This window comes from Miscanthus floridulus, chromosome 8 (genome assembly GCF_019320115.1).
Source record: "Miscanthus floridulus cultivar M001 chromosome 8, ASM1932011v1, whole genome shotgun sequence".
Lineage (NCBI taxonomy): Eukaryota > Viridiplantae > Streptophyta > Magnoliopsida > Poales > Poaceae > Miscanthus > Miscanthus floridulus.
Window position 1 is genome coordinate 110,078,505 of NC_089587.1, and position 62,526 is coordinate 110,141,030.

Below are 62,526 nucleotides of genomic sequence, written 5' to 3' on the forward strand. Positions count from 1 at the left end.
CTGACGTTGGAGTGGGCGGAGCTATCGGCCGCACCCGTTGTGTCGACCATGATGGACGTGGCGCAGCCAGACAAGGTCCCACAGATGAAGGCTGACGTGATGGTGGCTATGACGAATAGGTCATAGCCAGAAGCTATGGTGGCGGCACCTGAGGTAGCGGCGCATGCCGGGCCACCGACGGCCCTAGAGACGACGCTCGCCGTGGGTGTGACGGAGGAGGTCATAGCCAAGGGACCCTCGGACACCATGGTGGTTGCCGAGGAGATTGGTAGGGAGTTGTCCCTGGTCCTGACATCAGAGGGCCACCACCCACCAGCGTGGGATGAGCCCCCGCTCCGGTGGGTGAGTCCATGGGACCTGTCGTCGGAACTCTTCACCCTCGATGATGCTGCCGAGGGCAAGGAGCGGAGAAGCTCAATGAGAGGTTCACGGTTGTGTTGGAAGCTCTGAACCAGGCCAGGGGCGCCCTTCAAGATGTAATCATTCCTACCAGCCGGGTATTCACTTGGTCTTGCCTCTCGATCTCTTTTTTCTTCATCTATTTTTGTTTTCTGACCATTGTCTTTTTTCAGTCTCTTATTGCTCATAGCCAGAAGAAATCCTAGTTCCTTCATGAACATAAGGAGGATTGGGACCTCCTCATCAATGAGGCATGGCTGTATAGGGATGTGACTGCCCAGCTCTGCCAGAGGGTGGCCGAGTTGACTCCCCTTGTCGCGGAGGCGGACAATCTTCGATGGTGGGAGGCCGAGGCCCACTGGGATGCGGAGGATGCCAAGAAGTCTTTTGATGAACTATCAGAGAGAGCACGGTGGGATTAGGAGGAGGCCGCCAGAGTGCGGAAGGAGCGGGCCGAGCTGCTCTAGCAGGATGCCGAGACCTGCCAGCGGATCATCGACCTCCTACCCGAGGCCGAGAAGGAGCGGGATCTTAGGCTGGAAGCCGAGGAGAGGTCCACGACCCTAGAGCAAAGGGTGAAACTGGATGTCGAGGTGGTCGCCCAACTTCACACGGAGCGAGACAAGCTATGCCATACTGCATAGAGGCTCCGCTCGGAGCACGGTGCAGCCTACGTGGAGCGCGACCAGGCCGTCTGAGAGCATGGTGAGGCGTAACAGAGGATCAGCACCCTCTAGGCCGAGCTAGAGACTATGAAAGCCCAGATGCTGGAGGCCGAGGGTGCCATTGTCGGACTAGCCACGGATCTCGCCGAGGCGAGGAGTCTTCTTTAGGCAGAGAGTGACGAGCTCGATGTCCTGAAGGTCACCCTTGGCATAATCTACGATGACCTGCAGGTGGTGCAGGCGGAGGGGACCAACTCACTTGTGGCCCATGCTGAAGATATCACGGCGCGGGTGTGCCAACTAGAGAAGGAAGCTCTTCGCTCAGGGATCACCCAAGCCTTCGCCATCGCCCGCTCGCATTACGACAACAACATCGACTTGGAGGCGATGAGCCTCGGTTTCATGCCTGGCTATGAACCCTCTGAGCTGGATGAAATAGAGTGGCGGTAACTCCTCTTGCTGAAACCCTAGCGAGCAAAGTTGAAGATATGGTTCTCCCCCGGAGGGGTAGTTAGTCGAATGAGTCTGATGGACATTTATCTGTAATCTATGGACAAGTGTTGGCACTTTTGTATTTTGAAAATAGATTTGCAACTTCGTTTCATTAAACAAATTCGCAATTTCGTTTCGTTTGATTGAACTTGCTTTCTTCCCTTTTTGCATTCGAGAAAAAAAGTTTATGCAATCCGAACCCTTCCATTTGTTAAGACCGTAGGGCCCGAGATGTATAAGAGGAAAACTTCGATTATGCTGGTGAGCAAAGTTACCGTAGCCGTCGGAGCATGGGTTTTTTGCAGTCTGACCAGACATGCTCGGTTATTTGTTCCCACAAACCTTGCCACTAGCCTTAACATGAGGAAGAGGCCCGACGAAGTGACTGTTTTGAAAAAAAATAGGATATTTATACCTTTATCAGTCCTCGAGTGATATCTGACCCCTTGCGGGTGCTGGGGTCAAATGTCACTGGAGACCAAAGAGAGGATAGTGAAACTACTCTTGTATTTGCACATACCCCATCCTTAGAATTTTAGCTATTGTTCTGCGACCATGCGTTTGGTCTCATTGCAAGTCCAACCTTCCCCGAGCCCCCGCGCTTAGCGGGGATTCGATCAAGGGTCGGCTCGTTTTTGTGACTGTCGCCCCATTCATGGTTTTCGCAACTAGAGGGGTTGAGGCGACATCACTTGTCTCGATGGCTCAAGTGACGTGCTTGATGAGCTCGCTAATGGGGATGTTCGAACGGAATCCAGTCCCGTCGCTTGTGACAGGGTCGACAAAAGCCCTCGGGTTTCATTCCGTTGCTCCTTAACCCAACTTCCAGCAGATTCCCCCTCAATGGGGATTCTATGGGCTCGGCTAGAGGTTGGATCGAACGAGAAGGTTGAGATGACCCCATCCACCTCTATGCAGGTCGAGTGAAGGCCGCTAAGGCTCATCTACGTTTCTCCCATGGCTCTTGTTCGACATGAGGTGGCCTCGGGCCCTTCACGGGCTGGCCTTCAAACCTCGGTCTCCTGATCTAGGATTGGGCGGCTCGAGCCCCCGAGCCCCTCAAGGTCTGATAGGGGTCGGCTGTGTTTCATGCGTCACCCTATCCTCGGTTTCCATAATCGGAGGGGTTGAGCTAATGACACTTGCCTCGATGGCTCGAGTGTCGCGCTCAATGAACTCACTAACGGGCATGTTCGTGTGGAATTTGGGTCTATCATTCGCTGACGGGGTCGGTAAAGCCCTCATGTGGTATTCCACTACTTCTTAACCCACCTCCCGGTAGATGCCCGAGACGTTCGATAGGCTCAAGTGGCCCATTGGCCTCTTCTCGATGAAGATTCTTTAGGTTTGGCTCAAAGTTAGAATTGAATGAGAAAGGTTGAGATGTCCCTGTCTGCTTCTGAGCAGGGTCGGGCAAGGCCATTGGGGCTCATCTCGATTTTCTCCCCTGGCTCTGTTTGACGTGAGGCCACCTTGAGCCCTTCGTGGGTCGGCCTTTGAACCTCGGTTAGTTGCTGCTCATATCGAATGAGGCAACTACCGCTTCGTGACGCAACACGAAGCAGTGAGATGCAGCGATTGCATATGCAACGCTTGGATATATGGGATGAATGCATGATATAATGGAAACAAGAGCAAGGGTCAGTGATGCTACCTTGGTGGCATGAGTGACTGGAAGCTCTTACCGGATATGTCTGTGCGGGATTCGGGTCCGATGTTTGTGATGGGGCCGGCATAACCTGCATGAGCATCATAATTTTTCGTTTCTATCTCTCGGGAGCGATCCGAGCCGTTCGATCATCTAGGCGACCTGACAGCTTCTCCCTGATGGAGAATCCGTAGGTAGACCCCTTCGAACCCCTTTCAAGAAGGTAGATGCTAAAGCTTGGGGTGCGGGGACAAAGAATTCGATTATGCTGGTGAACAAACAACGCCGTAGCCGCTGGGGCGTAGGGTCTAGCGGTTCGACCAGTTTTACTCAAAGTTTACATCCACACACCATGCTTCCGGTTTTCAAACGTAAGGAGGGGTCGGGCAAAGAGAATGTCTAAACGAGTAGACACTCTCGGCAACCCCCGAGCGATGTCCGCGCCCCTGCCGTTGCTGGGGTCGAAGGCTCGATAGTAAAATTGACACGTAAAGTAAGTAAATAAGGGTACTTATCTTTCAGCGGCCATTCGTTCGGTGTTCGCCTGGGTCGTCCGATCGACCCAGGAGGCCCGTTGGTCTCCCCTTAATGGAGGTCTCGTCGTTTGGTCCTTCCAGGTCCTACTTGGAGAAGCGAAGAGCCGCCTACATGCGGGTGCGCCTTGTTTCTTGCGCCCGGCGTGCGGTAGTGGTGGGCCATGCCTAGGCCATGTCCTGTTTGACCAGGTGTTGTCTCATTGAGCAGGGCGCGTCCCATCGGTCAAGACGTGTCCTCTTGAATTCCTATCAGCATTGAATTCCCATCTACATTGAATAGGGGAAGGGAGAGGGTCTTTCGCCCCAACCCTTCGCCTTTCTCCAACTGTTGCGTCTCCTCCTTAAATAGGGGAAGGGAGAGGGTTCTCGTCCCAATCCTCTGCCTATTCTTGAGCTGCTGCCTCTCCTCTTTTTTCCTTTTCGCCGATCGCGTTCGCATGTTGCGGCGGTTTCTAAGTAAGAGAGGGTAATGCAAGGGGGAGAACTCACAAATCCATTCATGAATCCAGAGTGCGATGTCGAGCTGGAGGTCATCCAACGTAGATGAGATGGTGCTAGCCACCTTCACTGAGAAGGGGCCGCTTCTACCGAAGGAGGAGGCGCACTAGAGGGTGCTGCGCGTCGTCGGCTTTGTCGTCGTCTGCGAGGCCTTCGTTGGGATGGAGGCGTACATAGGCTTCTTCCGACAAATCTTCTCCGGGCGAGCCTTGTCGGTGGGGAAGCCACCCAGGACTATGCCGATGGGGGGTTTCGCCCTTGCACCCGCTCAGATCGGCCAGTTCATGAAGTTTGATGAGATGTCAGAGACATCCATCAACCATGGTGGCCATACTTCAGCGGGCAGTGCCCCCTGTCCAGGTGCCATTATCAGGGTTGCGACTGATCATGATGGCGTAGTCCTTGGACGTCCTGGTGAAGACACCACGGTCACCAACATGGTGCTCGATGTTGTAGACGATGGCGCCCTCGAGGATCCTTGGAGCAGTAGGACGTTGCCAATGGAGAGCATGGCATGGCGGTCGTAGTAGTATTTAGAGTAGAGCTGGTCAGCAAATGTAATCATTTAAGTTGTGAGGGAGCCCCTGTGTGAATAGTTTTTTGTATTCATGAATACATTAGTTCCTTTTCGTGATGAAATCACTTTGTAAGCGATGAATTTGTGCAAAAAACGAACAAGTTCTCAAATTTTGCTACGGCAAATAGCTTTTCAGCTCTTCTCCCTCTTTTTGTAAAAGAGGTTCAGTGCCTTCTGATCCTTTCTGTAGTTAAGGTCACAAAAAGTTCAGAGTGCGGGCGAGCCAATTCTGATCACGCTGGTGAGCTAGAAGACCGTAGCCACTGGGGCGTGGGTTTGCCGTAGTCCTACCAGTTATACTCAGAGCTTGTTCCCGAAATCCTAGCCCTTAGGACTTACCATGAGAAAAGAGGGAAAACACAGACAATGTTTGTAAGATAAACGTACTCATACCAGCCCCCGAGTGAGGTCCGACCCCTCGCACTTGCAGGGGTCGGATGTCACGAGAGATTGAGAATTTTGATGACAAAACTGATAAGAGAAAGTATGCATTTATTTAGGGGTAAAAATGACATAGCTGCTCAATGTTCCAGGTGTTGGTGAAGACCTCACCGTCGATGGTTTTCAACTTGTAGGCGCCTGGCCAGAGTACTTCTACGATGACGTACAGTCCCTCCTAGGACGGGGAGAGCTTGTGGCGGTCCTTGTAGCTCTGCATGAGGCGGAGAACCAGGCCCCCGATGTTGAAGGCTCAGTCCCGCACCCATCGACTGTGGTACCATCGCAACGCCTACTGGTAATTGGCCGAGCAGAGGAGGGCGATGTCACGTGCTTTGTCCAGCTAGTCCATGGCGTCCTCGTGGGATGCCTCAGCTCCCTGATCCTCGGTGCTCCATAGTCGAGGTCGGTTGAGAGGACGGCCACAGAACCATAGATCATGAAGAAAGGCATGTAGCCAGTGGCTCGACTAAGGGTTGTCCTTAGGCTCCAGAGCACCGTGGGGAGCTTGGTGACCCAGCGTGCGCCAAATTTGTTCAACCGGTTGAAGATCCTAGGCTTGAGGCCCTGTAGGAGCATGCCATTTGCACGCTCGACCTACCTGTTCGTTCGGAGGTGCGCGACGGTGGCCCAATCAACCTAGATGTGGTGCTCATCGTAGAATCGAAGGAACTTCTTGCTGGTGAACTGTGTGTTGTTATCTGTAATGATGGAGTTCGGTACTCCAAAGCAATGAATGATGTCGAGGAAGAATAGCACGACTTGCTCGGACTTGATCATGGAGATGGGCTGAGCTTCTATCCATGTTGTAAACTTATCTATGGTGACAAGCAAGTGGGTGTAGCCCCCGGGCACCTTCTTTAGAGGTCCAACTAGATCGTTGAGGCACCTTGGGATGTGATTAAGCTCGAGACCATCGACTTTGTCCTCCAGCTGTCGGACTTCTCGGCAGTATGCCGCCATCTTGGCGTCGTGGTAGCTTGACTCCTTTATGACTTGGTCGATGACCAGCTGGGAGTCACCCCGGACATCGAGGCATCGGATGCCCAACTCGATGGTGATGCGTAGGCCGTTGATGAACGCTTCATACTCAGCCACATTATTGGATGAGGGGAAATGGAGATGGACCATGTACCTTATGCGTACCCCAAGGGGTGATACGAAGACCAGCCCTGCACCAGTGCCCTTCTTCATCAGTAATCCATCAAAGTACATCGTCCAGTACTCTTGGTCGATGATCGCCGGTGGCATTTGGACCTTGGTCCATTCCACGAAGAAGTCCGCCAACACCTAGGACTTGATCGCCATTTGGGAGGCATAAGTAATGCCCGGATCCATAAACTTGAGTGCCCACTTTGCGGTTCTTCCCATGGCATCCTGGCTTTGGATGACCTCACCGAGGGGGAACGATGTCACGACCGTCACTGGGTGTGACTCGAAGTAGTGGCGTAGTTTCCTCTTGGTGATGAGGATGGCATACAGGAGCTTCTAGATTTGGGAGTAGCAGGTCTTAGAGTCGGATAGTACCTCATTGATGAAGTACATAGGGCGCTGCACCTTGAAGGCGTGCCCCTCTTCTTCCCGCTCCACTACTAGGGCGACGCTGACCACTTGTGTGGTGGCTACGATGTAGAGCAGGAGGGATTCTCCATTGGTTGGAGGAACCAAGATCAGGACCTTTATTAGAAGCAGTTTGATCGTGTCAATTGCATCCTGGGCCTCGAATGTCCATTCGAAGCGGTCGGCTTTCTTCAAGAGTCGATAAAGGGGGAGACCTCGTTTGCCGAGGCACGAGATGAATCGGCTGAGTGCGGTAAGGCACCGTGTAACTCGCTGAACCCCCTTTATGTTCTGAATTGGGCCCATCCTTGTGATGGTCGAGATCTTCTCCGGGTTGGCTTCGATGCCATGCTTAGAGACGATGAAACCAAGCAGCATACCCCTCGGGACCCCGAAAATACACTTCTCGGGATTGAGTTTGATGCCATTCGCTTGAAGTTTTGCAAAGGTTTGCTCAAGATCGACAATGAGGTGGTCAGCCTATTTGGACGTAACCACGATGTCGTCGACGTAGGCCTCAATAGTCTGCCCAATGAGGTCCCCAAAACACTTGAGCATACAACGCCGGTACGTAGCCCCAACATTCTTCAGACCGAACGGCATTGAGACGTAGTAGAACGATACGAAGGGGTGATGAAATATGTCGCGAGCTGGTCGGACTCTTTCATCGCGATTTGATGGTACCCAGAGTATGCATCAAGGAAGCAGAGGGTTTCACACCCCGACGTAGAGTTGACTATTTGGTCTATGGCGGCAAAGGAAACAGATCCTTTGGGCATGCCTTGTTGAGACCCGTATAATCAACACACATCCTCTATTTCCCACTCTTCTTTCGTACAAGAACGGGATTGGCTAACCACTTTGGATGGTATACTTCTTTGATGAACCTGGCTGTTGAAAATTTTGCTATCTCTTTGCCGATGGTCCTACGTTTCTCCTCGTCGAAGCGACGCAGGCGTTGCTTCACCGGCTTGGAGTCTAGGCGGATCTTCAAGGTATGCTCGGCGACTTTCCTCAGAATGCCTGGCATATCCGAGGGTTTCCACGCAAAGATGTCTTTGTTTGCCACAGAGAAAGTTGACGAGCGTGCTTTCCTATTTGGAGGAAAGCGTGGTACCAATGCGCGCCGTTTTTCCCTCGGAGTTGTCGAGATCTATGAGGACTTCCTTAGAGCTTTTTTCTAGCTCGAAGGACCCGGTCGACTTATTGGCGTCGGGCGCTTCTTCGATGACCTCCCTCTTGATGGCGGCGAGCTCTCCAGAGGCGACGATTGCTGTGGCCACTTGACCTCGCACTCATAGGCGCACTGAAAGGAGGTGCCGACGGTGATGACCCCGTGGGGACCCGGTATTTTCAGCTTGAGGTATGTATAATTGGGGATGGCCATGAACTTCGCGTAGCATAGACGTCCCAGGATGGCGTGGAAGGTTCTGGGGAACCCAACCACATCGAAGGTGAGGGTTTCAGTCCTATAATTGAACTGATCCCCGAAGGTAATGGGCAGATCGATCTGCCCAAGTGGCATGGCTTGCTTCCCGGGCACGATGCTGTGGAAAGGTGCTCGGGACCAGCTGATTTCATGGCTAGCCATCCGTGGCCTGATGTTAACGTTGGAACACGCAAAGGTCCTCTACCTGACACGCCAATTGTCGGTGTTTCGAGTAAGCACCAACTAGTAAATTTATATTTATTGCGTGTTATGCCTAGATGGTATGCTAAAAGACACAAGATTTATACTGGTTCGGGCAGAATATCCCTACGTCTAGTTTGCTGCTGCTTGTATTATTAGCACTGAAAGGTTCGTAGTAGGAGGTACAAATAGTCGAGAGAGTGACAGGTCTCAAGTCTCTGATGGAAAGGTCGAACGGGTGCCAAGAGTTTGGATGCTGCTTAGCTGTGTGGTGTGATGTGTGTGCAATCGATCCGTCCCCTTGGTGGGGTGCCCTGCCCTCCCTTTTATAGATCAAGGGGGAGCAGGGATTACAGATGAGAGAAAGAGGAAAAACTAGAAGCAGAGAAGGTCCATCGAAGGTGTCGGGTCTTCCTTCTCCTTTTAGCCTGTCCTGCTGACATGGCAGACGGTGCCAGGGATGGCACATTCGCTGATCCTGATAGGACCGTGCTCTGGCTTCGCTCGGTAAGTGGTCACGTCCCATCCCACTTCGATGGGCGACGCGGCGCACTAGGGGGCCGAGCCGCGACCCTATGAGAAGCAGACGGTGTAGAGGCCCCACGTTCCTCACTGTAGATGATATGAGTTTTCTTCTTAGACCGTAGCGGTTGTCGTATGTTTCTGTCAGGATTCCTGCCATAGGGCAAATGTCGGCGCCCATAATACTGTAGGACAAATGTCGGCGCACACAACACTGTTTGGCCTCTAACATGCCTGGAAGGGCTTTAAAGCACCTGTCTGGTCATATCCTGGTGGTACTTCCCTGTAGGTGTGTAGGGTACGGTCCTCGATATTACGGTTGACTTGAGTGTCCTGCCTTATTTGCATGCGTACTTATGAAGGAGTAGTGCATAAACGTCGGGCGAGGCGGAGCCAGCTCTCGGATGTCGGGCGAGGCAGAGCCCAGCCCTCGGACGTCGGGCGAGGCGGAGCCAACCCTGGACGTTGGGCAAAGTGGAGCCCTGCCCTCGGACGTCGGGCGAGGTGGAGCTCTGCCCTCGGACGTCGGGCGAGGTGGAGTCTACCCGGGACGTCGGGCGAGGCGGAGCCAGCCCGGGACATCGGACGAGGCGGAGCCAATATTCAGTCGTTTGGGTAAGAAGTGTAGTTGTGTTCTTATCTGTTCGAAACCATTAACGTCTGACGGTTATTAACTCTTCCTCTTTTGGTATCTCAGTATTAGGTCCTGACACCTCGTGCTTCACGTGTGCAGTAAACCTCCAGGTCACATGTAATAGTGGTTTTGCATAGCAGTATAGGTGCCTGCAGAGGTAACGAGTGCCTCATCTGATAAAAGCTTCAAGCGTCGGCTCTGACATGTGTTGTAGCTCGTGGTCTGATGACCCTATCGGCCTATCGTGTTTTCGTAGAGCTGAGAGGAGAGCACCGAAAAAGGCTATGACAAAAAATAAGTTGCTTTTTTAGAGAAGAATAGGCTTGCGCTCTGAGAGAAGTAGCTTCGCCTCCTCTACGCTGACGTGAAGAGCAGTTTTCAGTTGCTAATGCTAGTAGCACACTGCGTTGGGACTGGCCTAGGTGCTAAAAGTAAGAGAGAATTCCTTATTTGACACTGGGAAAATGAGTCGTTCCTTTCTTGGTCCTGAAATTTTCTTCGTTCCTTATTTGACACTGACTTCAACTTTCGTTCCTAATTTGACACTGCCGTCAATTCCGTTAGCTAACGGTGTTAACTGACCGTTAAAAAGACGTTTTTGCCCCTAGAAAAAAAACGTCGAAGCAAATTTGAGAGGAAAAAAAACCTGCGCCCGCCTCTGATGCATGCGCCCAGCTACAAAAAAAAAGGCGCAGGTTTTTTTTTCTCTCAAATTTGCTTCGCCGCTTTTTTTCTAGGGGCAAAAATGTCTTTTTAACGGCCAGTTAACACCGTTAGCTAACGGATTTGACGGCAGTGTCAAATTAGGAACGAAAGTTGAAGTGAGTGTCAAATAGGGAACGAAGAAAATTTCAGGGCCAAGAAAGGAACGACTCATTTTCCCAGTGTCAAATAAGGAATTCTCTCTAAAAGTAACTTCAGCATATTCTCTTTCCCCTTTCTTCTAAAATCATGTGTAAAGTTGAGACTAATGAATTATACATTACAGAGGATATGATATAACACTCAATTCTTTTATACATGGGATCCACTAGTTGGTGAAACAAATAGCTCTTCCTCGCTTCTCTAGTTCTCTCTCCTCCTCTCACCGTTGAGTAGCTTATGTGGCGCGGGGTGGCGCATGGCCAGTGGCGACGCCTGTCCAAGGCTAGGTGGCATAGGACGCGATGCGGTGGTCCTTGTAGCGTGGCACCGACTCACCTGATCTTCGTGGAGGCGCAATAGCAGTATGGGTTCATAATGTGAGAGAGGGAAAATAAGAAAAGAGGATTGAGAAAAAAATATAGGTACCTCCTGATTTCAAGGAGTAAGGGATGATTCCGAGAGGTGAGAAATATTTTTAAGAAAAGGAGATTGATAAGGGATCTAATGAAACTTACTTTTTTGCATCTAAAAAATCTTTTTTGTTGCTAGTTATAAGGGGAAAAAAGAGGTTGGTTAGTGTGTGTGGGTGGGTGTGGGGGGGGCTCCATCTACCCTACTAATTCACCACTTTTTTCTTTGCTAAATCCACACCAAAAAAACGTCCCCTGCTGAGATGCCCCCAATCCATCCACCCACAAAATTATACCCAGAAAAACATCATCTTTAAAACGGACTGTCCAGATTACTTCTAATTTCTTCTCTCTCCTTCCTCACCCACATCCAATGGTCCAGATTGAGTGTGTCAACCTCCTCATCCCTCGCACCTCCCACGCCGGCGCCCAGGCCCGCGCCTCACAGCCACGGCCGGTTCAAATCCTCGGCTGTCTTCTTTTCCAAAAAAAAACTTAAACATCGTCCCCTCACCTCTCCCCTGTTAGTCCGGCTATTCGCGACTCTTCGTGTGCCGTGGCTAGGGTTCCCCGCCACCCGCCGGTGCCGCTCGCCGCCCTTCTCTAGGCCGCGCGGCGGCCCTCGCCAGGCTGCCCGGAGTCATGCTCGTCGCGGCTGCTGTTGGCCTGGCTAGGGGCGCGCCTCCCCAGGCGCGCACGTGGAGGTGGGCGGACGGCGGCTGCTCGATCCAGGTCCTCGCCCCGCTCGCGCTGGACGCCGGGAGCAGACTCGGTGCCCCGCCGCCCTGCCTGGCCGCCTCACCTCTGCTCGAGCACGCGGTTGCACTCGCCGCTAGGAGGCGGTCTTGTTGCCCCGCTCCCGCGCGTATCGCCGCCAAGCGGCGACCCCGGTGCTCCGTCCCCACGCATCACGGTGGAGGGGTGAGCGAGGAGAAGGTCGCAGATATCAGGCTGGGCGGCGACCCTGGTGCTCCGCCCCCTCGGCTCGCGACGCTCGCCGTCTGTTTTGATTTGCGTGGGGGAGACCATTGCCGCCAGGCCGCCGGCCTTGTCGCAACCCCTGGAACCTCGCCGAGCGCTCAAATCCATCCCAACTCGTCCAACGATGGCACCCCTTGACGCCGAGCGGAGATCCATCCCAACTCACCGGTAAGCTCTCCCCATCTCCCATCGATCGCTCGAGACCAAATCCAAGCCTACACCCAAACTTTTTTTTCCTTCTATGTACTTACAGTTTCCAATCCATCCGGATAGTACCAACTGGATTTGTTCGCTACTCTTGCATAGAACCAATCTGACACATCGGTTTTGATTCACGCATCTTCTTTTCGTCCCAGAGTAGTAGTAGACTCTTCTCGGATTTAACATTAAATCTTCCTTGTTGCTATTTAGGTGGTTTACAACGCAAATAAACTCGCTGATCTGGTTGAAAAGAAGAAGAAGATGCAAAACTCGCTTGATTATTACCGATAAAATATGACCGGATCCATTAGAGAGGCAAGAATAGGCAACAATAATTATATAGCTAAGCTATGCTGTTCTTTGATGTAGTTTTTGGTTTGCGCATCTGTAAACTGGAATACTGTATTAGTATATTTAGTATTAATTCCTTGTGCTTTAACTGAGCTTTGTTGCAGGCTGCCTTTCTTGGATGTTTTGGTTCCAAGGTGGATGCTATTGACTATTGCAAATCAGACATCGAGAAAATTCGGAAATATATCATAGCACGACATTATATGTTTCTGATAATCTATTCCTTGCATTCTCTCAATGAAATTATGAATGGCAGTTTGATTTCCGGAGTGTCTATTTTTGCTTATTTCTGCAGCATACCAAGGATCATTGGTGACTCCATCCCGATGAAGGAAATTTTTTTCGTAACATATGTAATGGTTGATGGTTGGACTGGGATAGCTGGTGATATTGAGGTGATATTCTTCCATCTGAAGAACTTTTTCCTGGTCAAAATTGAAAAGGGCAGAGAAGAGGCAATGGATACTGGCAGCATCTGCATTGACTTCCGCATATGTTGTCTTCCGCCACCAGGTACAGAACATCAGAGGCTGCAATCAGTGAAGCAAAGGTAACTAAGAAGTTCCATTGAAGTTGTATTATTATCTCCTTTATATTGTCTATTATTTACTTACAAATAATTGTTTCCGTACGAGTCTAGGATATCTTATGGATAAGCAGTTGCCAAACCAAATTAGAAAAGTTTTTTGTATGAACAGAAATGCAAATATTCTTCAAATACCTCGTGTCCTTGTGGGAACAACGATTATATTTGGGAGGAATTGTTTGAATGGTGTTTGTATTCTATACATTAATTTGAGATATGCATATGGTTTGTGATTAGTGGTGGCATTGAAAACTAGGATGTTCTGTATCAAATTGCTAAATTTAATTTGAGAACTTTTTTTCTGCATAGAAATGCAAATATCCTTGAGCTCTTTTGGGACATATATTGGATAACAAATTACTAAGTTGAATTTGAGAACTGTCTTTTATATTCTGTTGTTCATGGTATCTCCTATCCAAATATGTTAAGAATTTTCACAATTTTTGGTTAGTTCGGTTTGGGGCATTTTATATCTGTTGGACCATAAAAAAAATGAGGAATTGTGTGCTGATGTTTGAGATTGTTGAAGCCTGGTCTAAACCTGAGGGCAACAACAAAATAGATATCGCCGTAGCGTTAGCATGGGCAATGTACTAGAATTAAATAATAAATTTCTACAATCAGCAATATGAGAGCACATGTAGTTCTGGTAGTCACTTTGTTTCATTAGCTCCTTCCTGGTAGTGGAGAAGCGGTGATTTGGGATTCTCATGTGTGCTAGATAGTCCATGCCTCAATTGTGGGATGTTACTAGAGATTTCCATTTTGTCACACCTATAGGTGATGCCAAGTGGGTGGGACAATCATGCCCAAGGTTAAAAATCCACACGTTTTCAGGGACATATGAATCGGTGGAGGCAGCACTGAGAGGATCACATTCGAGGTTGTATAGCTTGCAGCAACATGCTTGGTTGTCGTCGTCGCCGTCTTTTTTTTTAATGGCGGCTCACTATTTTCAGCTGTTGAGGACATGGATCAGGAGCAACATGCCTGGTAATGAGGCAAATTTTTTTTCTCTGTGTATGGTTCAGCAATTCTATAACAGCTAGAAACTACTTTTTCACTTTCCATATACTATATAAGAGCTGACACGTATACACTGTAGAATTCAAGATATGGAAAGTGGCAGATTACTCATCCATTATGTGGACAAATACCTGGTGCATTGGATCTTAATCGTATCACTATTGAAATTTGTGCGCTGTTTTTGGAAATATTTTAGGAACTATGGCATGCTGCATTCTTTTAAGATGTCAACATGGTTTGCCGTAGCGTTTGCCAAATATAGGAATGCTCGCTATGGTCAGCACCACAGATGCATTGTTTTGTACTTTTACTGAAAGTGGAGGCTGTTCTGCTGCTGAGCAACTTGAGGTAGTCTTCACTGCAAGGTTGTCATCAAGTTTCATCAACAGCGGCAAGGTGTGCAGTAACATCCTCACTATTAGATTTAGAATCGGCGGAAGCATAGAGCTGTTCATTTGATTATAATGTGTGTATATATAAATTTTGGATTAATGTATATATAAATTTCAAGTTTCATCAACAGTGCCAAGCCTGACTTTTTTATTAATGTGTATATTTACAATCCAAGTTTTAATGTGTATCCTTAAAATGACGCCGTGACGTTAGTATGAGCACTATACTAAGTGTGAGACGAAAGCTGTTCCAAAATTTTGGCTTTCCCCAGCCTCTTCGTGACGACACAGCCCATCTAGAGTGCCTGTACGGGACGTCCAGCACCTTCCCGCACCGCCATGGCGTCGTGCGAGGCTCCGAGCACCGAACCCATCTGTCCCCTACCAAATTGCAAAATCCCCAAACCCCCGTGCCCGGACCCAAACTCCGCGCCGCTCCCGTCTTCGTTCTCTCACCCAGCCTAGACTCGTCTCCATGGCGGCCACCGCCTCCAACCCGTTCCCGTTCCCGTCCCGCCGCCCGCCGGACGACAGCCTCTTCTACGCCGTCTACCCGCTACCACTCCCCAGCGGCCTCCCCGCGCCCGCGCTCCACGCCTCGCTCCAGTCCCTCCACCTCTCCCTCCTCTCGCACCTCGCCCCCTTCCTCTCCTCCCACCTCTTCCACCGCGACCCCTTCACTCTCTCCCTCCCGGCGGACCCGGCCGCCCCCTGCGCGCTCTGCGCCTCGCCGCCCGTGCCCCACCTCCACGGCGCGCTCCGTTTCGGCGACTCCCTCCCCGACGAGTGGCTCGCCGTCTCCCTCCTCTTCGCGCTCACCAGCGCCTTCCCCGACGTCGCGGCCCGCGCCTGGGACTCCGACGGGGAGTTCCTCCTCATCGAGGCCGCCTTCGCACTCCCGCGGTGGCTCGACCCGGAATCCGCCCCCAATCGCGTCTTCATCTTCCGCGGAGAGCTCCACATCCTGCCGCCCTCCCTCTTCCCCGAGACGCCGTCGCTGGAAGCCGCGCTTGCCGCCGTCTACGACGACTCCATCGATACCCGCGCCGCCGACGCCATCCAGGCGGCCATACAGCGCCGCATCGCTGGGCTGCCCGAGAGGGCGGCGGAGAACCTACACACGGCACGCGTTATCGTCCCGGCGCCCGTGGCAAAGGTGCTCAAGGAGGAGCCATGCCTGATCGCGCGTGCCGTCGAGGGTTTCTACGACCGGGACATAGACACCATGAAGCATGCGGCGAGGATGGACAAATTCCTCAAAGGGCCTGGTGGGGAGGGGGTTGAGATGGTGAGAACCACGGTACGCATGACGCGGGCAATGTACGCACAGCTTGTGCAGCAGAACTTTCAGGCTCCCAGGGGGTACCCGATGCCTAGGAGGGAGGAGGGGCCTGAGAAATGGATGGAGGCAGAGCTGGGGATGAAGATTGCCTGCGGGTTCGAGATGATGTACCAGGAGAGAAGACGCCAGGGTGAGGAAGGTAAAGGGAGCACGTGGGAGGTTTACAGGAAGAGCTTGGAGGCAACTGGGTGCTTTGAGGGGCTGCTTCCTGGGTCAATGGAGTATAAGAGGGTCATGGAGGATGCAATGCAATATTACAAGAGCTCTAATTTGTATTCCCGAACAAGGTGCTTCAAGTCACTCTTTCTAGCCATGTGGATTTACCTATCTGTTTCGTTGCTATGCCAAAGAATGTTATTGTGCAACCATCCCATGCATAAACTGTTTAATTTCTAGTTCACTACCCTTTAAAAACTATACATGGTTTGATACATTATTTATTCTTTTTGAAGAACATTGTAGCCATTATCTCTATTCAATATAAGATTGTACAAAGTAGTGAGTGTCATTTCAATAATCATGGAGGCTACCTGGATTTCTTTACTATACAGATGATTTCTTTTGAACTTGATTAATGCAAATGCCTCAGTGTTTTAACACTTGCAATATGTCACAGGGAGATACTGAGTGAACCAGTGCGGCGAATTGATGAAATCCTATCAATGCCGTACTCGGCTGATGAATTTAAAGGCACTGATCTTCCTCCTAGTGATGATGACTCTTGGTTGCATGGTGGGGATGACGAGTTAAATGCGGAACTCCGTGAAAGGCAGAAGGAACTGGAAGAGTATGAAGCTGCGAAGAAGCAAAGAAGTAGTCAAAAGCAAAGTGTCTCTAGCAGTTCGAAATCCCAGACAGACGAGTTTAAGCTTGGAGAGATTACAGAGTCCATGCAAGAGTTCATTCGCAAAATGTCCAGCTTTGAGGGAGCCGAGATTCCTGCAGACAGGTTTTGCATCTAGACTTGTTTCTTATTTCTGTAGCACATTTTTTCCGTTTTGATTAATATCATCACTGATCGAACTTATATTCTTCATTAATTTAGTTTTGTTTCTCCGATTGTTGCTTAAGCCTGTAATCTGTCTTATTTTAATTAAGATAGTTTCATATCCAAACTAGCAACTGAAAGAGTTTCATATCCAAACTAGCAACTGAAAGGAGAACTGGTAAATGCGGTGTACCTGTGCCAGGCATCTGTAGCGTAGTGATTTTTTTTTGCAAATTTGAACCAAGATACACTAAAATGGAATCTCATTTCCTTTACAATTACTGAAATGTCTGTTATGTCTGGTAACACTTAAGCACATAGAAGATTAAAAGTAGAACAGCTCTAGAAAAACTTTTAATCTGACTGGAGAACAAATAACGCCAACAGACATTTTATTACAATTATTTGAGTTTTAAATTCTATATGTTTATCTGTCATGAATAAATTATCCATAGTTTTACTATGTATTCTTGATTTCTTCACCTAGTAGGTGCCTTCTTATATTCTTGTGTCTGTGTTGGAGACATTTCTTCTTGTACTCCATCTTTTCAGACCAACCTACAGTGACATTTAAGAGGACAGCGATAAGCATGGAGCGGCAGTCTTATCACTTGAGGATAACTTAGGATGTGCCTTGAACTCACAATTATCCACATAAAGTGGTATTGAATGCTCAGAGTAGTGTTAGTTATAGGATTATGCTTGTTGCCCTAGATCTGGATGCATTTAATCCCCAAGTCACAACGGTTGTAGCCTTACTACTAGTTACAAGTTGGGATCGAATAGGACAATCCCAAGTTTCGAATACTTGAGCATTCTGTGATATAGAAAAGGTGGCTAGTGTCAGTAGTTAGCCTAGTGTTCTTGTTTTTCATGTTACCTGCTATAAGATATTTACTATTCTCTGTAATGTGTTTCCTTGGCAACCAAGTTGATCATGGTGCCTTGGCAACCAAGTAGGAATCATAGCATCTGCTTTATGCAGTTAGAATATGCTAAGAAGTAGGTACACCACTTGCCTATATATGCAGTGGTTAGCATCTTTGTATCCCTAAGTCATTTTTGCAATACAATCCAAGCGGCCTGTTGGCCAAGCTGCCCTCTGGCAGCCAACAATTGGTATCTAGAGCCGGTTGAGAGATAGGGAAGAGCATGGCCACCTCCGCAGAGAGAGCAGCAGCAGCAGCCGCCGCCGCCGAGCACCGGGCGCAGCGTCTGGCCGCGGCAGAGGCCGCAGCCGCGCAGGCGCAGCAGGCCGCGGAGGCCGCAGCAGCAGCAGCTCGGAACGCAGCCGCCACGGCCGCGGCTCTGCGTCGAGAGTTGGTGGAGGAGGATCCGCCGCGTGATCGCCGCCCGTTTCCGCGGAGGAGTCCGGAGCGCGAGCGCAGGCAGACGCGGTCGCCCGATCGGGATCAGGATCGCCGCCGCGGACGGGCCAGGGGCCGCTCGCCGGTGATCCAGACCGTGTACAAGGACTCTGGCGCAAGTTCCACCTGGCCGATGCTCAACAAGACAAATTACCATGAGTGGGCCTCGATCATGAAGCTGAAGCTCCAGGCGCGGCAACTCTGGGATGCGATCGAGTACCAGGACCTGCCATACCATGAGGACAGGCGCACGGTGGAGGCGATCATCGCCGCCGTGCCACAGGAGATGCAGATGCCGCTGTCCGAGAAGGGATCGGCCAAGGAGGCCTGGGACTCCATCGCCGCCGCGCGAATCGGAGTCGATCGAGTGCGCCGCGCCACGCTCCAGCGACTCCGCAGCGACTGGGAGAAGCTCGCCTTTCGTCCAGGAGAGCAGATCGAGGACTTCACCCTTCGCTTGATGGCCCTGAAGCAGCAGCTTCTTCTCCACGGCGACAACGACATCGATGAAGAGCGCGCGGTGGAGAGACTCCTGCGCGCCGTGCCGCCAAAGTACGCTCAGCTCCGGATCGCCATCGAGACGCTTCTGGACTTCCAGGACCTCACCATCGAGGAGGTGTCTGGACGCTTGAAGACGGTGGACGACATGGAGGCGTTGGACGCGGAACCGGCCGCCATCGGTGGACTGCTGCTGACAAGGGAGCAGTGGCGTGCCAAGGAGAAGGAGGAGGCTGCCGTTTCCGCGTCGGGCAAGGAACCACGACGTCGTCCACGCGGCGGCAAGAAGCAGCGCGGGAAGGGAAATCGCGGTGGCGACGATCGCGGGGTAAACGACGACACCTGCCTCAACTGTGGTGATCGCGGCCACTGGGCGCGCGACTGCCGCCAGCCGCGCCGTGGTGGTGGTGACCGCGGTGGTGGCGGTGGCAACCAACGCGGAGGAGGCTACCGTGTTGGAGGTGATCGAGGAGGAAGGCGCGGTGGAGGGCGTGGCGGAGCTGCTCACGTCGCAGAAGCAGAGGACGATGATGGTGCTCTGTTTTTCGCCCACGGCTTCCTCAAGCTTGACGAGAAGGACGAAGCCGTCTGCTCCAAGGCCACGGTCTCCCTCGACATCAACGAGCCGCGCGCGCGAGTCTTCCTCAACACCAGCGCCAACGAGGAGGCGCTCGACGGATGGTACCTCGACAGCGGGGCCACGCATCACATGACCGGCCGCCGGGAGCTCTTCGCCGAGCTCGACACCACGGCGCGCGGCACGGTGCGGTTCGGCGACTCGTCTCGAGTGGAAATCAAGGGGACCGGCTCCATCGTCTTCCAGGCCAAAAACGGAGATCAGCGCGTCCTCCACGGCGTCTTCTACATCCCAGCGCTCCGGAACTCGATCATGAGTTTGGGGCAGCTCGACGAAGGAGGCTCCAGGGTGGAGATTGATCATGGAGTGCTCCGCATCTGGGACCGGCGTAGTCGTCTTCTCGCCAAGGTACATCGCGGGCCCAGTCGGTTGTACGTCCTGCACTTGGAGGCCGCGCGGCCGGTATGTCTTGCCGCCACGAAAGAGGACGAGTCATGGAGGTGGCATGAGCGCTACGGGCATCTCAGCTTCGAGGCACTGCACCAGCTCGGCAAGAAGGAGATGGTGAGGGGGATGCCGGTGATCAAGCATGCGGAGCAAGTCTGCGACACCTGCGTCACTACCAAGCTCCGCCGCAAGCCATTTCCGCAGCAGGCGCAGTACCGCGCGCAGGCGCCCTTGGACCTCGTCCACGGCGACCTATGTGGGCCGGTGACGCCGGCGACGCCAGGAGGGCGCCGCTACTTCTTGCTGATGGTGGACGACGCCACCCGCTTCATGTGGGCGGTGCTTCTGCCGACCAAGGATGCTGCTGCGGATGCCGTGAAGCGGGTGAAGGCCGAAGCAGAGAAGGAGACCGGCCGTGAGCTCAAGGTACTGCGGACCGACAATGGAGGAGAGTTCACCGTCGGCGAGCTAGCGCAGTACTTCGCCGCCGAAGGAGTCAAGCGGCACTACTCTGCACCACACTCACCGCAGCAAAACGGTGTTGTGGAACGGCGCAATCAGACGGTCGTGGCGACCGCGCGCGCGCTTCTGAAGCAGAGGTCCATGCCGGCCAAATTCTGGGGGGAGGCGGTAATGACGGCGGTGCATCTGCTCAACCGCGCGCCAACAAGAAGCTTGCAAGGCAAGACCCCCCATGAAGCCTGGCATGGACGAGCGCCGGCGGTGAGCTACCTGCGTACATTCGGCTGCGTCGCCTACACAAGGGAGCTCGGACACCTGCGCAAGCTCGACGACCGCGGCAAGGCTGGGGTCTTCATCGGCTACGCCGAGGGCGCCAAGGCCTATCGGGTCCTCGATCCGGTGACGGGACGCGTGAAGGTGAGCCGCGACGTGGTGTTTGATGAAGGGCGCGGCTGGGATTGGTCCAATTCGGCCGCCGGGACGTCTGCTTCCGCCTCCAGTGACTTCGACATCGAGTTCTGGGGAGTCGACACAGACGGAGCCCCGCCGCACACGCCGTCACCAGCTCCAGGGGAGCATGATCCACAAGCTTCCTCTACTTCACCAGCTTCCTCTGCTTCACCAGCAGCAGAAACAGAGCAGGCGGACCCAGTTGAGTTCGCGTCACCGCTCGAGGACGACGACGATCGCCTTGATGCCTCCTACGGTGGCGAGCAGCTGCGGTACCGTACCATGCCCAACATCATCGGGGACGCACCCACACCGCTGCCGGCTTCACGTCTCTTCGCCGAGCTTCATCTCACGCACGCCGGCGAGCCAGCCAACTTCACGGAGGCTGAAGGCGATCCTGCCTGGCAGGCCGCCATGGAGCAGGAGATCAAGGCAGTTGAGCAGAACTGCACTTGGGAACTTGTGGAGCTTCCTCCCGGTCATCGGCCCATCACTCTGAAGTGGGTCTACAAGCTCAAGAAGGACGAGCGGGGCGCGGTGACCAAGTACAAGGCGCGTTTGGTGGCGCGGGGCTTCGTCCAGCAGGAAGGGATCGACTTCGACGACGCGTTTGCTCCCGTGGCGCGCATGGAATCCGTCCGAGTTCTCCTCGCGCTGGCAGCCCAAGAAGGATGGCGCGTCCACCACATGGACGTCAAATCTGCTTTCCTCAACGGCGACCTCAAGGAGGAGGTGTATGTGAAGCAGCCGTCTGGCTTCACCGTCGCCGGGAAGGAGAAGATGGTGTACCGTCTGCGCAAGGCTCTGTATGGCCTGCGGCAGGCTCCTCGAGCTTGGAACGCCAAGCTGGATGCCACCCTCAAGGAGATGGGTTTCCAGCAAAGCGACCATGAAGCTGCGATGTACAGGCGAGGAACAGGGGAGGAGCTGCTGCTGATCGGTGTCTATGTTGATGATTTGATCATCACCGGTGCCAGCACTCAAGCCATAGAAGGTTTCAAGGCTCAGATGAAGAAGGTCTTCGACATGAGCGACCTCGGCCTTCTGTCTTTCTACCTGGGAGTCGAAGTACATCAAGATTCAGCTGGGATCACTCTGAGGCAGACCCATTATGCCAAGAGGATCCTTGAGCTAGGAGGCATGGATGCCTGCAACCCTGCCCATACACCAATGGAGGAACGGCTGAGGTTGAGCAGGCAGAGCACGGCTGAAGAAGTTGATCCTACCCAATACAGAAGATTGGTGGGCAGCCTGCGATACTTGGTCCACACAAGACCTGACTTAGCCTTCTCAGTTGGCTTTGTCAGTCGGTTCATGGAAAGACCAACAGCAGAGCACCAAGCTGCCATCAAGCGCATCCTGAGATATGTGGCTGGTACTCTGGAATTCGGACTTCACTACACTAAAGCTCCAGGGAGAGCAAGGTTTGTTGGATACTGCGACAGTGACTTGGCTGGGGACATTGACACCAGCAAAAGCACTAGTGGCACTCTGTTCTTCCTGGGAAGCAATCTTGTATGCTGGCAGTCTGTGAAGCAGAAGGTGGTAGCTCTATCTAGTTGTGAAGCTGAGTACATTGCCACTACCACAGCTGCAAAACAAGCTATTTGGCTATCCAGGTTGCTAGCAGACCTCCTTGGAAGGAATGTGGAAGTGGTTGAACTGAAGGTTGACAGTAAGTCTGCACTTGCTCTAGCCAAGAATCCAGTCTTTCATGAGCGCAGTAAACACATCAGAATCAAGTACCATTTCATTAGAAACTGCTTGGAAGATGGAAGTATCAAGGCTGATCACATATCCACCACTAATCAGCTGGCTGACATTCTAACCAAGTCTCTTGGAAGATCAAAATTTGAAGAGATGAGGGGAAGAATTGGGCTCAAGCATATCACTTCCAAGGACCACAAGGCTAAAGGGGAGAATTGTCAGTAGTTAGCCTAGTGTTCTTGTTTTTCATGTTACCTGCTATAAGATATTTACTATTCTCTGTAATGTGTTTCCTTGGCAACCAAGTTGATCATGGTGCCTTGGCAACCAAGTAGGAATCATAGCATCTGCTTTATGCAGTTAGAATATGCTAAGAAGTAGGTACACCACTTGCCTATATATGCAGTGGTTAGCATCTTTGTATCCCTAAGTCATTTTTGCAATACAATCCAAGCGGCCTGTTGGCCAAGCTGCCCTCTGGCAGCCAACAGCTAGATTATTTTGCTAACGCATGTGTTACCAATAAGGTTCAGTGCAATAAAATTTGACCTTTTCCTTTTATAACTATTTAACTGAGCACTTGTGCTACTAGATAGGTCCTTTTGGTATTCATCAATTCCCTTTTCTTCATGTAGGAGAGAGATGGAATCAGTGGACCTAGATGTCAACCAATTCTTCAAGGCCATGGAATCGGTTTTAGGTGGAGGTTCACAAGAGCAAGCTGGCAGTGATGATGGATTTGATAGAAAATCCTCATCGTCCGACATGGACTTTGGTATCTCTTTCTTTCTTCAAGTTATTCATGAGTGTTTCCCTGCTCTTACTTTCTTTATCTATGTCACATGGTCAATTATCACTGTTGAATCATAGTCCTATGCGGTGAACAATTTTTCCAACTTTCTTCCACATTTAATATTCTTGTTTGCAATATTGCATACTCTATGATTTAAGGAATACTACTGAGAGCACAAACCACCAAGTGTGGTAATATAATCAATGGTATTTTGCTTTACTTCTGTGAATTGGGATTACCTTGATTTGAGAGCTTTGCAAACTAATTATTTAGTTGATCATTTTTTTCATTGAACTGGATGATTAAAGTGTTACCTTGATTTCGATACTTAAATGGAGTAACTGAACAAACAAGACTGGCAGTTAGTTAATAGTGGACGGGCAGTAAAGTATCCTAAGATATTTTTGGGGTTGTTGAAACCCTATGGCCTCTTTGGCACAGCTTGTGGGGGCTTTGACTTCTCCACTTTTTGTCACTGTACAAACGGCTTCCATGAGCCGGCTTCTAGCTGTTTTGAGGGAGGAGAGAGAAAAAACATCTCAATGGACAGCGTAGCTACAGTGTATGAACAGTTCGATGTCGGAGAAACTGAAACCACGTGAATCTGTGCCAAAGTTATGGTACTACTTTGATTCTTTGAAGAACTGCTGCTCATAGGTCACTAGTTCTTTCAGTTCCTCAGCATGTATCCCACAAACTTTATTGCTTCGTTCTTCTACTTTGGTGATAGCTGAAATGTTTTTTTTATGACTATGATAGCTGAAACGTTGAATCCTATTTTTTGCTATGAATTTTAAAATACTAAGAATGTTTGTGGTGATGCAGATGATTCTGATGAAGACAATGATTTTGCTGAAGAATTAGGTGACAAGGATGTGGATGATTCTTTTATGGAGTCATATTCAGATGCTTTAAATAAAGAGCTAAGCAGTACCACTCTTGAGAAAAGCTTTGCTCGTGCACCACGACCGGAAACTAACAATGAGGTAGCCTTGTGTATTTGAGATGTTACATGCTTTTTTTTTTCATTTTTTTATGTGTAGGATAGATAGGACACTCTCTGAACCAAATGCTTGATATGATGTATATTTGTCTATATTCGAAATTGTTTCTTAAAAGTCATGATGCTCTTTTGTAAATGCAAGGTTTTTTTTCATATGAAGGTTTAATGAGGATAGAGTTACATTATGTGCTCATTTGGTTTTAAATCACCACAAGAACTTCTCTGAACTCTTAACTATCTTCCGGTTACTATAATTGCAGGTTTTAAGCCACTTTTGTGTTATTATAATTGCTATGATGTTACCTTTCAAGGTTGCATGCCATGTTTTAAGTTTCTGCCAAAGGGCCTCTAGTCCAACTGATTAGAGCGTCCCGGCGGCACTCCTCAGGTCCTAGGTTCGACTCCCCGTGGGAGCAAATTTCAGGCTGGGGTTAAAAAAATCCCCTCGTCTGTCCCACGCCAAAGCACAGGTCTAAGGACCGGCCCGTTCTCACAGGGCGACGGTGCCGCTGTGTAAGGTTGGGGCAGGGGTTCGGGGGTTTTCTGGGCCTGCGTGAGAATGTCTTCTTCTTAATGCAATGCCTGGGGGTGGTCACACCCTCGCAGGTCCAGTTTTTTTGTTTTAAGTTTCTCTAAGGATGCTGTAATTGTTGTAGATCTGCTACTAACATGCATAGTTAGGTTGACTAATTAAACGTGGTTAACCAATGTTTAAGTTGATGAGATTTATCAATTAGCATCCCTCCCTATAAATGTACTAAAAAGAAGAGATGAATGCCGTAATCTTCTCTTCATTTCTGTGGTATCTGCCTGCATACTCGTTTCGTTAATTCAAATCAATTTGCTGGTCTTCTAGTTGTCTATCATTTGCATAATCAGTCAAGTCTATAATGTATATCCAACTTCACTCATGTTCAGTTAAAACTGCATTTACCAAATCAAATTGCAGATTTCGGCTTCTGCCTATATTAGATTAGAAACCAGGCATTTGCTGCTGTTCAGTTTTACTTACCCAAAGCAATGTGTGGTATATTTTGCATTGCAGGGTCCATCAGATGATGCAGCTACTGATGCAGAGATGACTCCAGTTGATGTAGATCTGAACCTTGTCGAGAGCATTCTTAACTCCTACTCTTCGCAACAAGGTCTTCCCGGTCCGGCTTCCAATCTGCTAGGACTCATGGGCGTAGAGGTCCCTCCAGATGCTAAAAAGTCGTGATTTTTGTATTCCACTAGTGTACACGTGAGATCTTGGGAAGTTGTTGGGATATATAGGAGAAACTTATCTTCCATATCTGGGTGTTAATTTGTTGTGATAGTACAGGGGGTTGCTAGCCACACTTTGCCACACTTCACTTTAGCCAAATTTGATCCAATTGGCAAATGTTTGGTTGGCAATTAAACTTACACAGGAAATATTTTGGGCTCCATATGAGTAAAAAAGTGTGGCAAGATTCTCCTAGGCATAACAAATGGTGGCTCTAAAATTTCTAGCCACATTTTGACACACTTGTCTAAGGTTAGTTGTGGCAATTTGTGGCTAGAAACCAAACTGCCCCATATGTCTTAACTCTCAACCTGAATATCATACCTGTAAAAAAAAACCTGAGAAATGGAGCAGCAAGTATTTGTTTTTGGCAAGTATGGACCATCAATCTACATCGGCTATCAATGTACCGTAGATGTATTGCTGTTTTTTATATGATCGGCGTAGCTGTGCTGGCTATGCAAGATTGGGTGCGGCGGTGAATTATTGAGATCTGACGAAGCTATAGGAAACCTGCCAATTTTTGCGGTACTAGCTGTTATTCTGCACTTTGGGGATGTAGTAATCTTTCGTGGTCTGGATAAGGTAGAGGTAGCTGACGGAAATAATGCAGTGGTCACATTTGAGTTTGTTGCAGATATGTCTGCGAAAGTCTAGTTAAAACGTCGAACAGACAGCGCCCAACAAGGCAGTTCTAAATGCTCCTTTTTATGTTTTTCCTTTTTTGGGGTTTTGTTATAAAATAAGGAAGCGAAGAGACAAAAAAATAAAACGGATGGTCAGGAGGCGCATTTTAGAACTGTATAGAGAATCAGTCGAGGCACACTTACAAAAAAATGAAGGAAAAAAAAGCTACTCTTGGCTCCTGCCCCTTCGATGCGTCCAACGGATATGCCCCCAAAAGTATTTTCCTGCAGCAGTCAAAGATCTACAGTGATCTTGCTTTCAGTTTCTGAGGTAGAAATTTTTTGTGGTAATCTCTTACAACGGTACCGAAAATATAATACTCATTTGACGTTTGGGTAGCGCTATAACTGGTTAATATTTATTTTCGGTCTTCTCTAATAATAAAATCAAAAAAACACCATTTCTACAGAATGAGTCTCCAGAAGAGAGGAGGCCCATATTTGGACTGTGCCTCTACTATCATCCAAAATAGATATCCCATATAGATATTCTATTGAAAGTCAATATGGTACGTTCGAAGATATATTTTATATTTGGGTGTCCTTATGAGTCATCTATTGGAGACAGTCAAACGTGTTGTTTGGTTCACAGCCTTTATCTGCCACGTCAAGTATGTGGCAGCCATAGAGTTGTGGCGACAAAAACCTCCTGTGGTGAAAATTGCTACTGCGGACTAGCTACAAACTATGGCATGCCAAACTTTATTCATCAACGAAACAACAGATTTGATAGGTGTGGCAGCTTTACTGGCTTGTGGTGCGGGCCGAATTTTTTAATTTTTAGCTTTTTTTGAAAAAAAATTCATAAATATGTCTCTGGAGGTATAATTTTAAAATCTGGACCCTTAGCTCGACGCCATCGTTGGTGGCACCGAGTTTACACGTCTCGGCGCCATAGATTCTTACGCCTAGGTCTTGAGCTTGACGCAAACACGGCGATGACTTGACAGGCAGCTTGGCACCGAGCTTGGCGCCGTGGTTATTGGCGCCGAGAACGGCGCCAAGATCTATGGCATCGAGGTGGTGTTTTAACCCGGCCCCAACCTTCCTGCTCGAGCCATATTTCTCTTTCTTTCTCCTCCCTCTCGAGTTTTTTCTCTTCCCATTTCGCCCTACTTCACGAATCGGCATATTGGACCTTGGAAACTTTGATTTGATCCGTAGTTCTTCGAGAGCAAGGTATCCTCGCTCTCTCCTAGTTTTTTTTTTCACATCGATTCAGTATATATTAGTCGGATTTTTCAACTTAAGAGTCGTCATTACTTAGGGTTTCATGTAATTTTAATCTTTATATTATACAACCGTAGGATGCCAAGGCGTGGAAAAGCTAGCTGTCGGGTACCATAAAATGGGGTACCCTGAGCGTATACCGAAAGAATCGCTTAGACCCCATAAAAACAAAGCCAAAAGCCAAACCATTGGTTAGCCCCCGGCCTCGTCCGAGCCCACCGGCTCTCCGCCTCGCTCAAGGCCTCGCACGGGAGGCCTCGACGGCCCGCCAAATCTCCGCCTCGAGCGAGGCCTCGCACGGGAGGCCTCGACGGGGAACCAATTCTCCGTCTCGCCCGAGGCCCCGCGCGTAAAGCCTCGAACGAGACGACGATTCTCCGTATCGCTCAAGGCCAGTTCGGCAATAACCCGTCGCTTCTGCCTCGACCGGTCTCCCCGACAGAGCGTCACGTCCCATTAATGCACCAACCACTCCCGCGATATCAGCCGGACGACGGCTCGACACTGCAGAGCGACCGACGAGACGGGAAGTCACGTCAACGCCATACCGTCCAGGACAGGACGGGGCAGGGGTTACCGGCTACTGTGCTCTGGTGCTGTGCCCACGACCAGCGCCCGCACTACACTGTGCCACCTAACCCCTGCCCTAGGAACAACACGGCGTGGGGAGTCAAGTCCGGGTCACCGTAGCCTCGGAATCAGCGCACAGGACCAACTGCTCCCCCCGAGCCTCGGCAATATACTTCAGGGTCTCGGCAACCTCAGGATTCGCACCCGCCGAGCCTCCCACGATGGCTCGGCCTCGACACCAACTGAGCCTCAGCTTCTCACGCAGTCAACACACAGTGACCAGCACGTCGACCGCCACACCCGCTTCAAGATAACACTGGAGCTCCCACGACGCACAGGATCGGATGTGACCGGCGCATCGCCCCAGTACTTCAAGGACGGGACCACTCCATCGACCACGCCGCCATAGTAACAGGCTACAGGGCTCGGACATGCCGCCTCCGTTTGCACGATGCCGTGTAACTAGCGCATGTATCACCCTTGTCCCCCCTTCAACTATAAAAGGGAGGGACCATGGCCGTTTCTAGGGATCGGACACTTACGATTAGGCCTATGCCCATGCGACGAACTCACGCATAAACGCACGGACGAACACACAAGCTTCCCCGCTGCTTGAGATCAACATCTCAAGCAATCCACGCTGCTCCACGCAGAGGCCTAGGACTAGCTCCCTCTCTCACCCTGCTTGTAACCCCCTACTATGAGCATTTCGGTGCAAGGAATACAAGATTGATCTCTCAGACTGGACGTAGGGCACCCATTGTCCGAACTAGTATAAACCTTGTGTCTCTTTGCATCACCATCCGGGATTAGGGGCACACAGCACGTTTTTACTAGTTGGTTGAGGACCCACCGGTCTGAAACACCGACACTAGCAAACCAAGGTAACCTCATCGCACGTTGTTATGTTATGGGTTCATTATTGTCCGATCAAATGGGAAACCCTAGGTGTAGGGTTTAATGTTAATTAATTTCGGTTCTTAGAACGAAAATGGCTAAATTGTAGTTATTGCCGGATGATCGAAAATGCCTTCGACCCATTGCGTCTGCCTAGTGGTGTTCCAGTGCCTATGTGCTTTTGTGGCAATCCTTGCAAGATAGCCAAGTCCGATGAAGAGGACACATATAGGCAGATGTATTGGATGTGTTCCAATTTTCGTTTGAGCCTACACTTCGTTAGCGCCGCATTAACAAGATGGTGAGGAATTGATGTTTGTGTCATATGACATCTTGCATGATTTTTTTGTTTTGTAACAATTGCATTTTTTGTAGACCCCTCCACCGCTCTGTGATTTTAAGCAGTGGATCAACACTGAGATCAAGCCTGAAGACAATGAATGGATACAGAAACTATTGCAGTGGGCGGTGGGAGGCAGAGGACAAGGAGATGATGGAGAAGCGACGTAGAGAGGAGGCTACAAAAAAGAAGCACAAGGAAGAGGAGAAAAGGAGGTGTATTGCTGCGTACAGGGAGGAGAGGGAGAAGAAGCTTGAGCGTGAATGCCGAGCGAAAGCAGCGATGGAGGAGAATCCCGATGCCCTGAGGAAGAGAAAGTGGCCTTGTTGCACTTAGTAGTCTCCATGACTTGCTAGTTCTATGGTTTATTCATGAACAATGTTGTCCACTGTTGGACTTTTTATTGTGTTGTCATGTAATACACTTTAAGTACGAGCATGCTTAGGTCATGTACTACATTATTTAGTTTGTTAGCACGTACTTCTAGTATTATTGTATTGTTTAATGTGTCATAGTATTGGACTTTTCATTACGTAGTTATATTCATTATTTGTTGTCATAATATTCAGTTTAATATTGCGGATGTAGTGAAATGTGATCACGTGCTGCAAACAAAACCTAACGAAGTATGGCATTATATAATTCAACACACAAAACACATGAAATGGCATGTGCAAACATGTACCGAACTAGGGTACAGAGATCCTGAACTAAACCTAACATGCCTTAGGTAATTGAAGCGAACAACAAGCATAAGAAATGACATGTGAGAACATGTACCAAACAAGGGTACATAGTTCCTTCGACTAAACCTAACATGCCTTAGGTAATTAAACCAAACAACAAACACATGGATGTGCCATGTGAATAAGATAGGGTCGTCCTAGTAGTGTGGCCACATAGCAAATTGTGTTACACCTTCTCCACAGTAGTCTCCCATTGTTGGTGGTGGTGGTGGCGGGTAAAGATGGCAACGAGGCCCCGATACCCGATGGGTATTTGATCCATTAGGGGACGGGGATGGGATCATATCTTTACCCACGGGCATCTAAATGGGCAAGAATCCATCCCCGACGGGTATAGCGGGTACGGGAACGTTCCCTGTTTACCCGTCCCCATTACCCATTGGGGAACCTGACTATTTGAGCTGTCATACGAGTATTAGGCCCAAAGAAGCTCAACATAGGTATTTTGGCCCAAATTTGAACAATCATATATATAGTTTGTGTGTTCTAGGAACCCTAGTTCAATTTTTCCTCACCATCTCTGCCAGTAGCACAAGCACGCCTACCTCACGAGTGCTCGTGCCCCTCGCTTCCTCAGTTCGGTCTATCTACCACCTTTGCTCGTCCTCCTCGCAACCTCGCTCCTTCTCCTTGGCATCTCCGAGACTCCGACACTTATACCCGGGTGAAGAAGAAACGTCTCCGATTGCAAAGTTGCGACCCCAAGTGTCCTTGTTTATCGGGTATGCAGTATCCGTCGGATATCTATTACCTGACCGATGCCCGATGGGTACGGGGATGGGTAAGAATCTATACCTGAGACAGTTAACGGGGACGGGGATAGGATGAATTCTCCATAGCGGGGAAGAGAACGTTCTGACGATACCTGACGGGTACATCCTCGTTGCCATCCTTAGTGGCGGGGGTGATGGTGGAGGCCCCTTGTTCTTATGATTAGGGCAGGTACAATATGGATCATTGCATAGTGCCTCCTATGAACCGACACCGTTGTTGTTGTCGTCATGTTCGTCGTCTTTGTAACCGCTACTAACTTCCCTTTCTAGATCGAAGATACGGTCATACAGGTAGTAGATGTACTCTGCATGCGGATAAATAGGTCGAGGATCAACCCACCTAGTGAACCCACAATTTTCTTCGGCCAAGGAAGACTACAATAAGTATGTCATGTAAGTTGTATAGAAGAGGAACATGTTGAAGAAACAAATAGTAATAGCAATTACCCATGCTCGTGGGCATTTGAAGAAACAATGACCTCCATCTATTTCCTCGATGAACATCTGCACTAGGTAGTCCTCACCATGCATGCATTTTGGCCACTCTTTTTTCCGTTCATCGTATCCTCTCAGTGGTGCCTCTTTGGTAAAATCACTTTTGCTCTCAACTAGGAACCTCTCATAAAGAGCTTCCTCAAAGAAATCAGGACCAAGAGAACCCTCCCACACAATAGTAGTCCCTTCCCCTTTTCTCTCCCTTTGGACGACCCTCCAGACATTGGTACTGCAATAAAAGAAAATACTAGTTAGGAAGTAAGTAGCAATGCATCCAATATTGCGTATATATAGGCAGAGGCAAGTTTAGTTGTTGTTTCAATGTGTTATAACTGGTCATAAGAAGTCTAATTAGTTTCACTGAAGAGCCTATTTCAATGGACACTGAAAAGCCTAGATTCGTTTCCTGAAAAGTCTATTCGTCATTGACATGATAAATCACTGAAAAGCCTAGATGCTATAGGTGTACTATGTAAGTGAAGTGATAAATTATTGTTGTCATCATACTCCTCGTCCTTGTAACTGAAAAGTCTATTTTCATTGTCTGAAAAGCCTAGATTCGTTCACTGTTACTGAAAAGCCTAGATTCATCTGCAAAGTGTATGTACGATACGATTGGACTATACACGTTCTAATAAATTTACATTTAATCTATGTACTACATTTGTGCCTTTTTAGCAGTGTAGTATAATTAATGATTTACGGAAAAAATTCGTAAGAGTTTCCCTTATTTCAGGAGCATCCATGGTTACAAGCAGAGACATCATTATATAATCCAAATATTTAATCATCCAAAGAGCACAATACAATAACATTGAACATCACAATCAACATAACATATCCTGCATAGTCCAAATAGTCCACAATGTCCATATAGTCCCAAATAGTTATAGGAAAGTAACTACAAAGTCCATAATAGTACATAATAACATCTACCACAAACCATCACTACCTCCTAGTCTTACCCTTACCCTTGTGACCAAGAGCGCTGGTGCCTAGAGTGTAAGGGTCAGGTGGACGGCATCGCCTAGTGCCTGAAGGCAGTGTCAATTACTTATACTGACATGTCTGGTCCCAGTCACTGAGGCAGTGGACCCACATCCATGATGCAGTGTCACCCATGGCGTCGGGGAAGAGAACGTAGACAAACAGGTATAGGATCCACGCCATGTAGTAGTACCCAACTGTCTCCTCATCTGCCTCCTCGGGGCACTATGTGAACTCTTGCCGGAGCTAGGAGATTAGAACTCCAGAAGTGCGAGCCCCTTGCTCGCCAACCTCATGCCCAAGGAAGGCCTCTACTCGTGCTCTCCAATCTTCTGACCTACACTACCCAGTCATGGTGTTGCCGTGAATCCTCAGACCTAGCATCTTCTGATAGTCCTAGAGCGTGTCTGTCATCTCTCCGAAAGGTAAGTGAAAGCTGTGAGTCTCCGGCCACTACCTATACTTTAGACAAAGCAAGATTACATGTCAAAAAGTCAAGCGCATGAACAAATGGTCATGAATGGAGGCAATGATTAAAGATAATACCTGTCAACCAACGTAGTTATGCCCGCTGAGTTGAACTTGGGCAACCCACGACGAACCTGAAAAGAGATGACATCTAGGCCAGCTCTTTGAAGGAAAGGAGTGTACCTGTTGTCATACTGCATGCCCAAGAACCCATTGTAGGTTCTAGGACAAAGGAGCAGAAGGTCCTGCATGGAATAAAACATAGTCTCCCGTTACTTCACGAATACATGCACGCTCATAAAAATTTGAACAAAACGTATAGATTATTACCTGCCCCTCTGCTATGAGACGTCCTCGGTGGGTCTCCTCATACGTCGGGTCGAGTAGGTGGAATTGCGCCATCCTACAAAAAAAAGTCAACGAAATAGAAATTCAATGTACAATGAAACATGAACTTATAAATGTACAAGTAATTGACACAATTACAAGCATAAATTGAGACATGCATAATTAATTAAATGAATACGACAAATATGAAATAATGAAAACAACCAATAGTCGCACCTCACTAATGTGCCAATGGCAATTGCATGAATTATGGCCTAGTCTACCACACTTGCCGCACTCGTACTGCTCGGGGTCAGTAATAAATGGGGTTCCTCTCCCATGTCTCGTTCTTTCGGGTATCTGATCTATAACCATCCTATGCCTTGTCCTCTTCCTTGATCCACGCTTGTTCCAACGGTAAGCTGGATCCGCAATGTACTTTGGCCCATCATATGGAGTCCACTCTCTAGGGTCTTGGAAAGGCACGAAGCGAGGGCTCCATGTGTGCAGAAGTGTGTCAACACTAAACTCATGAGGTATCCTGCTCTCGATATTATAGTTGTGATGCCTAGTTGCTGCCACCAAATGGGAACATAGAAAGTGGTACTGCCTTAGTTTACTACAAGTGCATGTGAAATCTTGGAGGATTACCACATGCATCCTCGACTCTCGGACCTCACCATCGGACACTGTATGGCCCCTATGCTTGACCTGATAAGTCCCTATGGTGTGGTCAAAGCATGTAACCTCATGTGTGCCAGCCCTTTCATTTGCCTTCTCTAGGTGTGCCTTTGGTTTCAGAGCCTATATCTCTCCATCACTCCGCAACTCCAATACAAGGGTGTGTCTATCGTTGAACCAGGCAACACGCTTGTAGAAGGTGAATTGAACGATTGCATTCATGGGCATACCATGTATCCCCAATAGCAACTTATTGAATGACTCCGTCATGTTGCTGCACTAAAACTTGTACCTCCATCCACCGGCATCGTGAGCTCTTGTCCATTTCCCCAAATCCCTCATCAAATCTGTGAGCCATTGTCTACCTTCTACATTTGATGCAATTCTAACCTGCTCTAACTTTTTCTGAAAGTACTTGGCCTCAAGCTATCGAGCAGCCTTCTAGAATAGATCAAAGTTATCCTTCACACCATCTTTCCAGAGTAGATTCTCGGCAAGGTGCTGAGTACACCAACGATGGTGCAAAAGTGCATACCCCTCTATCTGCTCTCGCATGGCATTAAGTATGCCCTGGTGCCTATAAGATATGACGCCAACTTCCCTGCTAGGCCTAACCACATGTATCAGAACTAGCCTCAGGAACCATCCCCAACTATCATTGTTCTCCTTCTCAACCAAAGCAAATGCCAAAAGAACCAACTTATTGTTCGCGTCATAGGATATGGCTATAAGAAGTGTGCCCTGGTATTTGCCAATCAAGAATGTACCATTAATGGAGAAGATGGGACAACATTGCCTGAAAGGCCTCGACACACTGTGGGAAGCACCAGAAAGCACGGAAGAATATCTACCTCCCATCCTTCCATGCATTTAGTTTTGGGATGTACTCATAATACATGCCTGGATTCACCGCTTTGATTGCATTGAAAAGTATTGGTGGCTACTCATACCCATCCTCCCAGTCCCCATATATCATCTTCCATGCTCGCTACTTAGCCCTTCAAGCTTTACCATAAGTTATCACATAACCTTCATACAATATCTCAACGGTCCTGATAATTGTCCTGACCTTCATGTTGGGTTCTCCCTGTAATATTGAAAGGTCCTTGTGTGGTTTTGGAAATTGAGTGACAACCTAGGTGGACTAATTATGTTTATGTGAGATACACAGGTGATTAGTCCACAGATACATGTGTGTGAGCAACATATGCCATGAAGGTGAAAATAGCTTGGAGATGTTGCAAAGCTCACACATGTGATGATGAAGGAGCTCATTGCACATGAGACATGACATTGAGTCATGTGATCAAAGGTGGAGAAGATCAAGACAAGACTTGGCTTGATGGATCGGTTGCAAGTGTGAAGGGCAAGTTGGAGGCTTTGGAGCGATGGAACGCGTGGCGGTGAAGCTTGAGCAAGACTTGGCGCCGATGGATGAAGGTAATGGTGAAAAGCAAGTAAAGTCAAGATCAATGAACCAATATGATCATGTGATGATATGAAGTGGATCATATCATTGTTGATCGTGTTGGTGCATGTGTTGCATCGACATTGGAGGAGATGGAATGGAATGCGCAAGGCAAAGGTATAACCTAGGGCATTTCATTTCACCGGTCATAGGTGTGTAGAGAAGTTTATGACCGGGTTTAGGATAGATGGCCATACTATCAAGAGGGGCAAACTTGTTGGCATATCGGTCATCTAGTGTCACTCGAGTGATCTAACTTTGCATCGTCGCTAGGATCGAGTGGCGTGGCAAGTTGAGTGGCTAACACCCTTGAAAATGTTTGTGAAAATATGCTAACACATGTGCACATGGTGATACACTTAGTGGTTGGCACATTTGAGCAAGGGTGAAGAAGATAGAGTTGAAAACGAGTTAGTCGCGCTGGTTACAGTGCTACCAGACGCGTCCGGTATGGTGACCGGACACGTCCGGTATTCGGCGACGTACTCAGCGACTGGACGCGTCTAGTGTGAATCAGAAAACGCGGTGTTCGATAGTACAGTCGATCAAACGCTGGCTGCGTCCGATCCGGTGCAACCAGACACATCTGGTCGTCAGTGGATGCTTATTGTACTCGATCGAACGCTGAGGCTTAGCGTCCAGTCGGTTTCTAACTGTCATGTCCGGTCGGCCCTGGAAGCTTACTAGACTCGACCAGACGCAGCGGTGTAGCGTCCGGTCATTTCGTGCTGAGTGTCCGGTTGTGTTGTCAGAGTGCCGTTAGAGGCAACGGTTGGACACTACGTCCGGTCAACCCGAAAAATGCCCAGTGAAGGGGTAATGGCTCTATTTGTTCGTGGGGTTATAAATAGAAGCCATGGTCGGCCTTAGGCCAGTAGTAGAGCACACTAGAGCCTTGGTGGCTTATGTAGTAGTGCTTGGGAGCCCTCCATCTCACACATACTTGATAGTGATCATCCGAATTTGTGAGTGAATGATTCTAGTGCGATTGCATCGTGAGGTTGCCTCGAGTGGCACTAGATGATCGAGTTGCAAGCTGGTGGTGCTTGTTACTCTTGGAGGTTGCCACCTCCTAGATGGCTTGGTGGTGGTCTCCGTCGAAGCCCGCAAGAAGCTTGTGCGGCGCTCCAGAGAAGTGCTTTGTGAGGGGCATTGTGCTCGCCCCACGGGAGCCACGAAGAGTAACTTTAGTAAAGCGTGTCATTGAGCTACCCTCACTTTCGGGGTAGATTCTTGCGGTGCCCGATGTGCGGGCTTGGCGGGTGATGCCAATTAGCCGCCGAACCACCAAGTGAGCGGTCGACACAACGGGGACGTAGCGTGTTGGCAAACACGTGAACCTCAGGAGAAAAATCACTGTGTCAATCTTATTCTTCCCGTTGGTTTGCATCCTCATTACACAAGCTTGTAATTACTTTCATATACATTGTGCTTGTGTAGTTGCTCTTGTAACTAGTTAGCTTGTGTAGCTTACTAGTTACCTTCTTGCTTGTGTAGCATAGAAGTAGCTCTCTTACATGGCTAATTAGGTTTGTGTAACCTTGTTAGTCACTTTGCCTAGTTTGTGTAGCTAAGTATTTGCGCTCTCTAATTTGGCATTGGTTGCCTTATTATTGAGCATTGCTAGTGAGCTTAGTTGGCTTTGTGCTTTTGCTTACTAGCATGTGTAGGAGCTCCCTTATTGCTTAAAGTACTAGTGGCATAGGTTTGTGTGACCTTGCTCCTAGAATTGGTTAGGTGAGCTCTAGCTAGCCCAGCACCTTTGTTGCTTAATTAGTATCTTTGGAAGGTGCTAGAGAACATAGATAGAAGGGTATAGTCTTGGCTAGACCGATAGTTCTAATTCCGCACTTATTTCGGTTAGCCGACACGATTAATTTTAGAAAGAACTATTCACCCCCCCCTCTAGTCCGCCATCTCGACCCTACAAATATTCCTATCAACCACTTGACAATGAGGATAGATATCAACTGTCGATGCTTTAGTGTCAGCACATGGTCAGCACAATTGTGTGGCCCGACAACTTTTGTGATCTTCCACTTTCCGGTGACCTTTTGCTTCCTTGCACAAACCATCTATGGGCAACGTTTCCTATCACACACAACTGTGTAACGGCGCTTCGTATATGAATGCAAGACCTTGTAAGGTCTCTTTTGTATCACTGCAAACGCCTGCAACCACCTCTTTAATGCAGGGAGGTCCTTAAATAACCTCCCATTCTTAATTACCATGTTAGGGCCGACCTTAGGAGCTTCTAGGAACTCATCATCACGTCCTTCTGCACACGCCTAATCAAAATAAGCAAGATTGTTGAACTCGTGAACTCTTGGATCACGATGGCCGGGAAAGATACGTCTCAGCATCTCAACATCACTCTCTGCCAGCTCTCCAATAGGACAATCATCATCAGAATCAAGAGCCCTTGCCATTTCATATGGCTCCGAATCACTCATAATTTCAACACTATTGGAGCCACGGAATCCATCTCCATAGAGCACTTGCGCAGCAACAGTGGGCACATCCACATTGTTAGGAATGTCTACTGCAACATAAGTAGAAAAATGAGGAAAGAATGAAAAATTAGATGTAAGGAATGGGGTAAGCTCCCAATAACTATGCGGATAAGACACTTACTCGGATGATTTTGTGTCAAAGGGGTCTCATGAGGAGGATATGCCACAACATCATGAGTCTGACAAGCATCTCCAACTAGCTCATTCGGGGCAGATTAAGCATTGGGAATTCATAGGTGCAACCTCCACATCCATATCAGGTTCTGGGACGGGAGGGTCAAAGTGTGCCTGTTGACCCATTGGTGGGGAAAACCCCATGAAGGATGGGATCAACTAACACTCAATGCACAACTATGTCCAAACATTGCACCTGGCTCTTCATAGCCGATCTCACATGGTTCTCCCACTGAATCTAACACCCAATTGGGATAATTCGCCTGAGGAAGTTGGGAGGAGAACCTAGGTACAGTACACCCTCAACTGTAATGCCATCATCATCATCTCCAAGGCGATGCAGCTCCTCCCGAGCCCTTGCAACCATCTCACTAAATGAAGGCCTCTCATTGAATAGCACAAGCACGCTTTGCATGTCAACAAACTCAACATATCCATAGTGATCGCTTTCAACGGTGCCTCCATGATATATGGTCACTAGGTTGTTCATCTAGTTCAAACACGTAATGAAACACATGTCCTTTAGTCAAAAATACACGCTAACTACTAACGTGAAGGTCTCTAGTATTTAGATAAGAAAATGTATACTATGTACTAACTACTACATATATATACTAAGTACTAAATATATACCTATGTATGTATCTAACTATGTAATAACTATATATGAAAACTAGTTAACTACCAACATAAGTATCTATATATCTATCTACCTATTACACCATGTCGACGAAATATGGTCGGCAGTCTACCTAGGGGTATACCCAAGGTAGTAGATTGTCGGCAGATAGATGTGCAAGCCACAAACAAGACGGTGACGCAAGACGGACATGAGGTTTTATCTAGGTTCGGCCGCTAAGAAGGCGTAATACCTACGTCCTGCGTCTGATTTGTATTGCTGTATGCCAATGGAAGATGTTTTTTAGAGGGGTCCCCTGCCCGTCTTATATAGTCCGGGGGCAAGGTTACAGATCTGGAAACTAATCCTAGCCAGTTACAATTGCCATACGTGGCCAGATAAGGATTCCTATTCTAACCGACTAGGATCTTGCCTGATCGCCAAATCTGCCTTGACTCCTTGCGCGGGACTCCGAATAGGTTAGCCGAGCCGCGCATCATCTTTTGGTGGAACGGACCCACCGATCCGGGCCGGCCCAAGCTTAGCCGTAGGGGTATAGGGGTTAATACCCCCACAGCTAGTCCCTGAGCACCATGTATTATGCTGCGACACGCCATTTTAACCTTCTCCGACAAGTAAAGCTTGAGTCCTTGACATCTCTGACCACCGTTGTTGCCGGAGAAGTAGGTTGTTTGAAGAATGTATGGTGCTCTTAAGAAAAAATAAAAAGATTTCCATCCTGGGAAGTGTGCCCACTTGTATTTCTGAAAAGAAATGTAAGTGCGTCTTGAAGCGTAGCGTCCTTGATCATCAGAGTCGTAGGGGTCGAAAAACAAACACATTCACTGCAAGGTGAAGTGTGCCCACTTAGTCCCCAAGCCTGGTAGTAGGTGACGTAGGCACGTGGTGCCAGGGTCTAAAAAAGAATTCCCAGTTAAGTTGAGAACCCAATTGTCGTATAAGCAATACGAGATGCACCGGCAGGTGCATCGTACCGATGTAGTCCCCGAGCTTGCTGGAAGGCGAAGTATGAGCCTTGTAGCAAGGTCTAAATAAATGTCTCTGAACTAGATGTGAGTACAAATCACATGTAGCCGAGGAGAATGATCTCCGAGCAGTGGTCGGGACAGTCCCCGAGCACGATAGTAATCCATACAATTAGTCAAGGCGTAGGGGTCGATTAAATAAACACATTCATCGCAAGGTGAAGTGTGCCCACTTAGTCCCCGAGCTTACTGGAAGGTGAAATATGAGCCTTGTAGCAAGGTCTAAATAAATGTCGCTCAACTGTATGTGAGTACAAATCACATGTATCCGAGAAGAACGATATTCGAGCAGTGATCGGGACAGTCCCCGAGCACATTAGTAGTCATATTAGTCCCTGAGCACGGCAGTGGTCGGAGCAGTCCCTGAGCACGGCAGTGGTCGGAGCAGTCCCCGAGCATGACAGTGGTTTGGGCAGTCCTCGATCACGGTAGTGGTCTGGGCAGTCCTCGATCACGGCAGTGGTCTGGTCCTTCCTTGAACACAAAACATGCAGCGAAAAAACGAACGCCACTTGTATTATTATTTGGTGTATTTATTTATCTCTTTACTCTGTCAAGTCTAATCTGACACATCTGGTCAAAAAAGCAGACGGGTATAGCACATCACTCTATCTTCTTGCTCTTTCTGACAAACAGTCGCTTGGCACCTGTATGGAGGTGCGTCAGTGTGGGCCCTCTCACACTATCAATGAAGAGGCGCATACACTAGTAACGAAGGGACGTGTTTATTGGTGTAGATCTCGAGGTTGTGAAAACAACCGTCTATGGCACGTGCATATGTCTCCCAAGAATCTCGGGCGGATGAAACGACAGAGCTCTTGGTTATTTGTAATATAGAACTGGTAAGTTACTTTTACCGATCCCCATTGTCATTCGCCGCCGCAACCTTCTTCTTCCTCTTGCCAAACCCTATTCCTCCGAAAATCATCACCAATCCCCCCTCCACTACATCCACCCCTTTAGCAAGGGTAGATTAATGGCGAAGAGAGACGCCTAGAAGAAAGGCGGAGTCATGGCGAAGGAGTGGTGGAAGTCAAGGAGCAATGAGCAGACCATCGAAGACCTCATCACCATGGGAGTGCTCCACAACAAGGCCCTCGCGGGATGGCGTGCGTCGGAAGGAGAAAGCTTCCCTGATCCACAACCAGGTGAGATTGTGGTTTTCGAGGATTTCTTCAAGCGGGGTTTTGGGGTTCCAGTGCACCCTTTCCTTCAGGGGCTCTGCTTGTATTACGAGATTGGGATTTACAATCTGCATCCCAACTCGATTCTTCTTGTCTCCACCTTCATCCATCTTTGCGAAGCTTATGGTGGCTTCCAGCCCCATTTTGACCTCTTTCGCCATATGTTCTGTCTGTGGAAAAAAGGGAGCGGGGGCTCGAAGATAGCCGGAGGCGTATACCTCAACCTGCGTGACGGTATGAAGGCCCAGTACTTGCACTACCCCTGGAACACCTCACTGGACGAATGGTACAAGAAGTGGTTCTACATCCACGAAGAGCCAAACACGATCACCCTGTGCGATGTGGGGTTGATTCCAGAGAAGAAGAACAGCTAGTCGGAGAAGCCCGAGCACTTAGAGCAAATCACAGAACTGCTCGGGATGATCCCGTGGGGAAAGCTGGATGGCCCAAGCGTGGTCGGGAACTTCATCAGCCGAAGGATCCAGCCCTGCCAGAAGAGGGTACATCCTGGCTTCGAGTACCAGGGGAGCACAGATCCAACGAGGACCAGAAAAGAGGCATTCGACAAGATAGAAGTCAAGGCCAGGATTGGGGAGCTATTCAACCTAGCCGATCCCAATTATGTCAGGTTAAATGACATCGAGCACGCCTTCAAGCTGGCCCGACCTCCCCCAAAGGTAAATGATGCTTCCTTGTACCTATAGAATTATGCTGTAACAAAAAATTGACTGTTGTCTCCTTTATGTTTCCTAGAGTAATGGTTGTGACCGGGCAGCAGTGTTCGTGTCTCTGCCCCCTGGTGTGGATTGGCCGCAAATTGCTAGCCCAACCGCCCAGACCAGTGCCAGGACCGAAGACGTCGACTGGGCGGTACTCGGGGTTGGGGAGGATGCAACGGCCAGGGCTACTGGCAAGCGGCCGGTGGCCAACAAATGTCGCCAGGCCATCTTCCCCCTTTTCAGATGATGAAACAGAGGATGCGGACATCTTTCGACTCGTCCCTTGAAAGAGAAGGAGACAAATGGAGTCGACAGAATAGGGTGGCTCCTCTGTGCCAGCAGTGATCGCATCATCGACCACTGCAGCACAGAGGAAAAGAGGGGGAAGTGTCGAGCACCAAACCCTGGCGCCAGTACCGATCGTGGAAAAAGGCTCAGTGGAACCCGCCGAGCATGTGGAGCAGGCGCGGTCGAAGAGACGCTCCTTCGCCATGTCATTCCGTGCTTCCAAGCTATAAGTATCTGTAACTATGATCTAAGCTTATAATTTGTATTGAATACTATTGTCTTCTGAACTTTTCTCTAGTATATTAGGTCGGCGTCCACCGAAAATCCTGACCAGCTAGCTGGGTGTGGCATGGCTTCGCCAGTACTGGCGGAAAGAACTGCTCAGCAGCCAGCTGTGGAGGAACCTGTAGAAGAAATTCCACCGGAACCTTAGCAGACGAGCAGCCAGACGACAGTCCTCGAGCAGCTGGTTGAGAAGAGAGCCGAGCCAAGTACAAGTGCTCCGAGCACTAACCTTGCTGAGGTGGATACCTTGGCACCAAGGGAACCATACCAAGCCAAGGAGCAACAACCAGAGTTGGCACAGAGCACGCTTGCCGACGCTACAGCTCGTGGGAAAGCCATAGTGGTCGTAGAGACTACAGACTCCAGACCAGCGCCGCCCCATGAACAAGAGGCCAAAGAGGACAAAGTAGAAGAGATCCTAGGCCATCCCCAAGACAAACGACAACATGTATATGTGTCACGCTGGCGGAACGACGAGTGGGTTATGCATAAAGAAATCCCAGAGGTCGAAGAGACCCTAAAAGTTGAACGAGCGGCAAAGCGTCAGGTCATAGAAGTCCAGGTATGTTTGGCTTGACCACTTGACCCTGTTATGTAGTCGAACTGTCTGACTTAGCTTGTTTATATGTAGGACTTGATGAAGACCGCAAAGTACCAAAAGAGGTGCTTCGACCAGATTGAGGGAATCACGACGAACAATAGAGAACTGGCGGCCGAGGTGGAACGCTTGCGCCGCCAACTTGAAGCCGCCGACCAGGAGAGGACAGAGCGAGAGGCACAGAACCAGAACCTGGTCGGCCAGCTTAATAACAAAGAGCGGGGAAAAACAAGTAAGTTGTCATTTTATCACAGCAAGTGTATGACACGTGTTGTTGCGTTGTTGGTAGTGACAGCTGTAATGCAGGCTTAGAAGCTGAAGTAACCCACCTCCAAGAGGAGAATAGCCGCATGACCGTAGAGTGTGGTCACCTGAAGGAGGACAACGAGAAACTGGCATGCAACCAGTCTCAACTCCAGGACCACACCACCAAAATGAAGGAGGAACTGAAAAGTAAGTATTCCAGACCACCTTTCTCATTTTGTTGCCCGCCTTATCTTGTCGTGCCGTTACATTTGATGTCTTGTATGGTGTGTAGTTTTAAAAGTCAATGCCAAGAGGCATCTAGAAGCCGTGATGAAAGAGCGTGATGGCTGTGAAGCACGATGCCTCGAGGCCACCGAGGATCGGGACACATGGAAGAACCGGTGCCAGGAAGTGGCAACTGGCATTTTGCCCGTCCTCGACCTTATCGACCCGGTGCTCACAGAGGAAGAGCCAAGGACGCCCCAGCTCGGACTGGTCGAGAGATGCAGACAAGCATGGGGATGGTTCCAAGAGTTCGTGAAGGAGGCGGGTGAGTACATGGGTGCCCATGTGCTAAGCATGGTGCGTGCCCACTACCCCCTGATCGATCTCAAGTGCCTAGAGGCTAGATACCCGAAGGAGGTAGACCCAGACAAGGCGAAGGAGCTTCAGATGGCCCAGCTGGACCTATTGTCAAAGATAATTGGCGACATTAACCTGTGTGGAGGTGGGACAACACCTGTACAGGGTACGCCATCGATAAGTCAGCTGGAAACGCCATCAGTTGCAAGCCAACCGACGAAGCCTACGGCCTCGACCAGCCAGGCATCGGCGGGGCCATCCCCTTTAGCTCGACTAGCACAAGAGTCCCTGAGACTCAAGTAGGATATCGGAAGCAGCGAGCAGTAGGTGCCGCGCGCCCCGACCAGCCAATGTAATAGGCTTAGAGCTGTAGAAGGAGGACATAGTTGTGTTATTGTAAACTTGGGCCTCTTTAGGCAAGCTTGTAATAACGTAACTGTATATCATTATAAGCTTGTTTGCTTTGTATAAAACGTATTTAAGCTTGAAACTTATGTTGGTGTAACTAAGTGAGAACATGTTAACGTTCTGTTTAGTTGTACCATTTTGCTTGACACATCATCCCAAAAAGTTTGTGCGGCCCTAGTTTGCCATGTGGTCGGAGTGTGAGGTGCATGACCTGTGCACACATAGACGTGGACAAGTCAAACCAAGGAGGACCTGCCGGTCACCCGTAATGTAGAGAGCGGATCCCATGCATGTATTGGGAGGAATCGGAGATAGGTCCTGCTCCAAAAACTGTAGAAGGAGTGGTGGTCGGCTTTTACTGGCTAAGTTAGAATAACCATAAAATTTGAAGTGACACATTAGAGTGGTCGGAGAAATCATAATAGCTTTATTGAAGTAAATCGAAAGTACAAGAGGGGTACATATCTCAGTAGTTAAGCATAGAAACGTCTAAGCTTGTCGATGTGCCACGAGTTTGGTACGTCCGTACCATCCAGGTGAGCTAACATATAAGACGTTGGTCATGTGACTTCCTTGATCATGAAGGGCCCCTCCCATGGGGTTGCGAGTTTATGGACACCAACCTAGTTCGTCTTCCACTTCAGGACCAGGTCCCCGACCACAAAGAACCGCTCTTTAACGTTCTTGTTGTAGTACCTGCGCAAAACAGCAAGGTATTTGGCCGTACATACACAAGAATCGAGCCGCTTCTCTTCTGCGCTATTCACTTCTAGCTCCCATACTTCATTAGCCTTGCCTTCGTCAAAGTTCTCTACCCGTACTGATCTGAAAGCTATATCTGTAGGGAGGACTGCCTCAGCACCATAAACCATAAAGTATGGCGAGACGCCGGTGTTACGACTGGGCTGAGTTCTGAGGCCCCAGACCACGGCTGGTAACTCTTTGAGCCATCTTCTGGGAGCTTTGTCATTTTCTCTATACATCCTCTTCTTCAACGCATCCAAGATCATGCCATTTGCCCGCTCGACTTGTCCATTAGCTCTAGGGTGCGCCACCGAGACGTATTTTACTACTATGCTCCTTTCATCGCAGAAGTCCCAAAAAGCATTCCCGGTGAACTGAGTACCTAGATTAGTGATGCTGCTGTTGGGTATGCTGAAACGATGGATGACCTGGTCGAGGAACGTGACAGCCTTTTCTGAGGATGCCTGTATCAAAGGCATGTATTCTATCCACTTAGAAAATTTGTCGATCAGCACAAAGACGCATGTAAATTTCCCTGGAGCCGGTTTGAAGGGCCCGATCATATCTAGTCCCTAGCATGCGAAAGGCCAGGAAGCTGGTATTGTCTAGATCTTATGTGCTGGTACGTGGATTCTCTTGGCGAAGAACTGACAACCTTCATAGTGGCAGACTAGCTTCTCGGCGTCGGCTACTGCTGACGGCCAATAGAACCCTGCCCAGAAAGCCTTACCGACCATCATTCTTGAGGCCGCGTGGTTGCCACAGGAGCCAGAGTGGATTTGGTCCAGGAGATGTTTGCCATCCTCCTAGGTTATACACTTCATCAAGATTTCCTCTTTTGCATTCTTGTGCCACAGCTTGCCATCGACGAGCAGGTACTGCTTACTGTGACGCATCAGGCACCCGTTTTCTGTCCGATTAGTGTAACCACTGCCATCTGTTAGGTACTTGATGAAAGGTAGTCTCCAGTCGGGCTCATGAGTGGTCGGAGGCAGCTCGGCGGTGCTTGACGCCGGAACCGTAGCCACCAATTGCTAGTCTGGAGGCTTGTTTGCCATGGAATCTTCCTCTTCAATGGAAGGCGTGAGCAGGTCTTGGACGAATATGCCATGTGAGATTTTTGCTCAGGATGATCCTAACTTTGACAGTGCATCCGCTGCTTGATTCTTGTCCCGGACCACGTGTATGTACTCGATGCCATAGAACCTGCCTTCCAGCTTTCTGATCGATTTGCAGTATGCATCCATCTTTTCACTGGTTGTGTCCCAGTCCTTGTTGAGTTGGTTGATGACCAGAGCAGAGTCTCCGTAGACGTAGAGACATTTAACGCCAAGCTCAACCGCAATGCGCAAACCATGTAGGCATGCTTCATACTCAGCGACATTATTAGATGCTGGGAAATAAATCCTGAGGACGTACCGGAGCTGCTCCTTGGATGGTGACATGAAAAGGACTCCTGCTCCTGCACCGTCGATGTTGAGAGAGCCGTCAAAGTACATCGTCCAATACTCGTCTGATCCAGGAGAGACAGGCGTGCTTAAGTCTGTCCACTCGACGATGAAATCGACGAGTGCCTGAGACTTGATTGCCACGTTTTCCTAGACGGTAAACGGTAAACGGGCGGTGACCCTCCGTTTAGCGTTTAGACTGTGTAGACGCCGTTTAGACGGCGTCTAAACGGATTAAACGGTTTTGTTACTGTAGCAAGGTTTCAACAGTTTTGTATATATAATTATATATATATATGTCAATTTTACATGTAAGTACCTTGCATAATTCCATAAGTCACAGAACATGTACAAAACATGAGAAGGGAAAAGAACATGAGTCACAGAACTGCACATACCTTGCATAATTTGAGTTTCTGAACTTGCATAACTCCATGTCCACTCCTTTGACTCGATATAATCTATGCACATATAGGAGAAAATAAGTACTGTGACATGCAAACTAAAGCCACATGCAATATGCCAATATTTGACTCTTTGCAAACTAAAGCCACATGCAGTAATATGAAAGTTCACAAATCAGTTCAGAATTAGGCAATTAGCAGAAGTGGCAAGCATTAGGCAAATCACAAATGGTTCACAAACAACCAACACACAACATAGTTCTCAGTTCTCACAAGTCACAAGGCACAAATAGGACAACATTACACAAATAGTTCACACTCATAATAAAAAAACAAGGCTCTGATCATATCATATGACTTGGAGCAGCTCAATCGTCACTAGTCCCAGCACCCTCCTCTGCCTCATAGCCTGCTGTGACCACATCTTCTTGGTCAGATTCAAACTCAATTTCTTCCTCGTCAATATGATCATCCTCAGGTTCAGGTTCAGAGTGTATGTCTTCTTCAATCTCTCTTGGCTGATTCAGTCTTGCACTTCTCTGAAGTAAAGTGACTTCCTCAGCACCATAAGTTTCTGCAATTAGCTGCCACGTCAGCCCCGTAACAGGATCAACATCATTGATTTCATCCTCTTCTCCACCTTCCACAATCCACCCTTGAGCATATGTTGCTTCAGTAGCTAGAAGGGGATCCACCTTTTGGTTCTTCTTAGCCTTATCTTTCTTCTGTGCATGGAGAGCATTGAATTGAACAAACACAAGTTGCTCAAGCCTCTCACAAGTGAGCCTGTTCCTTATTTTAGTATGAATCTACAAAAATCAGATTGTGAAAGGAGTGTATACAACACAAATTTTGAGAATTTGAAGCTCTTCTTGAGGATTTAGGATGCTTACCCCTTCATGGCAACTCCAATTTCTTTCACAGCCTGATGCACTTGAAGTCAAGGATAGAATTCTGATAGCCATCTTTTGTAGTACTGGTACTTGTGTTCCATAGTTTCCCCACCATTTGGCTGCAAAAAATAGAAACAAAAAAATTAGTGAAACTTGTGCAGCCAGTTACAGCCAGCAGCAGCAGCAGCCAACCGCCAACAAAAAAATTACTAAAACTTGCATACTAGGATTCATGTCAAAGTCCTTACAGCCAGCAGCTGCCACTTGTTTTCCAAAATGACCAACACGGTCTTTGAACCTGTGCACCTCCTCATTCAGTACTTGGGCTTGCTTATCATAATCACCATGGTAGAATGTTTCTACAGCTGTTAAGAAGCCATCCATGACTTCCTCAGATTGAAAGATGGAGTCATCATTGTAGCTATAATAAGGGTTCAAGAAATAAGCAGCCTTGTGAAGAGGACTGTCCAGCCTATTTTTCATCTTCACATCAATGATTTGCATGATAGAACTATACAACCCTGCTGCCCCAGGAATGTTTCCAATAGCCACCTTGATGTCTCCCTTGGCCTTAAGGATTTCTCCATAAAGAAATGCCATTGATGGCTTCACATCCCCATCAACCATCCGAAGGACTTTCACCAATGGCTCAAATACCCTCAAGCAAAGTGCAACAGAACTCCAAAAATTTGGCCTCACCAAGGTGGCTGTGGCTTGCACTCCTTTTGCACTCTTGACATGGCTTATCTTCTCCCACTCTTCACTTTGAGACATCTTCCTTAGCTGCTCCTTCTTCTCAAACAAACTCTGCAAGGTGAGAAAGTTGGATGCAAATCTAGTCACGCCTGGCCGAACAATCTCTCTTTTCTTTGTAAACTTCCTCATCAATGCCAAGGTCCTATGGTGTGCATAAATGAAGATTGTCAATGCCTTTGCTTGCTCAATTGTGGTCTTGAACTTCTTCATCTTTCCCATTGCTTCAAGCATCAAATTGATTGTGTGAGTTGCACATGAAGTCCAAAATATTTGAGGCCTCTCTACAGACAATAAATCCTTTGCTGCCATGTTGTTTGAAGCATTATCTGTGACTACTTGAACTATATTGTCAGCCCCAACTTTGTCAATGCAGCTGTTCACATACTGAAAAATGAGTTCTCTAGTGTGGGACTCGGCTGAAACTTCTTTTGACTCAAGAAAGCTTGTACCAATGCTACAATTGACACACATATTCATAATGCTTCTTCGTTTCTGATCAGTCCAAGCATCTGTCATAATGGAGCAACCATTCTTGCTCCATTCTTTCTCATGTGCCTTCAACATCTCCTTTGTATCTTGAACTTCCTCTTGCAGCAGCTTCTCTCTCAACTCATGCTGATAAGGCTTCTTTGCACCCGGCCCAAAGCGACCGGTAGCGTCAATCATTTGATCAAACTCTGTATTATTGATTGCATTGAAAGGTACTCCTAAAAAAGTAAAAATTAATGCAATTCATGGTTAAAAACTTGGAAGTTAGGCAACAAAAATCAAATACTTGCTGCAAAGGCTGAACTGAAACAAACTTACTGCGAACGTACAACCATCTTGCCACATATCTCTTGAACCTATGAAGTCTTTCTTTCTTGACATGCTCACTGATATTAAGCTGATGGAGCTTCTTCCCCTTGGCCAACGAACTAGAGTCCATAGGCTTTGTGAAGTTGTCCATAGGACCCATCACACGCGATCCTGAGCCTCCAATCTCATCAAGCCCAGTTTTTTCTTCCGGTTCTGCATCTGACTCAACATCAATTGTAACAGCATCTCTAACCTCTTGTTCTTTCTCCCTTCTAGCCCTTTTAGCTCTCCCAGACTCTTCAATAGCTTTCCTGCACTTTGCTTTGTCCTCTTCGGTTGCATTGGGGCATGCACGAACATCTCCTTTCTTGCCGCAAATATGCAATTTGAGCCTATAGATTCCTGCCTTCACAACCTTTGGGCACAGCTTGCACTTGATTACATTCAAATCATTTGGATCAATCAAAACCCCATACTCCCACCCCACATCATCAGAATTTCTCTTAAGGGCAGGGGCACGAGCTGGCTCTGGCTGGTCCATGGATGCACGAGTCAATCCGACAGATGACATCCTGCAAATGGCATGTCATCGACCTTTCAATCAAAGCATAACAGAGCAAGATTGATGCAATTCATGGTGCTAATTCGAAGTAAATGGAATCAGAGCAAGATTGAATCATAACAGAGCAAGATTGATGCATAACAGGGAATCAGAGCAAGATTGAATCAGAGCATAAGCATAACAGAGCAAGATTGAGAGCAAGATTGAAGTACTTAATCGAGCTAATCAGGAACAACAAGTAAATGGAAGAACGGACAGAGCAGTACCTAGGATTGGGAGGCAGTTCGGTCAGAGGAGGCGTCAAGGCTGGAGCTGCTGCTGCTCGGAGGCGGCGTCAAGGCTAGAGCTGTTGCTGCTCTGAGGAGGCGTCACGGCTGGAGGAGCTGCTGCTCGGAGGCGGCGTCACGTGCGCAGGACGGAGGCACGACGCGCGCAGGACGGAGCCGCAACGCGCGTAGGACGGAGCCGCGACGCCCGCGCAGCTAGAAGTTGGCCTCATCGCTGGCGCGCTGGTCGACGCGCGTGCAGAGGAGGGAGCCACGACGCGAGCGTAGCTGCAGGTCGGCCTCGTCGCCGGCGCGCTGGGACATGCGTGCGCGAGAGCTGGCGGCGGCGTGCGTACGAGCTGAGCAGAACGGGGAAATTTCCTCTCAACCCTAGCCTCCGGTACTGGTACCAGGCCCAAAACTTGTCGAGGAGCCCACCAAGGCGCCACTCTTCCTGCCTGCTGCTCCCGCCCCGTTCCTCTTCCCGCCTCCCGCCCGGTTCCCTTCCCGCCTCCCGCCTGCTGCTCCCGCGCATCGATTTGGGCCGCGGCCATCACCTAAACGCCCGTTTATTCCCGTTCTAGGCGTCCATTCCCGTTTCCCTGCCGTCCCGTTTAGCCCGTCTTCAACGTTTATTCCCGTTTTTGACCGTCTAAACGGGAAAGCCGTTTAACTGTCCGCCCAGGCCCTAAACTGCACGGCACCCTGTCGTTTACCGTCTAAACGCGTTTAGACGGCCGTTTAAAACCGTTTAGGAAAACGTGGCTTGATTGTAGTGCGGCTTGCAAACTCCAAGGAAAAGGGGCATAGCTCCATTGCCCATTTGATGATGCGCCCGTTCGCATCCTTGTTGCTAATGATGTCTCGTAGAGGGTACACAGTCATGACCACCACACAATATCCGTTGAAGTAGTGTTTCAACTTTTGGGATGTTATCAGTATGGCATAGATCAACTTCTGAATCTGTGGGTACCTGGTCTTGGACTCATTGAGTACCGCACTAATGAAATAGATTGGTCGCTGTACCTTGTAGACGTGGTCGGGCTCATCTTGCTCGACCACCATGGCCGTGGAGACCACTCGATTAGTAGCCGCAATGTAAAGCAGGAGTGTTTCATCTTCTCTTGGAGTAGTGAGGACCGGAGGTGACGTAAGGTATTGTTTTAGCTGTGTGAAGGCAACGTCTGCTTCCTCCGACCACTCAAACTTTTCGGATGCTTTGAGTAGTTTAAAGAACGGTAATCCTTTTTCACCTAATCTTGATATGAAACGGCTGAGGGCGGCCATGCATCCGGTAAGCTTCTGAACATCCTTCACCTTTTTGGGCGGCTTCATGTCCAAGACAGCTTTGACTTTCTCCAGGTTAGGGCGTATGCCATCGTGACTGACGACGTTGCCAAGTAGTATGCCAGAAGGAACACCAAAGATGCACTTCTTTGGGTTTAACTTCCACTGGAATGTGTTAAGGGCTACAAAGGTGCATTCCAGGTTGTCAACAAAGGTATGTGCTTTCTTGGTTTTGACAACTATATCATTAACATAAGCCTCGACGAGGTCGTCTTTTATCTCATCTTTGAGGCAAGCTTGTATAGCGTGTTGGTAGGTAGCCCCGGCGTTCTTGAGCCTGAACGACATGGTCATGTAGCAGTAGGCGCCGAAGGGCATGATAAAAGATGTCTTGATCTGGTCATCTTTTTTAAGAGCGATCTGGTGATAACCAGAGTAGCAATCGAGAAAGGATAGCAGCTCGCAACCGACGGTTGAATCTACATCCTCGTCTATGCGAGGTAAGCCGAAGGGGTCCTTAGGGTAGTGTTTGTTGAGATCAATGTAATCAACACACATTCTCCATTCATTATTCTTTTTGCGTACAAGAACCGGGTTGGCTAACCACTCCGAATGATACACTTCTTTGATAAATCTGGCTACCAAAAGCCGTGTAACTTCTACCCTAATCACCTCCTTTTTGTCGTGAGCGAACCGTCATAGCTTCTGCTTGATAGGTTTGGCCTTGCCGTTGACATTCAAGGAGTGCTCGATCAAGTTCCAAGGTACATCGGGCATGTCAACAGGTTTCCATGCGAACACATTCATGTTGCTCCTCAAGAACCTAATGAGCGCGTCTTCCTATTTGGGATCCAGGTTGGCCCTGATAAGGGCTGTTTTGCTGGGATCACCGTCGACCAGCTGGATCACCTTGTGCTCCTTGGACTTGATGTTCTTGTGTGGAGCCTCGAGCTCCAGGATCTCCAGGTGGTCGGTCAAGGTCTTCTTGGTGTCGAGCATGGTCTCAGCCATGCGAATAGAGAGGTCGTGAGCCTCTGCTATTTTGAAACTGTCGTCTTCACAGGTATAAGCTGCGTACACGTTGCCTCGTAGGGTTAGAACTCCTTTCTCGGTAGGCATCTTGAGCACCAGATACCTGTAATGAGGTATGGCCATGAACTTGGTGAGCGACAGTCGACCAAGAATAGCATGGTAGGTGCCGTTGAAGTCAGCGACCACGAAGTTGACGTAGTCGGTGCGGAAGTGGTCCGGGGTCCCAAACTGCATAGGTAGCGTGATCTGCCTGAGAGGTGTAGAGCTTTGTCCGGGGAGAACACCCTAGAACTGTGCCTCGTATGGCTTGAGGTCTGCCTGAGCTATCTTCAGGGTGGGCAGACTATTCTTGAATAGTATATCGATGGAGCTGCCGCCGTCGATCAGTACTCTGTCGAACTGAACCTTGTTGATACAAGGATCGAGGACCAGGGGAAAACGTCCTGGCTCAGGTATTGCAGCCCATTGGTCCTTTATGCTAAAGGAGATTTTGCGGTGAGACCACGGAGGGAGCCGGGGATCGACGAGGAGGTTGCCGGTGTTGGCCACGTTCAAGCAAGCGCGGGCGAGTAGCTTGCGTTCTCGTTTGGTCTCGATGGACACTTTGCCTCTGATGATGGTGTGTACGCGATCGGTTGGCTTGACATACTTGTGACGAGGGTCTGCATCGTTGTCGTTGTTATCCTCGTTGCGTTGTTCCCCTGCATCGTTAGGCTTGTCGGATGTATCCGAAGCCTATTGGCGCGTGTAGATAGACTTGAGAACGCGGCAATTCTCCATGGTATGGTTTGACTTAGGATGGAGCTGGCAGGGCCCTTTCAATGCTTTGGCGTAGTCGTCCTTGTAGTTACGATGTCCGCCACCCTTTTTAACGGTGTTCACCTCGCCGTCGTCTTCCCGAGCACGCTTGCTCCTGTAATCGTCACGGTGGTTACGTCGCTGATTACGTTGGTCATGGTTGTCGTGGGAGTCGTTGCATTGGTTGCAGCGGTCAAAATTATCGTTCCAACCATGGTTGGCGCGGTAGTCGTCGTGGTGTGGGGGGTGGTCGAAGCGTGGAACCCTTGCTACTTCTTCAATAATTATCTTTTTAGCGTCGTTGGTGTCCGCATATTTCTTAGCGGTGGCCAGGAGCGCTGTAACCGATTCAGGTCTCTTGCGGAGGAGCTTGTCCCTTAGGGCATCGTGGAAGCGGAGGCCAGTGATGAAAGCCTCGATTGCCTCGTTGTCGGAGATTGATGGGACCTTGATGCGCATCTCCGAGAAACGCCGGACGTACTCGCGCAGTGGCTCGTCTTTCCGATCTTGAATCCGTTGCAGATTGTATTTGTTTCCCGATTGCTCGCAAGTTGCAATGAAGTTATCGATGAAGGCTTGCTTGAGCTCCTGCCAAGAGTCAAAGTAGTTCGCTGGCAAGCTGACCAGCCATTGGTGACCTACATGGCCAACAGCGATTGGGAAATAGTTAGACATGACGTGCTCGTCAGCCATGGCTGATCTGCACACAGTCTCATAGAGCATGACCCATAATTCGGGGTTTTCCTTGCCGTCGTACTTCTGAAGTTTCTTGAGCTTAAAATTCTTGGGCCATATGACTTGGCGAAGGTGTGGAGTAAACTGCTTCAAACCCGGCGGGCCGTGGGTAGTGTCATATTCCATACGGCGATAACTTTTGTGGGATGCTCGATCATCGGCTCTCTGGTTGATGCGAGCACGTAGATCGCGTCCACCGAGGTAATGGCGGAGATCGTTATTGCCATCACAGCGATCTCAATTGCCATCTGGATTAGCCCTGCGACCGTGGTTATCGTGGCGATTGTCGCGGTTGTCTCGGCGGTTATCATCCCGGACGTCGCGGCGGTTGTCGTCCCAACAGCGGTTGTCATCCTGGCCACCATCATGGCCACCGTTTTTGCCTTGATGGTTGTCTAATGGGTCGTTGTTGCATGAGCCACGTTGGTTGAGTGGCTATGAGCGACTTGGGTGCTGGCGGCTGTGGCTTGACTCGACTGAGACGGATGGAGACTGAGCTTGATTTACAATCTCCGTGGTCTAGGCCATAGCAGCCGTCAGATAGGCTTGTATTTCATCGTGAACTGCTTGGGTTTCCGGGGTGTTGGGTAGCCGTTGCATTGTCGCCATGGCGACGGCTACGTTGGCACTTGGAGTCCTGAAGACCTGTTTGTCCCCCACCCTGTCGAAAGCATCATTGAGGTCACATGGCTGGACCCTTATGCGTCGTGCCTCCTGGTCTGCTTCGGCTTCGATTTGTCGATGATTAAACTGGTCAATATTGCGTGCTTCGCATGCAGTCCTTTCTTGTTCTGTTTCGCCAACTGCTGGCGGTTCGTCATTGCTGACAACATGGATCAAATCCCCTCGTCTTGGCGGGAAAGACGGGAATTGTGAGAACCCCGAGGCGTGGTCTAGGATATCCAGATCGTACTTGACGCCTTCATCTTCGTGATGCTGAAGCTTGGTGTGGACAGATGCATTAGATGCGATGCCAGACGAGGAGCTGGAGTCGCCCTCTTGGACTATGTGGACGGATCCTTCTTGATAATCTTCAATCCGGATCATGTTGATGAAGTTGCGTGGCTTCGGCCAAGGTCGCTGCATAAAACACATATCCAAGCGACGTTGTAGGTTGTACGCGTAGTTGGAGGCAGCGTTTCGCAGGTCGTAGGGCTAGACCTGGTGGTTCTCCGTCGAGGCTTCATACTCGGAGAGCCGGAGACCCATCGCGAAGGCTGGCTGGCGACGAGCAGAGCGCCCTTCAGGAGTAGATGTGACCACGAGATCTGTACCAAGTCATGCAGGACGACTGGTCCGAGCTGGTCGGGTAGATCTGTTGTGGGGAGTGATTACTTGCTCATTAGGTTGACTTTGAATCGTACTTACTAGAGCTAGGATTTCAGCGAGTTTGGTGCCGACCTGATCGATGGAGTCGAGCAGGTCGGTGTTGTCGATCTGCTTCCCTTTGTAGCGGGGAAGCGGATGACGAGTTGTCGGCGTGGCTGAAGGTGATGCAGGTGTGGTCGGAGCTAGACGTACCATGGTCGGAGCCAGATCCATCGTGGTCGGAGCCGTATCTGTCGTGGTCGGAGCCATATCCGTCGTGGTCGGAGCCGTATCCACCGTGGTCGGAGCCGTAGCCGATGCAGGTGAAGCAGTGGTCGGCACAGACTAAATCCACGCCTCCTCTAGGGTCATGGCGATGAAGTTGTCAGAGCCGGTGGTCTAGGTGATCTGGCCAACGGTGAACGTGAGGCCGTTCGGCGTAGCCATGGAGCCGGAGATGATGACCATCTTGTTTGCTTGGAGAGCAGTACGCACACCCCCTACTTGGCGCGCCACTATCGACGAAATATGGTCGGCAGTCTATCTAGGGATATGCCCAAGGTAGTAGATTGTCGGCAGACAGATGCGCAAGCCACAAACAAGACGGTGACACAAGACGAACACGAGGTTTTATCCAGGTTCGGCCACCAAGAAGGCGTAATACCTACGTCCTGCGTCTGATTTGTATTGCTATATGCCAATGGGAGATGTTTTTTAGAGGGGTCCCCTGCCCGCCTTATATAGTCCGGGGGTAAGGTTATAGATCTGAAAACTAATCCTAGCCAGTTACAATTGCCATATGTGGCCGGATAAGGATTTCTATTCTAACCGACCAGGATCTTGCCTGATTGCCAAATCTGCCTTGACTCCTTGCGCGGGACTCCAAACAGGTTAGCCGGGCCGCGCGTCGTCTTTTGGTGGACCGAACCCACCGATCTGGGCCGGCCCAAGCTTAGTCGTAGGGGTATAGGGGTTAATACCCCCACACACCCTAACTATTGTTAACTAAGTACTAAATTATCAATTCAAATGAATAAAGTAACTTACTTTACTGTGCAGTCGGTGGAGCGTCGGTGGAGTGCAACAGCAAGTCGTCGGAGCACCTTGGCGTGCCTGGGCCAGAGCTCCCGCGCGCAGGGGCAGGCGGCCCTAGCCACCAGCCCTACATGGGCGATGGCCGCTGTGGCTTGGCGGGTAGGGGCGGGCACGACACGGCGGACCGTGCAGGGCGGGGCAGGCCGCGGAGGGTGGGGCGGGACGGGCCGCGGCGCCGAGTGGTGCGGCAGGGCAGGGCGCAGCGGGCCGCGGCCGGGCTGGGCGGGACGGCGCGCGACGTGGAGGGCAGGGCGGGCACGGCGGCCGGCGAGGGCGCGCGGGCGCGGTGGCGGTGGCGGTGGCGGGCGCGGGCGTCCTGGCTCGAGAAAAAGAGAGAAGGGGAGGGAGGGCCCCTACGTAAGTCAGGGCTCGACGCCAAGATCCACGGCGCCGAGCTGGCTGCCATGTCAGCGTCTATGCAGCCAACGTGGCCCCGACCTAGGCCCCAGAATCTATGGTGCCGAGACGTGTAAGCTCGGCGCCACCAACGATGACACCGAGCTAAAGATCCAGATTTTAAAATCATTCCTCCAAAGTATATTTGTGAAAAATTTAAAAAAAAAGAGCTAAAAAATCCGGTGGTGATGGCAATCAAGCAGCCCCTAACATAGTATACTCCTCCAAAGGACAGGATAAACTACCGATAAAGCATGGGCAATCATGCATCAATATGTTATTAATCTTCTTTAACCTTTAGTCCAACATGGCAGCCTGGCCACCAAGGTTGGGCATCGCAATATTAATATCTTTATTTCACCATTAGTCCAACATGGCAGCCTGAGACTGGCCACCAAGGTAGGACATCGCACTAGATGACGAAAAACGAAACCACAGAAAAAGCAACAGAAGCATCCTCCGTCGTCGCGTACGCGGCCACAAGTTGGCGCATTTTTTTCTTTACAGAAAACAGCGGGTGTATCACTGTATCGTGGTGGGCCCTAAAGAATTATACGAAGACCGAAAGAACCATACGCTGTGCTACGTGATTTGTTTGTTCACTGCCGGCGCCTCCCCGCTCCCACGTAACCCTTGATCGTTTTCACCGCAGCCGGGATAAAGACAAGCGATCCTTTTCACCATCAACTGGCTAATCACGCATACCAAAATGGAGTACCCAATCCGGATGCAGATTCGCATCGTTCTCTCCCCGGTCCCCGCTCCCACCCGGCTGCGCGGAACCACGTTTCCGCGCGCGCACGGCGCTGCCGTTGGCCTTTCCCCTCCCCAACGAGATGGGATTCGCGAGAGATCGCTCGCCCCAGTTGACGCGACAGGCGGCGGCGAGAAGAGACCGGCGGCTAAGCCGCCTGCAAGATGCCAAGATCACTGTCGCGCATGTGCCGAGTCCTGGGAAAAAAAATGGAAGCCGCGAGGAAGGTTCCTCCCGGTACCGGAGGGAGGAGTTTGCGCAGCAAGAGGTAGGCGTAAAACCCAAGGACCGCGGCGCCACCACATCTTTGGAGGAGAACGACGGGAATGGGCTAGGTGCGTCCATGATGTCACTGCCGAGCTGCACCTTGCTCAGATGCAGGGAGTGTGGTGTGAATAGGTTGGTTGGTCAGCTGGTGCCGTGCAAGTGCAATTTCCATTCGACGCTTTTTGTTGCACTTTTGGGCGGGGCACACACACACTCGGTGATGTTCCAACCTGGACATGATAGCAATTTGTTGGATTTGTCGTCGCTATCGTGGGAGGCTTCTGAGTTGGACTTCTATGCATGAGCCCCGTAGGAGGGCCATACCACTACCAGAGCCCTAATTCCCAGAATTAGTACACATATCATACGTGGATGGCCGCTCGGTTTAAAGTGTGCGATGATCTGACCATCAAAATTTTACAATTTTTTCAAGGATTAGTTGTTTCTGGACAGGTATGAGACGGTGGCGTTAACGAAGCGAGACGTTAAGAGATGGCCTGGACTCAGGAACTCCGGATAACTGCTTGCTAATGGTAAGAGAGTGAACATTGTATTGACCGATAGATTAGCCCACGGGAGTTTCATGTGTTTGGAGTTGAATCGAAGAGTGAAAATTGTATACGTACATGCTAGACAGCTGTTGACGGAGACATCCGCTCCGCCCACGAGAACTTCATGTGTTCGAACGGAATTGACAACTGGCCGCGTGTTATTCGGAGCTCCTCAGTCGTCCATATAAACCGAGAACATTTGGACACTCCTCCAAAAAGCCAGGAAGGACAGTCAACCATTGACAGGAACTGTGTCCATATTTAGATCAAGTTCTTTTTTGATCCTAGATCGAGTTCTTACTCCAACATTATCCATGTTTATCCACAGCAACGAGAGCTTAAATAAACAGCCAAAATTAGCAATTCCGCATGCATGTCAACACACCATTGCAGAATTTCTCATGCTAACGACATATGCCATGTTCGCTTGGTTGATAAGTCATGACTGAAAATATTATTGACTGTTTTGTTGGAAGAGAAAAATATTATTCGTTGACTAAAAAAATACGACTTAAAAGTCAAAGGGCGATAAAGGACACCCGATTGCCAAACTTGGGGCCAGTTTGGATGCCAAAATTTTTGGCAAAACACTACTGTAGCGTTTTTGTTGTTATTTGGCAATTAGTGTCCAATCATAATCTAATTAGGCTTTAAAGATTCGTCTCGTGGATTTCGTCTAAACTGTATAATTAGTTTTATTTTTTATTTATATTTAATGCTTCATGCATGTGTTAAAAATTTAATGTGACAAAAAATCTTAAAAAAATTGATATTTTAGGTGCAACTAAACAGAGCCTTGATCCCTAACCCGCCCTTAGAAGGCCAAGCAATAATTACCGACGAACCCGATGCACGGCCGCACTGACCCCCAGCAATAATTACCGGGCCCACCCTATCGATTAAAAAGAGCTCCCATTCTCCCAAAAGGCCAGAATTTTACCCCACCTACCTCCTCCCATCAACCTTAAGGCCTATCTGCTACGACAGTATCCAAAATATAAGATTTATTTGTTCTTTAGTAGTACTATGAACAAAAAGTTAATTATATATTTAATATTTTCTTTAATAATAAGATTAAAAAAAATTTTCTATAAATGAGTTTTTAGAAAAGAGAATGTCTATATTTAGATTGTCTTAGATAACCTAAAATAAATCTTTTATATAAATACTTGGTTGAAGACCAATTCTAAATCTCTTAATACTTATTCTTATTTTGGGTTTGGGTCATATGAGTTGAGACAGTCAAAGGACACCCCCGCCTCGCGTTTATAAGCCACCCTTCTTCCTCGTTCCTCCACGGTCCTCGCCTGCAAAGCACAGACACAAATCACGAGCGCCAAACCGAATCAGCCACGAACCATGGCGGCCTCACGCGCGCTCCTCCCCAGCCCGCAGGCGAGCGCGAGCCCCGCGAGCGCGCGGCGGGCCCGCGTGGCCGCGGCCGTGCCATCCTCGCTCACGCTCGCGGCGCGCGGCGCGCGGCTCCGCGTCCGGTGCGCGGTCCTGTCGTCGCCTGCACCCGTGGCGCCCTTGGAGTCGAAGCCGGCGCACCGGATCTCGCGGTCCGGGTCGAACGGCGCGCTGCGGCCCAAGCCCGCGGTGCTGGTGGCCGAGAAGCTGAGCGAGGCCGGCCTCGCCGTGCTGCGGGAGTTCGCGGACGTGGAGTGCGCCTACGGCATGTCCCCCGCGGAGCTGCTCGCTAAGGTGTCCCAGTTCGACGCGCTCATCGTGCGCAGCGGGACCAAGGTGACGCGGGAGGTGTTGGAGGCGGGGAGGGGCCGGCTGCGGGTGGTGGGACGCGCGGGCGTCGGGATCGACAACGTCGACCTCCAGGCCGCCACCGAGGTCGGGTGCCTCGTCGTCAACGCGCCCACGGCCAACACCGTCGCCGCCGCCGAGCACGGGATCGCGCTGCTCGCCTCCATGGCGCGCAACGTCTCGCAGGCGGACGCGGCGCTCAAGGCCGGTGAGTGACATGAACATGATCACCGTCTCGATCTTCCTCGGTTGGTTGTCTAATTAATTAACTTCAGATTGGCTGCCTGCGTCTCATCTCATTTGTTTTCTGCTGCGGGTGGTTAATCATGTTGGGTTGCCAAACCAACGAACAGTGAAGTCATTCCTAGTTTATTGGCATTGGTTCGGATGCGAGCAGAGTGCATTGTTTGATGTCGCCATCGAATCTGGCAACGCAAATTAAATAAATAATAAAGCTGGAGCGGTTAAATAGTCCCTGGTGCTTAGTGATACACCAAATCCGTTACAAACTTTTCTTCTAATTAGATATTAGTACTGCCTTTCCCTTGGAAAGTTGAGGATAGCATTGGCTTTTTATAGTTTTGTTGCCTGACGAGTGACGATCCCAGCTTAGGCAGTAGCTCCGCTCTTTAAACAATTTTGGGCCATCGTTTGAGGTTACCGTCGAATTTGGCAGATCGAAGTAGAGAATAAAATAGACCTCGAGCGCTTTAATAATTTCCGGTTGTTTTGCAAACTTTCTTCTAATTGAATATTCTCATCGGATAAGACTAATAGATGACTATGGACGTTCAAACCTAAAATAGATAATAGGAGATCTAAAATCAGTCTTTAACAGAGTATTTATATGGGAGACTTATTTTGAGTTATATGAGATGTACAACCCAAATATAAATACGAGTATTCTCTCGTCTGAAAATTTATTTGCAGAAATAATTTTCTTTTATATCATGTTTTTTTTAGAGGATATCGAATAGGTATGGAATCCTTACACTGTAGCGCTACTTAAAAATTGAACGTGTCTTGTATTTTGATTGTTGTCGTTGGAGGCAGTGTAAAGGAGTAGAAGATAGATAGCGCTGATATATAATTTGTTACGTTGTCTCGTACTCTCGTGGGCACGAGCATCACTGTTTAGCTACAGTTTATTCAACAACTAATGCCTAGTACTATTTATTTAACTTTTAAGATAGTGGGATCCATTTCTACAGTACTATTTTACAGTTCAACCGTGCCACGCTGGGGCAACAAGCCACAAATTTGCCAAGTTTGCTGGGTCCACGTGCTTCTCTTGCAGTACACTGAATTTTATACTGTATTTTCTGTAATTTTCTTCCTTCATCTCTCCACTTGGCGACTTTTTAACTATTACTTCGCTTTAAAAAAACTGACAATATCTCCACAGACTAGTATGGTCAAACATCTCCTGTGGTCCCCGTTAGTCAGTGTTACTATGGCAGTTGGAATCTCTCAACTGACAATACAGGATATAGTATATGTGCTGAAAGATGGGCAGGTTAAATGAATCCGCTTGCCTACAGTTTCTCTACTTGTGCCCACCATCTCAGCGAATCATTGTTTCGATGTTTCATATACGTTTGACGTGTCCAAACGTGAGGCTGTTGGGCTTGTACGAAAAAAAAGTCAAAATACTGTTCTGACTGTTTTGCTGTGAGAGAAAAATATTGTTTCGGCTGGTTTCGTATAAACAGTGACCGCGTGAGTGGGCTGGCCAGCCCGAGCCAGCCGAATGGCCCTCTATCTCGCTAAGGATTCAATTATTGAAGGCATCTGGGGAATCTTGCTTCCGGTGCATAAAGTATTATATGCCATAATTCTTAAGCTTTGCACCAACAGACCGTTGGGCCCCTCTATCTCGCTAGTTGCTAGCACCAGCCACGAGGGCAACACCAAAGAAATTGCCACTACCGGTCCTTTTTATGTGTGCAAACACTTGCCCATTAGGCCATTACTGTACTATCTTGTTGGACTATTTTCGTTGCCTTAATGGCGCATATCTTTGATTAGCAATTTTCGGAACACACACAAGGGCAACCTCTACTTTCAGCAAACGAATTGATAGTACAAAAAGGTGTACTATCGAATGGAACCGACGGATTGCCTAAGACTGGTTAACCTACTGAAACAATCATTTGATTTAATTGTGATATTGACCTGATTACTGCTGTACTTGATTGAAAGTCTATTGCTCATTTTCAATCCTTTGAAAGCTCATTTCTTATAACGACAGTCCACCAATATACCGAAGACAAGTAGGTCCTTATCAGTTTGACCAAAACAGATGCATTCTAACTCACGGTGGGTGGGGGTGTTTATCCTGTTAATGTATATAGAGACTTAGGGCCTCTTTGGAATGCACGATTCTAATAGAATGTCCTAACATCTTGTATCCTATTGATTGAGAAAACACAGAAAACAGATCAAACATTTGCATGGGGAGAGCAGGCAAAACACAAGAATTTGATGAGAGAGAATGACACAAAAGGAAACTTTCCATGAGATTCAACCTATTGGTAGAATTCCAAATGATATCATAGGAAATTTTCCTCCAGGATTTCAATCCTCTAGAATTCCTCCATTTTTTCTTTATTCCAAAGGGGACCTAAGATGGGATCCTCCAACTGTTCTATCCTTGCAAATGCATTGGTTTTTTGTAACACTTACGGAATGCATTATCACAACAAACCTTTACACTGTTTTAATCATGTAATTCATCTTGTACTGTGAGAAAAAGTGGTTCAAATTCAGTTGCTGGTTGCTTATTGAGGACTCTACCAAAACTGCGTTGGTAATGTCACTATTGAACTTTTATTCCAAAAAGAACCTGGTGCCTCAGTTTAGTGGAGAACACGATCCCTGAACGCTTGTCAAATCTAACCTTTTTTGGAAATTGACTTTAGTTATTAATCAGTGCACCTTTCAAGAACATAATGCTAATTATGTAAGCCAAATTGCTATTTAACTTTTGGGGGCTACTTATCAAGAAAAGAAAAGAAAATTCATATACTTGTT

At 48.9% G+C, this 62,526-nt stretch overlaps 4 protein-coding genes across 9 annotated transcripts; 3 read left to right on the forward strand and 1 right to left on the reverse strand.

The window, feature by feature from the left end:
- Positions 1-11,387: 11,387 nt before the first annotated feature.
- On the forward strand, positions 11,388-14,540 carry LOC136473243 (CSC1-like protein At3g21620). 6 transcript variants are annotated; one of them, XR_010762546.1, is made up of 5 exons: positions 11,388-12,022; positions 12,702-12,956; positions 13,830-13,875; positions 13,952-13,985; positions 14,215-14,540. XR_010762546.1 is itself a non-coding variant. In XM_066470923.1 (4 exons), exons 1-3 carry the CDS (start codon positions 11,979-11,981, stop codon positions 13,837-13,839), a joined length of 309 nt encoding a protein of 102 aa, XP_066327020.1. In that variant the 5' UTR covers positions 11,388-11,978; the 3' UTR covers positions 13,840-13,875; positions 13,952-14,146. The 6 variants fall into 6 exon arrangements, 3 of the variants coding, with proteins under 3 accessions (XP_066327020.1, XP_066327021.1, XP_066327019.1); XR_010762547.1 differs by lacking the exon at positions 14,215-14,540 and having other exon boundaries at positions 13,773-13,875; positions 13,952-14,146; XM_066470923.1 differs by lacking the exon at positions 14,215-14,540 and having other exon boundaries at positions 13,952-14,146.
- A 137-nt stretch (positions 14,541-14,677) lies between these two features.
- On the forward strand, positions 14,678-25,678 carry LOC136477149 (protein ecdysoneless homolog). The gene is made up of 5 exons (XM_066475205.1): positions 14,678-16,039; positions 16,369-16,701; positions 22,884-23,023; positions 23,867-24,027; positions 25,090-25,678. The coding sequence occupies exons 1-5, from the start codon at positions 14,886-14,888 to the stop codon at positions 25,261-25,263; spliced, it is 1,962 nt and encodes a 653-aa protein (XP_066331302.1). The 5' UTR covers positions 14,678-14,885; the 3' UTR covers positions 25,264-25,678.
- A 20,927-nt stretch (positions 25,679-46,605) lies between these two features.
- Positions 46,606-49,392, reverse strand: LOC136469718 (uncharacterized). The gene is made up of 4 exons (XM_066467801.1): positions 48,694-49,392; positions 47,355-48,593; positions 47,131-47,249; positions 46,606-47,046 (listed from the first exon to the last, which is right to left on the reverse strand). Exons 1-4 carry the CDS (start codon positions 49,253-49,255, stop codon positions 46,606-46,608), a joined length of 2,361 nt encoding a protein of 786 aa, XP_066323898.1. The 5' UTR covers positions 49,256-49,392.
- Positions 49,393-58,998: 9,606 nt separating this feature from the next.
- LOC136473245 (D-3-phosphoglycerate dehydrogenase 2, chloroplastic-like) lies at positions 58,999-59,711 on the forward strand. The gene has a single exon (XM_066470925.1). It carries the CDS (start codon positions 59,095-59,097, stop codon positions 59,707-59,709), a length of 615 nt encoding a protein of 204 aa, XP_066327022.1. The 5' UTR covers positions 58,999-59,094; the 3' UTR covers positions 59,710-59,711.
- Positions 59,712-62,526: the final 2,815 nt, after the last annotated feature.

What these genes read in the sequence shown, in the direction of transcription:
- LOC136473243 (XM_066470922.1), top strand. Translation starts at nt 11,979, where the DNA reads ATGGCACCCCTTGACGCCGAGCGGAGATCCATCCCAACTCACCG. An exon ending in AGATCCATCCCAACTCACCG is followed by an intron (nt 12,023 to 12,701) that starts GTAAGCTCTCCC and finishes TTATTTCTGCAG; the next exon opens with CATACCAAGGATCATTGGTG.
- LOC136473245 (XM_066470925.1), top strand. Translation starts at nt 59,095, where the DNA reads ATGGCGGCCTCACGCGCGCTCCTCCCCAGCCCGCAGGCGAGCGCGAGC.
- LOC136477149 (XM_066475205.1), top strand. Translation starts at nt 14,886, where the DNA reads ATGGCGGCCACCGCCTCCAACCCGTTCCCGTTCCCGTCCCGCCGCCCG. An exon ending in AATTTGTATTCCCGAACAAG is followed by an intron (nt 16,040 to 16,368) that starts GTGCTTCAAGTC and finishes AATATGTCACAG; the next exon opens with GGAGATACTGAGTGAACCAG. An exon ending in GCCGAGATTCCTGCAGACAG is followed by an intron (nt 16,702 to 22,883) that starts GTTTTGCATCTA and finishes TTCTTCATGTAG; the next exon opens with GAGAGAGATGGAATCAGTGG.
- LOC136469718 (XM_066467801.1), bottom strand. Translation starts at nt 49,255, where the DNA reads ATGTCATCTGTCGGATTGACTCGTGCATCCATGGACCAGCCAGAGCCA. An exon ending in AAGATGGTTGTACGTTCGCA is followed by an intron (nt 48,594 to 48,693) that starts GTAAGTTTGTTT and finishes TTACTTTTTTAG; the next exon opens with GAGTACCTTTCAATGCAATC. An exon ending in GGACTTTGACATGAATCCTA is followed by an intron (nt 47,250 to 47,354) that starts GTATGCAAGTTT and finishes TATTTTTTGCAG; the next exon opens with CCAAATGGTGGGGAAACTAT.